Here is a 69,753-nt window from a genome sequence, read left to right as displayed (position 1 = left end):
GAGAAGATTGAAGTCAATCGAAATAAATTTATGCGCATGCGTCGATAATCACTCGCTTTTAAATGACACACATTTGCCTTTAGAAAAAAAAAAAATATATTATCGCGGCAAAAAAACTTTAGAAAAAAAAAAAAAAAAAAAAAAAAAAAAGTAACGTTTCAACGAAGTCTGTAAAAACATCTGAAAAAACCGAGACGTTTTCCAGCGTCTTTTGTCGAGCCGTATTTACACATGTATGTGTATAGTAACATACTAACATGCGTATATGTACGCGCCAACGTGTATGTATATATTCGGCTTTTTTTTTTACTCGTTGCCATTTAATGCGTTCCCAGCCATGTATAAATCAAATCTGCCCTTACTCTGGCCGCACTATATACCCTCTTTGACCAGACATGGTGCAATTGCCGCACGCATTCCAACTATGCATCGTTTAATTCATCCCGCCATCCATTCACATCATCTGACCGTTTGAAAAATGAGTACTTTAAACTCGAGGTCATGATATGCCGTCACGACGTTACGACAAGACGGGCTCGCGCGCGCAATGCTCCCCGTGCAAAATTGTACAAATTCCCGCCGCGATCCACTTCGATCCGGATTTCTTCGAGCGGTTTGCGCGTCAACGCAGTGTATGTATCTGAAAGACGTACACTCGCGCGAGAGATGTCGAAGATATTTATGTACATCTTTATATTTTTATTTTTCAAACGTTTTGTAAACACGTACGAACAGACGCGAGCCGAACGGAACCAATTACGTTTCGCGTGGAAACGTGTTTTGCAAGCGAAGCTCGTTTCGTCTTTCTCCTTTCCTCCTATTTCCTCTCGCGTCATTCAGAAAGACCGATACTTGACATTGGCGCACTCGTGAAAGCGATTGTCGATTTTGCGTCGCGGCGGGCAAATAAGTCGTGACGCGCGGCGGCATCTACCATCTTAGCCATAAATTACGGACTTTACAACGTCGCTGACAGTTACTGCGTTTGGTATTGCAAATCGGAGTGCGATATGTTCCTTCAGTTAAAAAAAAATTTCGCGAGTTTTTAACCGACCGATACGCACATTGGTTAACAGTTATTTGCAAATTTTTATTTTACCACACGTTCGATACCTGGCTTTTGATGCCGAACAAATCCGAACGCGGATTCAGTCACTTGGTGTCGTCATCACGCGTGAAATTTTTGCATTTTGCCAACGAATTAGACTAGGGTTTTGACTTTTCAGTCAACAACACGTACGCAATTTTTCTCCCGTAATAATAGCGATGTCGAGGAAAATGTACAAACACATCAAATTCGTTCGGCATTCAAATGATTATGTTAATACAGAAATCATGATTTTATATGAGAAATGTACAAACAGCTACCCTTTCTCCTGTCAAACTAAGCGAAACAAGTGATAAGCGGTAAATCAACCACCGTTGCAAACAGGTATGAATATGTGTAGGTATTTTTTACGGCCGTGCCGCAGCTCTGCAAAAAATGTGCGAGTGACTCAAAAGTTGATTGAATATCGAAGAGAATTTATATATCTCTATAAATCATTTCTAATCTCTCGGGAACGCGCGACGTGTACGTCGCTAAGAAAACTTTATAATTGTCGAAGGGTTTAGCAGGTCGAAGCGATAAACCGCGTCCAAGTTTACATGACCGCGACTGGTGTTTCTCTTTCGTCGCGATTATCAATTCCAAGCGCAATTCCACATTGCGAAAATATTGTCCCAACTGTTGCGCGTTAAATTCTGCTTACGCGCATTACGTTGCCTCTTCTATAACCGATAACTCGAGAGATACATGTGCGCGCGCGCGCCCGCGAAATGTTTTGATCCCGTCGAGAGAATCTTCCCCGCTTGAAAACGCTCGATAATTTTTTTGCTCGACTACATTTGCGACGAAAACGCGTCAAATATCTCGAACGACTTTTACGGCCGAATCGCGCAATTTTAACCGGATCTGATCGAGTTTTCTCGCGTGTCTGTTGCGCAAACGATGCAAGAAATTCTCGTTCAAACAAATTACAGAGGCAAAGTTATACAAAGTTTTTGTTTCGTATATATATGTTGTTTTGAGAAATTTTATATTCGTCAGTTGTTTCGTAGCAACAAATTCACGGTGCAACGGAACAACGGTGTAGTAAGTTTTTCAAGGCGCCAACTTCAAAAGGGTAAAGAAAATTAAGACCGCTCGATACTCATAACGCAATATATTTGTGCTTGCGTAACAATAAACCATACATATGGTTGTAGATTTCTTACATTTTTTCGCACTTTTGTAAAAATACATATGTACGTGTGCGCACTCATAAACACACGCAACGCGTGCATAAATTGTGCAGAATTTCCATAGCGTGATACGACGTGTGGGCGCCGACACCTCGTTTTATCTCCCGACGACCAGACGAGGCGAGGCAAGGCGAGGCGAGATGAGACAGGAGATGCGCTCCGTTCGCTCCTTGTTACTCCAGATTGGACACAGCAGATCTTCGCGCGCGGCCGCAGACTGCTCGCGCTGCGTTATTACCCAGGGGGCAGAGCACGGCGGAAAGGAGAGAAGCCCGATGATGCCGGAGAGAGTCTCTATCTGTGTGTGCAAACCACCTCTGTGAAGTCCGCGATGAGAGAGAGTCATGCGACGGCGCCAACATTCCCATCGTTTAACGACGTGCGCGCGCCATAAAATGTTCGCATCGCCGTGGCGCTTACCTTCCTTTCGCACGCACTTGCGCGCGCGTAGGCGGCAAACGCCACGAGATAACAGAAGAAACGTAAAAGAAACACGCGCTGCTCTCTTGCAGGCTAAATTAGATGTATGGCAAGAGTTGGAGAAGAGAGAGAGAGAGAGAAAGAGAATTGTATCCGTATTCAAATAAACCGCACGTATACATCTACGCTTTATAAATGCATTCAGGAATGTCGTATAATTAGCCATTAATTCACGTTGGATAGGTCGCTAATGCGAATAAACGATATATGTAAGCGTCCCCGGTTTGTCGATATGGGGACGCCGGACAGCACGACGACGCGGCGGCGACAGAAAAACCAACCTTTTCCCCGTCGCAGTGAATACTCTCGGCGTTGTTGATATTTAAATTTTATTGCGTTTCCCGATTAGTTTATGATAATCACATGATAATCGTGGCGCCGGCGCTCTCTCGACGCTAATCGCAATATTCGCGCGGCGCGCAACACGAGTCTCCTTACGAGCGCGTGTTCAGTTATATGACGCACCACTTGGCGATGTTTTTTTTTTTTTTAATATTTTTTAAATATTGAGAAATGCGCGCGCGCGTAACTGTGTGCAAAACAAAAAAGTTAACGACTCTTTGATCCTTCCGAGATAGATCATTTTCCGCGCGGATATTCGGAATCCTCGCGAGTCTTCCTCGCTCGTGTTACAGGCGGGCATCGTTTTATCGATTTAGCCACCGAGAGGCACTTGGAGACATTTCTCGTAACAATCGCTTCCTTGTGCGCGCGGCGTAATTTACATACACGCCTGAGAGAAACACACACACACTTCGGACTAAATCGCGTCGAAAACAGAGAGAAAGAGAGAAAAGACGGAGGACGGATTCGTCGAAGCCGCAGTAACGACCGAATGTGTAGGACGAATAATACCTCCGTGTGTACCTTCCTACGCGGTAATCTGCACGCGACGCATAAACCCGTAATAAATAAGTACGTGCGTGCATTCTTCGCGTCTCCGATACGGTAAGTTGGCACGTGGAAAATACATTGTTCGCCCGGTATGGACACGCCGGCGTACGTCAGCCAACGCCTTTGGCTTTGGCTGAAAAAAGACGAAAAAAAAAAAAAAAAAGACTTCAAAAGAGGATAATACTTTCTTTTCGGAGTAGATAAAGTCGCGTGTCGCGACTGATGACTCGAGTTATTATCTATGCTGATTCGATACGTAGAAAAAGAAAGAAAAACGAATGATGAGGAGATGAGATGAAGCCGGTCGTTCAATCCGAGCCAGTTACAACGCGCGATCCGGTCAGTTTGGTAAGGAACGCCAGGCCGGAGAAGTCGCTTTGTGGGAGAAGATGGGCGCGACAAGCGAGAGAGGCCGGCAAACGGCAAAAGGAGGCGAGAGAGAAAGAATGATAGAAGAGAGGAGAGTCCCGGGAATAAGGCGAGCAAGAGAGCGAGTAACATGTCGAATACACGTAGGATGGAGTAATGCTTCCTCAACGCGCTGTGTAATGTACACGACCGGCGGCGCCGGCGCCTGCACACGTACGGTCTCGCAACACTGTATGTATTTATAGTGCAATATTATTATAGTCTGTGTTTACGCGACATGACACATATTTCTCACAGTTTGTCCGCCATGAGAAATTCACTCGAGCGAAGTCGAAAAGATAATATTGCATTATCGAATCTTTTCATCGAGCAGCGAATTGCTAGCCGTTCGATGAACTTTGTTATTGGGAAAAAGTATAGGTATCGCGATGCAACGCTCAAAAGTTTTATTTCGAAATTGTAAATAACTTTTCGAAAATTTGATTCGAAACGAACGAACGTAAGAACTCGTCGACATGCGTCACGAGAAATATTGTTTTTGTGCTAGTTCATTGTATCGTAATTCCGATAAAGAACTCTCGAGGCCTTGAACGTTTCGATTTGCTCGCTTTTTCTTTCGAAATATCCCGCATTTCCTACTGTGAGACAAGAAATCGTATATGTATCTCTCGCTAGTTCTCTAGTTTCTCTAAATTCTGGCGTAGAAACTCGACGATTGCAAATAAATTGTCGTAAGGCAATTATTCGGAGTTTCGCCAAATTTTTATCCGTTAAATTCGATCTGAGAAAAATATTCAGACTCGCAAATTGACAGACATCTCTTTTCCCTTTAATAGAAGTCGAAACACGTTTTTAAAAAAAGCGTCACATTGTCGGTCGCCAATCTATTCATAAACTTAGCAGGTTCTAAACTGTCGCTCGTGCTTTTGCAAAGTTTGGCTGAATTTTATTGCAGTGCAATAAGTTCAATTCAAAACTTACGATAATAGGCAGTCATTTTTCAGCATGTTCACGCGACTAGACTAATTGAGACGTGTTCTCGTTTATTTTTGTCGCTATGATTTCAAACTCAGCACGATAATGAACTCCCAGCACGATAAAATGTTTGTAAGAATAGTATATTGTTTTTTTGCCAAAACAGTGAACGAGAATTGATTCTCGGCACAGCAGACGTATTGTTTTGGAGATTTATTGATGGTAACATTGCGGCAACTTGGCGCCGATAAGAGAGCGGAAAACGTTCGTTTATTCCGCAGGGAACTGGCGTCAGTGTTCTGGTCAATACTCGACAGGATGTTTTCGTCGTTCACAATGCACAGTGGCACATACTGGTGTGCGTTTTATTATTTATTAGATTTGTTCAGTTTCGATCGAGAATCCGAAATTTTTCTCGGAATATCCAGACGCTCGGAGTTTTTTATAATAATATTATTTTATAAAATATTATTGAAAATATGGTAAAATGTTCAGTATAGGCAGGGAACTTTTTCAGGGAATTTATCTATGAAATTAGACGTGATCAGCACATTACACCGTACTACAGAAAAAGCTGCTGGCTTAAGATCACGACTAGGAGGCAATACTTTGTTGGTTGTCTCTTATATAATATTATTGAAACTCATCAGCTTCAAACGCTATACTCTAACTTGACCTTTCGTTCCAAAGCAATCAGTAGATCAACAAGAGCTCCTACAGATTCACTAATTCCGCCACAATGTCGAACTGAACTATATAAGCGATCTTTTCGTTCTGTGGCGGCGAGGTTTTGGAATGATCTCCCGATGGAGATTCGTGACTCTCGATCCTTGGCAGAGTTCAGGCGTAAGCTCTGTGCCCATCTGCTCTCTGGAATTTAACTTGTTTTCAATTATTGCGGTCTCTCTCAGCCTACCTTGTGCGAGGTATCATGTTAGATACAAACATTATTAGATTCTAATATTATTGTTATCATGTTTTGTTAAAATTTTATTTTTTATTGTCCTTTTGGCTTTATTTTATTTTTCTTAATGTATTTTCTTATTTTCTTTTGGTTTATTTTATTTTGTTAATGTAATATTTTGTATCATAGTTTAAAGCGTTTGAGGGGACTTGTCTCAGGGTGCGGAATAAATAACGCTTTCTCTCTTTCTCTCTCTCTCTTTCTCTGCTAGCGTATTATAGATGCAATACGTTTTTAAAATACGCAATATGTTTGTCTTAAACTTATTTCAAATCAGCAGCGATCTCTGGAGAAAACGATTTTTATCGCGTGTTTTTCAACAATGAAAGTGACATAAAAAGAAGTTCATCGCAGTTGAGTTCGGACGCGTCTCTCTCTCTCTCTCTTTCTCTCTCTCTCTTTCTCTCTCTTTCTCTCTCGTGATGTATAGGACACGGTCTCGATATATCGCTGTCTGAGGTCGAGGTGACCTTAGGTTTAATTTAACACGACGATGCGATGTGCGCGATGCGCGTCCGCTCGCGCTCGAAAAAACACGCGCTTCGTTATAGCCGCGCTTACTCTATTATCTCGGCGTCCGATCGTTCGCGCCGTTGTCTATATTAGCTCATTAATCTTTGAACGTAAACGATTGCCGTCGACAGTTTAAGCAAATGAGGTAAACGCCAGTGTCGATCGAAAAGAGATGTTGCCCATCGCGCGTTTTCGCTTTCGTCATAATTAATTAATAACACGATATGCTTATCGCTCATTTATACTGTATATTTGTCGCGGTTACTTACTCTTTGCGGTTACTTAGTCAATACGTATACTTATGTGTTAATTCAAATTGTGCGATTAATAATGCGAAAAAAAATGTTTCGAAGTTTTCCAAAATTCTGAAATTGCGAGTAGCGTCTAACGTGTATTTTTTAATTTTTTATTTTGTTGCTCTTGAAAATATTGTATATATATTGTAGACAAAAAAAAAATATATATATATATATATATATATATATATATATATATATTGTCTACAATAACATGTATTTTTTATTTTATATGCAAACGGTATAACAAAAGAAAACAGATTATTATGAAATACACTATAGACAGTGATCTAATTGCGCGCGAATTAATTCTGACCGCTCGAAACCGTCCAAGCGAACGTCGATTCCGAATTCCGACGAAATGTCACGATCGCGCAATACGAAGGGCGCGCGCAAATAGCGGTAAAACGCGGAAGTGTTTGAAGGCAGGCAAAAAACATACGGAACAATGTATATCCGTTCACCTTGCATCATTACATTAGAGACAACGCGTGGATATCCTTGGAAAAATCTCGGCTTCAACGGAAAGTTGTCATCACTCGTGTCATCGAGTCTCGACCGATGACGCGATCGCGCATCGTCGTGGTGTAAACGTGGATTCGTTCGTTGGTACACATCGCACGCACATCAACGCCCGGGTAGGTAGCTGGAGTATTCGCCGTGCATACATACGTCGCGGCATATTATTTCGATACTTCGAAATTCCAAGTATGTAAATATACACATTTGTGGCGTCTGAAAAATCGAGACGTCCTTCGGTCGGACGTTCGTTTTCGTTGTGCATCCGAGCACAACAGCAGCAATAGCAAAATCTTTTCCGTCACGACATTCCGTGTTAATGACAATGAGCATTGTCCACGGTTCGGTCTTATGGGCGCCGAGTTTGACTTTATTCTGCGTGTCGAATTTCTTTCTTTTTTATATAGCGCCGGGGCGTCGTCATTGTCAAGCGACGCACGAAACGATTCCACAGCAACTTTATGCTCCGAAGAAAACCGCTCTTTTTCTCCTCATTTCCTGTTCTCTCCTTCGTTCCCACTTCGTCTTGCGACCGTTCACACGTTCAGGTCTCCGGACATCTCCGGAGAATCTATTAGATTTGTCATTCTCGATTATGAATAGAGTCGACCGGACCGTTTTCTTTCAAGTCCGTGTCTAAGCTCTCCATTCTCTCGATTCTTCTCCCTTATTCCCCTCCCTTCTCGTCTTCTCATCTATTCTTTCTTTATCCCCCTTCGCTCTTCCCCTCCCCCCTCCGCTTCTTCCCGTTCTTTCTCTTGCGTTTGATTTCTCGCGTCTTTCTTTCCTCCCCCTCTCTCCTCTCCCAGCTCCGGATGAGAACGGATGGTTGGTACCAGTACCTGTACGCGCCGTGAAAACGCGCGCGAGAGATGCACCGTCAGAATTCCATCGCGCAGTCCTACAATAGAGACTGATGATCCTGCGTGGCGCCGATTTCTTCTTATTTTGCTTCGCGCGAGGCGCACCATCGTCTCTCCTTACAATGACGACTTAAATCGCCGACGAAATTGGAAGTCGCGCCTCGATCCGAAGGAACGTTTTTTCTTCTTTCTTATATATATACATATATCTTTCTTTCTCTTGAGTTTTTAGGTTTCGTTTTATTATTTCTTTTTGTTGTTGTTGTTGTTGTTATTTCACTTGGCGATCGGAGCGATACGCCGAATAAAAGCGCGCAGGGTGGAGTTTCGGTGTGTGTCGGGATAAATGGACGGCCAAAGGCGCGCGGCGGCGGCGGCGTGGGAGTGTTAACATCCCGGTATCTCGTCTCGTCAGATGCGCACCGGCGATAAAAGGCGGCGCCGCAGCACCAACGTTCGCTTGCGCGCTGGGGTGGCGCGGTGACGACGGCGTGGCGCGGGATATAATCCGGCTCGTGAGATAATCGTCAACCGAACGCAACAGCGTTCGTGGAACTCGTGCGATCCTTTCAATCCTTTGAAAAAAAAAAAAAAAAAAAAATGCATTTTACAGGACGGTGTCAATCCAATTAGTCAAACGAAAACGATAATTCGACGGCGTGGCAAATGGAGAACGGTTGAAAAAGATCCGAAAGAAGGCGAAGAGAGACCCGGGGCCGCGGCGGCTACGTCGTTGGTATAAAAAATATCGCGCCAACACAAAATCCGCCGTAAAATTCGTTTTCAAAGCGGAAGATATTTTTCTTAGAAGCTATATGGGCGCGTTGGTGTCCACGACGAATGTGCATCCGGCTTAATGTTCCGCTGCGGGATGAAGAATGCCGTCAGGTATCTCGCGTGGCATCTGCGAAAGCGTTTGTCCTTTCTCGCTTTCGAACACAAGAAACGACACCGGCACGATATCGCGGTATTCTTCATTCTTCTTTTCTCATCTACTCTGGGGGCCCGCACGTACGCGCACATCACCTTGCGTCTCGCTTACACACATATATATATATATATATATATATATATATATATAGTTAGCAACCGTCGCTATTTCGCGCGTCTAATTTGCGTTTTCGAAATCTCAATGAACAGCTGATAATAATAGAACCGGTATATACGTCGCGTCTTCGGAAGAAGAACGCGAGATTAATTATTACGCAAAAGCCACCGTCTCTTACTCAATGGGCTCGGTGTCGTGACGCATCGGGAGGGACGAATAAACAGCGCGCGATTTTGTTACGTCGACGTTCGATATAACCGCGCGCACTTCTCACGTATGCGATTGACGTCGCTGAGACGGATTTGCATCGCATATATACATACGTTGCGCGCGGTCAATTTATTTTAACGACGACGTCAGTACGACATGTCGCGAATCGACGAATCTCATACTGTGTAGTTTTATCTCTCATCCGCGGGGTCCGCCGTGTGATCTCCATTCACAATGATCGCGCCATTGATGAGTCATTATTTGATATTCGTCTTTCCCTCCCCCCTCCTCAACATTTTTTGCGTTGTTTCTTCGCGCGCTTAACGGAAAATCTCTCTCTTATGCACAGTTTTGTAATTTTTAAACAACATATTTGTTGAAAACAATTTGACATGGATTTTAATGTGAGTCGAGAAACGTCTTATTTTTTGTTGTTTGAAATTTGTGCAGCAAACAATTTTTCTCGCTGTTTAAATGATAATAGATAAAATTTAACGACAAGCAAAAACGTAAATTTAACTCGTGAAGTTCGCGGGGCCATTAGCGTCTCACTACGTGTCACTCACGTCGCTTCGGAATAAAATATATCGCGAAGTAATTTATTTCGCGGAGTTCATTTCTGTACGACAGTTTACAGCACCGAGCGAATAAGATAGAGAATGTTAAACACTTTCGGGTATATATATATATAACAAATTTGTTAAATATCTTTCGCGCCGGTTAGATTTAACGTGCCATTTCTATGGATTCAATTTCCTGGTGCTGCATAAATTTTCTAAGACTGCAGGTGTTCGTTACGCGGTTGGCAAAATTTAGATGTTTGCGCGACCGAAATTTCTTGGTTGCGCAGTGCGAGATGAGGAGAAGGGGAGAGAGAGATAATATGTGGCGGTGCAAAATTATGATCGATGCGATTGATTCTATTTTTATTGTTTCGCGCGCGTTAAGTGACTTTTGCGGTTTCAATTTTGAGAGCGTAATTTATACAATAATGGTGAAGGTGGAAATGGCAATGATCCTTGATATATTTTCAGGTGTGGACGGGTGGTAAAAATTGAGCAAATGAAACTAAAAGAAAAAAAAAACAAATTACTGCAATATCTGATGGATATCGCCGTTGATCCCAAATTTCTCTCTCTCTCTCCGTCCTTACGGAACGGAGTAGTCGTGGTGACGATTCTTGAGCGGCGCGGCGTTGATGACAGTGGTGGTGGTGCTTGTCCATCGCTTGGCTCGACTCGGCCCGGTTCGATGGAGGGGGTGGCGCACCCACACGTGTGGTGTTGTCTCGCACACCTCTCGGACGCCGAACGCGGCTTACATTAGCACGACTCGCAATCGCTATACACCCACCGCGCGCGCGATCGAGGTAACACACGACGGACGACACGAGTTCCCTCGATTAACCCCAGAGGCGCGGAGCAGTCGGGGTCCCGGTCCCCATAAAAGCGACGGACCCGAGTAGTCTGCGGACAGTTGTCATTGCGCGTCTACCGGAAACGATAGCGCCGTCTCGAGGACGAAGAGAACTTGCGTTCGTCGATCGTAATATGAAAAAATCTTTCGCTCGTTTCTCTCGGCGATATATATTTCCGGCGGGAAGATAACGGCCAAGATTATCAAACTGATATCGTCGTAGTTGTAAGATAAATTCGATTTTCTTTTCGTGTCGCGCGAAACGAGAGATTTTGCCGTCGTTTTCGCCGGGAGCGGTCGCGCAGCAGCACGTGGCTGGGAACTATTCTAAGAGAAGAGCGAGACGCCAGACAGAGCGACGCTTCCGCTGGCAAGCATCGTTGTCGTCGTTGTCGTCGTCTGTCTCTCCGTCGAGAGCCCGAAAGGAGAAAGATAGAAAACGAACGTTTATACGAAATTGGAAAAGCGGTTTTATATTAGGCGTGGCGGCGCGCGATCGCGTCGAGGAATTCGAGCGACTGCCGAAACTCGGTCGCGGTATCCGCGTCGCGCGGTTTCCGCGATCTCGGAGGAGGACACACACCGCAAGGGAATTGCGGCTACGCGCTCGCGCGGGAGGATCTTCTCCTCCTCCGCTCGCTAGGAGAGTAGTTGACCAGACGCGGCTCGCGGTCAGTCAGTCAGTCAGTCGGACGTTTGCTATCCGATACGGTTGGCGCGCTCGCGAATCGGAATCGGTGCCGCGGCCGCAGCGGCGTGTCAGATGCGTACCGGCGTTACATCGCGACGAAGAAGAGGCGAGAATACGACCGGAAGGTAAAGAGAATAACAGAGACGTATGCCAGAGGGGCGAACGAGAACGGGAAATAAGACGAAGACGAGAGAGAAGAAAGAGATTGGAAGGAGAAACCAAAGAGGAGAGAGAGACACGCACGCACGCACGCACGCACGCACGCACACACACACAGAGAAAAGCAGAGAAAAAAGAAAGAGAGAGAAAGACGAGCAAAGCCGACGAAGCTGGTGCTGCTGCTGTACTCTCCCGTGTCTCTTCGTCTCTTCGGGACACTCTCCTAGCGAGCGTGTATCTACCACCTTATAAAACGTGCGCGCAGTATCGCGGTTCTCCGGGGCCGGCGGCGGCGAAGTGGAGACGCACGAGAGGCGCGAGACGAGCGGCGGAATCGAGAGAGATCGCGGAGAGCAAGCGACGACGGAGTTGCGAGAGCGAGCGAGGCTTTCTCGCAGTTCGCTTCGTTTCGTTCCCTCGTGCGAGCCGCGAGGTGCGCGAGGCACACGGCTAATGCGGCGAGTTGGCGTCAAGTCGTCTTGAACTTTCGCGTGCAAGTCCACGAATATATTCCGCGCGACACCACACGCACACACATACGTCGCACGTGAATATAGACTCGCAGTATATAGACGCGAGAATAGAGATACGGGCTTTCGGAACCGTTGAAAGAAAAAGATAGAGAGAGAAAGATAGAGTTTTTCTTTCCGCCTCGCGTGTCGCTTCTTTGCCACCCGCCGCGACAGCGGCGCGGAATTACGTTACGCGGTGTGAAATAGTGTAGAAAGTTTTGTGTAAGTGAGCGGTCGTTAATAGACCAGTGCACTGTTCACCACGGGCTTCGACGAAGGGGAGAAAGACACGCACGGAGAGTGCGAATAGGAGAAAGACAGAGGGAAAGAGGAAAGAGAAGCGGCGGAGGGCCGGCGGAGAAAAGAGGAGAAGAGCGCGCTATATGCGTAAGGCAAGCAGTGCGAGTGCCAGGACCGAGTGCGAGAGAGCGACCGGCTGATAAACCGTAAGAAGAAGAGACGAAAGAAAAGAGAGAACACAGGGTGGTCGTCGCGAGAGACCGGGAGTCGCCAAGATGCGTTTCCACGGTGGTCTTCTGACGCTGCCGATCTTATTCATTCTCCTCGTCGTCTGTCCCTTTACGCTGCGTGCGCGAAAGGTCACACCTTTGATCGAAGAGGACTGGGCGAGAAGACCTCACCGGGCGGCCGGTAAGCGCTATTTAATGTCCTTCACCCGGTCATTATACTTTTGTTTATCTCTTGTTTACCTAAGCGAAGATTCCGGACATCGTCGCCGGAAGCCAAAACGTCAAAGCCAGAGATATCGCTCCGATTTCGCTTATTTCGTCATCATTTTTCAACCATCGCTCCTCTGCACTTCGCGTTTACGAGCGATTTCGTCGAGGCAAAGCTGCTTGTCCTTTAAAGGTTAGACAGCGAACGCGTTTCGACTTTGGTACTTCTTTTGGAGTATGATGTGTGCGTGTGTGTGCGTGTGTGTTACATAATGAGGGAAATGTACGTTGAAAAAAAAAAAAAAAGGAGCAAACATTGAAAATGTCGTGACACTCGCGTGTGTTGCGGCTCCGGTTGATTGCAATGATGTGTCACACGTAACTCTTCTATTATTCGCAACACTTTTTAGCTATATGACTTGCGTATTCTCTCTTTCTTTTTTTCTCTCTCTCTCTCTCTCACACACATATACACAAACGCGCGCGCGCGCGCGCACATATACACACAAAAATTACGTTTTATTTTCACATGGAGTATTGTATTTACATACCGCATCGAGTTTTGATTTGACATTACACTTCTGTAAAATGATATAATCGATCTCGAATAAAAAAAAAAAAAAAAAAAACAATGTTCCTCTCCTCGCGACTCGCGATAGCCGCAAGATTACGCTTTCGCTACGCCATTCCGCGATGATTCTTTCACCGATACTGCTGAATCTGATATCACCTGATCTGATTTTCGCCCGCGTGTACAAATTTTATCAATAAAATCAGCGCAAATAGTTAAAAAAGAAACGAAGTTTCGCGTTTTTTTAATATATGCTTGCACAAATTTAAATGTTATCGATATTTTAAAAAATTTTATTTACAAACTACACTTAAACTGCGAAATTGTTAGACGACAGTTTTAAAATCGCATCGTGAATGTTTAATGTTCTTTTCATTTTTTTTTCAAATAAATTGTCTTGCTATTTGTAACGCGGAGCTCTCAACAGCTTTGTGAATTGTCGCGGCGAGAGAGAGAGAGAGAGAGAAAGAGAGAGATGGGAGAGCATAAAACAGAGAAAAGGACCCGAGTAGCTCGTTTCTCTTCTTTATAAGGATCTAGCAATGTCCACCGGCTTGATCGTGCCCTCTTTTTCCTTCCACCAATCTTCTTACACGGGTTTTGTATCTGTGTGCTATTGTATATGTTCTAATAATTCTAAGCTGTTTTATTTTATTTTATTATATAAGTTCTTTAATACAATTGTCGTGTTCTACACAATTATATTAGTTATTTATTATTAAATTAATTATTTTTCGTTGATTCAGATTGAAAAATTCACATTGTATAACACAGCGTAAGTAATGACTAATTAAATATAATTTAAACGTGTATACCGCTTTATCGCGGGTTCTATCGTTCCGCGACGTTTGCAGAAAAAAAACAATTACAATATCGAAATATTTATCTATCAACGTTACATACATGCGCATCGTCACACATATGTTTGCGGAATAAACTGCGTATATAAAAAAAAAGTCTCGGTTTATAATCAATAACTTGTTTATTAATTCGCATAAGTATTCCGCGAAATGAATTCGTTTTATTCTCGTTCCTTGTTCAATTTTGCTTGACATTTCGTCATAACGTCAGCAGCGGCTTCCGCGCGCGAGCGATTTGGAGATCGTCACCAGAAAGTTAAGCTGTTACATATTCGAAGCGTATCCTTCTTCAAAGTTACCGCATGCGACAGAGAAAATCTCCGTTGATTTTGGAATGATTGTTATTTTAAACATTGAAAGCAGATCCTCCGATTTGTTTGCGTCGTGTTTAACTAAATTTTTCCAGACGTGTGATTTAATCGAACATTAAGTTTTTTTGCAAAAGAAAAATATCTTTGCGCGCAGATAAATCTTTTTGAAAATTTAAAAAACTGTTTTGATATAAAAAATAAAAAATATATAGGATATTTGTTATATAACATAATATATATACATTTGTTATATAACATAATATATACATAATATATACATTTGTTGTATAACATAATATATACAAACCCATTTGTATGAATCATAACAAAATGTAACGCAATGCGGTTTTTTAATACTTTTATTGTCGCATCACGAAAAAGATGTCTCTTTTGGTTTTGGTTTTCTCAACTTTCAGATCTTTTTCTCTTTTCTCTTCGTTTCGGAGAATTTCACGGAACACCTGTTAAGCATAGCCGCCGATGCTAATCTCAATTAGTATTTATCGTCGAGGTGGCGACAGTGAACGACCCACGAGTCTCGTACACGCGAGACTTTAATGTGTAAAAATAAATGTTGTCGCACCCTTACTTTTAACACCACAGTTTAGTAGTGTACGTCTCTAGTGCGCGATGAATTTCAATGAAATACAATTTTTTTCATTTTTTTGGGTTCAAACGTGATAATATATATATATGTATTATCACATATTCTCTTATTCTCTCTAATAAATTGAAAATGATTATGTAAAATTAAAAATTTATAATTACAATTGAAGACAATTAAAAATTTTATCGAAATCTATTCTATTTTTGTTCGATCGGAATCGCGTGTATATAAATTATATAATTACAATATATAATTACAATATATATATATATATATATTGTAATTATAAGTTTTTAATTTTACATAATCATTTTCAATTTATTAAAGAGAATAAGAAAATATGTAGATCAGATATTAAAAATCGAGCACGCAATACTTCTGTAAAAAAACCATTATAATTTTTTTTTAAATATAAAGGTGTTGTTAATGGCTGTTGAAGCGAACACAGATGACGGTGTATATATTGTTCAATGAGTTTTTATTGAATGTAAAGCTCATTATAATTTTTATGAAAAGAAAGATATGCGTTATTATTTAAATATAAAGATGAAATGTTTTCACACACACGTGATTTAGACAGAAACGTCAAGGATAGAAGGAAATTTTGGATTTCGACATTTTCGGCCAAAAAGGAGACATTATGTGCGTCTTGTACCTCGTTCGTATACAGATTCGATCAATTTCTACCCCAATTTCATATGACGGCAGATTACCTCGGAAGAAGAGCGCGTGTTTAAAAACGCCTGAAAGTTTTGCATAAATGGGGCTTATTCACGTGGTGATCCACGCGCGATCGAAAACCCTTTCCTCGTGCCCTCGCGAATGCATCGCACGATCCTCCGTACAAGATTCGCGGCTAATTGGCTGCAGCCACAAAGACAATGACGCCGTTGTGCATTAAATAAGTTTAGTAAGCCAATGCGCTTTTTTTTTTTTTTTTTTCAAAGTAGGCGAACGACGACGACGGCCGCATTGCACGTTGCACATTGCACTTGTGACTAGCCAAGTCCGCAACACACCGTCATTCTCGTGTAATCGTTTTATTTAACTTCCATGTGCACGCGATATTGTATACGATCTATACACGAGAATGAAAAAGCAAGTCAGAAACGAAGAAAAAAGAGATAGAAAAAAGACAAGAACAAATTTACAAAATAAATAATATTCTTTATCTAAGAAATAAAAAAATATAATAATATTCTTTAACTAAGAAATAAAAAAAAAAAACAGAAAAGCACTATGTTTTTTTGCGCACGCCGACACACACACATAAATTAGTTTTTATATTATATAAATCATAAATTATTTTATATAAAACACAATAATGCATATATATTGATTAAAAATATTTATTTTTTTCTCAGGGAATTTCCCAAACAAGAAAGTTTAAAACTTGAATACTGAAAAATATGTAAAAGATATTAACATGAGAAAAAATTTTATCCGCATTACCCGATTCATTGAAATTATTTCGCAATTTCCTCGAAGCGTTAAAGGATCATTATTCGGAAAGACGCTAAACGGTATATTGAAGAACTGAAGAAAACAGGCCGACGCGTTTATAGCTTTTTCGGTCCAATTTCATAACGACCGAGCGCGCGCGGATGATCCCCTCACGTTTGCGCATCGCGTGATTTTTCGCCCTTTCGCGTGCACTCGCGTGCAAAATGCATATAGGGGTTTCTCTCGAAAATCGAGGCACCACACGAGACCCCGCGTTCGCATCTCTCCTGCTTCTTTGAGAAAGGCTGCATCGCGTTGAGGAGAGGATCGTGTATATTTAGACGAGCTGCAGACACAAAACGACTTACCACCACCTCCGCGACGGACGGCTTCTTCGTTTCTCTCCTCCTTCGTTCTCTCGGTTTTCTCATTCCCTCCGCCTGCCCTCTCATTGTCGCTGTACTTATACGGTATCTTCGGCTGAAGTTGAGCGCAATTCTCGCATACGTTTGCAAATAAGAAAAAAAAACAAATATCTTCCAGAATTATTGCGCCATCTCCTGGATGATTTGGTTAATCAGGATGAAAATCTTCTCGAGTTCAAATTTCTAGATAAAATAAACGTGATGTTCTACATGAAAATTTTTCTATGTAAAATGAAAAACAAAAGTTAAAAACAAAATATTTGTAAAAAACGAGTTTTAGATCAAGACTTTGAAGAAGAGATTTAGAAGAATTAATTAAAAAAAAATAAATTTCTCAGATTACTTGCACTTTCCATTGTGCAATCGAGATTCGTTGATACTCGCTGACCCGATAGAACCGGACAAGGCACGGCAGGATGTACGAAATAGACTGCGTATCGCCATTATCCTCGGATGACATAGGTGCGGTTTGCGCTTTATAAATTTCCTCGTAATATAGAGCGCGAGCAGCCTCGTTACCATACAACCTTGTCGAAAAATTGCGCACAATAAACATAGTAGACATATTTGAAAACACGAGAGAGAGAGAGCTCGGAAAATCCTAAAACCTTCTTCCTTCTCCATCGATGTTGCGCGCTTTAATATCGTAAAGATCGGCGTTTGCGGATCTTTACGATATACGCGACACGCTCTTCTGTCGTTTTCCTTTGCTCCCGCGAGAGAGGAAAGTCCATCACGGGAGAGAGGAAGGGAGGGAGAAATTAATCGGTCGGTCGAGGACAAAGAGTTTTAGCGGACATAGACGCAACGCATTAACGCGCGGAACTTCAAAGTAGGACTCGCGTTTATACACGAAGGCAAGTGTGACATAGTACTCGGGCATCTTTTTGCCCGCTAGGCTCGAGACATATGAAAAAATGATCATAGAAAGAGTCCGAGAGAAAGAGAGAAGGAAATGAGCTACGAGAGAAAAAGGATGAAAAAAGTAAGGAGAGAGAGAGAGAGAAAGAGACTCAAGGGTGGACTTGATGAATCTAAAATTACGTTTATTTGTTCTTTTTTCGCTGCATGCCTCCAAGGTCACCAGACGCAACGAAACAAGATTCCTCGTTACGTATGTGCGGCATGCAGCCGGTATAAGTATATGGATATGCGTTTTAGCGTTGTGTATTCCGTCGTTTCTGTGCGCACGCATGGTGCCGCATTAAAGCGCTTTTTTTCTTCTGTTTCTTTTGACGTCTTCTTTCACCGCAAACTACCACCATCGTCATAGCATTTTTCACTTTTCTTATAGAAGAAGAAAATGAAGTGGGTACGTCTCGTATTCTCGCCCTCTTTTTATGAGCAACCTCTCATTTAAAAAAAAATATCAAGTTTTTGCGTACACAAAAACTCACCCATATAAAATCGATCGTCACGCATAGATTTTTTTCTTTACACAACAATTCCTTGAAAATTGTCAGATGAAAAAATTCCTTTTCGAAAAAAGTGCAAATTTCTTCGAAACTTCTGATAATAGATTTATCGATAGTTTCGACGTGTGTGTGTGTGTCGTAAGCGGATTTGGTGAATGAACAAGTGAGGCACAGGAGCCTCACCGTTATCGATGCTGCGCGAGAATTTATCAACTCGAGAGTTTCACTTTCTTCTGCGCCAAGGTCCGGCCGGGTATCCAGAATTTTAGTGAATAAACGCGAGTTGTTCCGATGTTGCTTTTTATCTTGATTACAGTGTTCAAACGATTAAAAAAAAAAAAAATTCGCGTCTTTCTAACTGTAATCACATCCATAATTCGTAACAACGGAATTTCACAGGAGTTACCGAGTCGGTGTCAGATTGTTCAAGATTGTATATATATATATATATATATATACACACACTCATATATAATTGAATAAATGTCTGGAAAAAGAGCGTATGTTAAACTAGCTGTTTCTTCACCTGCTACAATGAACAATGATTTGTTTTTCCGCTCTTCCCTAAAATTTATGAAATGTAACATACACTCTTTTTCCAGACATCTCGTTCAATTATTGTTTTAACGCGAGTCCTCCCTCCCCCCCATTTTACTGCTCCTGATTTTATTGAGCGCAAAAGGCACAACCGCTAATCGGTGTACCGTTAACGTAACTTGTATTCTCTACTTACGCTGTTGCTTGCTAAGCGTCGAAGCGTCGCGAGAAGAGTTATTGTGTCACAGGCATTGTTCGTATCTCGCGTGTATCGCATCGCGTCTCGTGCATAAATCCGAGTTGGTTTTATTACGGGGACAGGGCCGCGCACCGTTAAAGTGCGACTGTGTGTCCTTTTCTTTCTTTTTTGTTTTTTTGTTTTTTTATGTCTCGGGACGACAAAGAGAAAGAGACTTTCGTCCTGATTTTACAAGCCGTTTCAATTTACCCTTTACACAGATAAGAGAAGCGCGTATATCGCGAAATCGCGACGTCTCGCCGCGCGCGATTCCGCTAAAATAATGCCTTTCATTACGTTCTCCCGCGGACGAGTTTAGTCTGGACGCCGTCCGAGGAACGCATGGCGCACTGGCGCCGCGCGAACGAATACACGTAGTAAAGAGTAAACCCTTGTCGATCAAATTCTGTGAATTGCGTTTCAAACAAATATTTTTGCATCCTCTCAACGTGTTGCGCGAGAGGATATGTTGCTTTCGCCGCGAAATCTGGGAAGAGAATCAATCTTCTCTTTTGCACTATTATGTTTCCGCTTTATTTTCATCGGGATCAAATATATAGATTACGAAACTGTACAAAAGTTTTATCTGAGAGATATTTTAATTGATTTATTTCGATGCCGCTGTGTACTATGCACCATGTTACTGCACGACACACGCACACACGCGCGACGTCATCAAAATCTGCTCCTTGAACGAATGGCAGTTCGCGATTGGTCGCTCGTTATCTATGATCTGCAAGGAGTGTTGAAATCATCATCACAAATAGGTTTCCTTGGAAATTTTACTTGAAGCAGACGTTGCCGAGGTTCTCGAACTTGGTTAAATACAAGAGGGTTGCGCTCGCCGCCGCTATGAACAAGCGCGCGTATGTGCGGACAACAATAAACGACTTAATCGAAGCGTTAAGCAGACAATGCCTCAATTAATGTAACCGATTATTTGTGATATTATACGCGCTGAGGAAATAAAAGAAGCGCATGCACTAGTATCTTGAAGAATTTTAAGAGATACTTAAAAAAATGGAATATTTTATATCACGTTAATATGTAAAATAGAAAAAATATTATAATTCATAAAATACTAATCTATTGACGTTTTTCCATTAAAAGCGTTATTAATTATATTATTATTTTATACTCTCTCATATATATTTAGCATTTTATTATATTTTATATTTACAGTAATTCATATATAATTATTATTTATTTCACAGAATCAAAATTTAAGTCGTCTGATATTTTGTTTTTACGATGTGTACAATTTCTCAGATTACAAGCTGGAATTTGAAACCCGCTCCGTGAATTGCTTCAAACGGAAGAGCAAGCTCAAATGCGCGCTTGTTCAAAATCTCATTTGAAAACGAGATATATCTCTAAATAAAGTTATCTTCTTTTTTTCTCTCTCTCTTTCTCCGTCTCTCTTTTCGATGTGTAGAAGGCAAGGTTAACTTGGACGGTTTTTTTGTTGTAAAAATTTCTCCTTCCTTCTGCATTAAACAACGCCGCATATAAAGAAGACCGATTTCAATTGGTCCTTGAGCGAAACACTGACGAAGACCTTTCCTTATTCTCAGTAGCGATCGATCGTCGCTTCGATAAGTCGGACAAACTCAGATCCTGAGAAGCGCGGTATTGATGTATTATTTATATCGATTTATTGTCAGTTTGCGCTTCTCGTCTCGGTGTTCGTTTCTCGCCAAGTCAGAAGCGGGAAAAGTCGAGAGCGCGTCATCGGCCAATGATCATCCATTTCTTATTATTTAACGACCGCTTAAGAGATTTCTTGCTAGTGGATTTTCCGTCACGTGTTTCTTGCGCAGCCGTTAATTACGTCTGGAAAGATCGCGATACTTCCGGAAACGTGTATTCGCGCGCACATGTATACTCACATACACGTTACAATACGCGTTTAATCGCGTTTTTCGCAGGATTTTGTCGTGTTTTTTTTTACAAATATGATTTGTTTTTTTTCCGTAATTTCCAGCAATAATCGTCGTAACGTACAATCGATACGCCGCGCTTCCGCGAAACTAAATCGTCGGTTTCTTGGCTCGCGTGAAGAATTGACACGTGCCAGCCGGAGAGAAGTTTCCTCGAGTAATACAGAGAGTGAGTCGACACACCGAGCAACACAGCGGGTTTATCCGTCAGACAGTGCTGATTTAAGCCAGACTTCAGCTCTCTGGCATAATCCCAATGCAGTTAACTCAATTACGTCCTCTCTTTCTTTCGCTCTCCCTCTTGCGCAAGAGGAGCGAAAGTTTCATTCTGCCGGGAAGAATATATGAAGAGTATGAATCGAACCTCATCCGTTTACGCACGTTGCGAACCGTGTGCGTAACACACTCGAACATTACTCCACTCATTCGCTCCAGTTCCTGTTCTCTCTTTTGATTAACGTTCTCGCTTTCTCGTTATGAGTTACGCATTTCGTTCCTCTTATTAACACGATTTGATTGAATCTAATCTAATGTAATTTTGACAAGAAAAACATTTTTTTACTTGGTTCTTAATTATAATTATTTTATTTAAAAAAAAATTCTTTTTAAACCTATTCTTTATCAACACAATTTTAATAAACGCAAGCTTTAAGCGTCGAAAGAATAAATTTTCGAATTAAAAACGTTTGTTTTTTAAAATTTAGAATCTGAATTAATAATATTACGCACCTACGCGTTTGCGTTTGACTTTTAGTAGTTTTATTTATATTTTTCAAATTTATTCTTGTAAAAGTCATTTATTTGCTCGCTTCGTCAATTCGAATTAATTGATTTTCACTCTGCGTATGAAAAAACGGCACCGCAAAGTGACGTCTCCAATGTAGGTCTTACCTGACGTTCGTTTCACAAACGTTTATTTACATATCACTCGTTATACACGGTGCATACATGCGTTCCTCGCGTCGCGTTGCAGATACGCGCCGCCGCCGCCGCCGCCGCCGCCGCCGCCACTTCTTATCAGCGCGGACCGTCGCGCGACCGACAGAGGGATTGGCCCGAAAGGCTTGGCGAACGTGAATGCATCGCATTACGCGTGCACTGACTTAAGCCGCGGGCCGCAAGGTCGGCATTTCTTGAGCCGTGCGTGACATCACGTAGGTGTACAAACGGACATTACACGGGGGGAGAGAATATACAGGGCGTGTCGGAAATTGCGGAGCAGCTCCGACAACGAAGAGATGATCTCGCGCATGAGAAAACAGATCGGAAATGCAGGACGCAAATGTATTTCGTGCGAGATTTTTTTGTCTGTTCTCTATCTGAACGATTAATTTTTTGAACAAAAAAGATTTTAAAGCTTCCGATCTAAAACAATTTGTATTTTACGTATCACGCGCTATAAATTATTCTTCATATTTGCGTCCCGAGAAGTTAAGAAAACGCGATCGCGTACGTCACGTGCGTCGGATGTCGCATTACGTAAGAATCATCTATGACCGTGAAACATCTCGAGACCAGAAGACCGAGGTCTGTCCTTACCTTCGTACCGTAGAGCATCGCGACTTTCGAGGCGACCGACCGTTCGCGAGCGCCACTTTCTCGCCGCGCCGGCTCGCTCGAGACGTCTTTAACAACGTCTCCGCTAAAAGCGAGCAGACACGTAGGCGATGCGAGGTGTCGTCCGATTGTTTATGTATGCGTGAACCGCACGCTGATACCTGTCGACGTGTAGATTTACGAACGACGCGATATACGCGTCATTCGCTCGTGCATTTCATTTTCTCTTTATTTTTTTTATTTTTTTATTTTTTTTATTTTTTTTTCTTTTTGATACTGTGACCCGTTTCGTGTTATCGAATTTCATGTTATTTCACTTCCGATCTCGTTCGAGTCAGTGAGTTTCGAAAAAAGGGTCATGTATTCGGCCGATACATATTTACGCACATTTTTAAATCGACTTATTTTGTTTGTCTTAAGTTTTAAATCGTTGCTCGCGAAATATCGGAAAATTGCACTGTGTAAAAAAAGTCTTTCAAACCTGCATCGAATAATTCTGCATTAAATAATTTAGAATCGATAAATTTAATGTAAAATTTTCACATTCTAGTTTAAATATAACTAAAACAAAACTAATGTATTGTTTTGTAAGTTTTTTTTTAAACATATCTTGAGTTTTCCTCCCGGAAATTGTTTACAGTCGCGCAGCAGCAACATTTGCTTTGTAATTTTTCTATTTTGCAAACAGGCAATTTCGGAATTTGACTTATGCAATTGTCGATATATCGTCGAGAAATCGCGCACCGCAAATCCTACACCGCATAGAAATCGCTTGTTGGCCGTTCGCAGCGCGAAATTCGTTTCGTTCGCAGGGCCTGCTTGCTTGCTTGCGAGATCGCGCGCGCGATGCTAAAGGTGATGTGAAACTCGAGACGAGAGCCGGCAAGATGTCGAAAGGAAGAGAGGCGCGAGAGAAAGAGGCGAAAAGCAAGGGAACAAGCGGATAGATGTCACGTTCGTAAATCTATCTGAGAAAGGATGCAGAAGCGAGGAGGCGGGCGGGGAAGAGCGAAAAACGAAAGGTAGAGCACGTGTTTGCCATTCGCTTAACCATCCGCCGCCGCGCGGATTACCAGCTCGTGTGCATTCCGGTTGCAACTTTTCCACGCTTGCATTATTTATATTAGCAAAGCGAAGACACACTCATGACACCCGCAAACGAAAAGCGTGCTGCAAGGATTGAGCCAGCGAATTCCCGCGGCCGGCCTCCTTCCGATCGGCTCGTAAAATCGGTCGGCTTCAAGTGCATCCGTCGTTAAACATCCTGGTTTGACGCACTCGACCGTCTTATCGATGGCATGACGCAATGGCAGCGCATCAAAACGAGAATAGCTGCACGTATGCGATGTATCGGGCACAGTTTTTTATTAAGTTTTATTTTTCAATTTTCACGGGCTTGATGCACATATACGTTAAACCTATTGCTTGCGCGTTACACAGTTGAGGCAATTTAATTTAATTAATTTTAATAAAAAAATAAAATAAATCATTTGACAGTAAATTTACTATAAAGTTGAACTTTTTCTATTAATTTATAACTCGCAGCTTTTATTTTATAGTCAAGTTTAAATAAATGTATGGCTAAATATATGGCTATCGATGTGAGACGTTAGGCAGACACGATTTCATTCGCGAAGGATGATCGCCGATTAATATCGTTAACTAATCGCAGTCATTATCATCAAGAAAATACATTGCGCAGCTGTGCAATTTGTTGGCGCGGCTGTGATTGCGAGTAATCGGGACGCGCATTCCGATCGTGTGTTCGTGATAGACGTGTTTCGACTGATATTTAGGGTGTGTATAAGTTTCTCATGTGCGATGCAATTGGAATTAATAGCTAGAACCAGGCTTTTCTGTTGCACATACAGACAGATGATATAACGATGTGTACACGTGCGCGAAGTAGAGAAATTTATTTCGCCCGTTGGCAACAAACATGCATACGCGCGAATGAGTTGCGAGGAATACATAGAGTATACACATAGCAAAATTGCGAAGCGCCGCTATTAATTTTCGACTTAGTTCTGACCGCAATATTTTATAAATAAATATAAATAAATAAATATATTTTGAACTTATTTTATTTTATTAAATAAATAATTAATTGGTTTACTTTTTTACAATTTTTATAACTTATGGTTTAGTATTTGTAATTTAATAATGATTTTATAATTAAAAAAATTTTTTTGTTTTAGTTTTTAATTTAACCTTTCAAACGAACAGATCTAAAAAATGACGAGTTTCAATGTATCTTTTGGAACGTTTTTCGAAGAATGCATTTTTCTAGCGCTTAACTTTGACATGCAATATTAAATAAAAAAAGATTATCAAATACTGTTTAATAGTTGCTGAGATATACACGTTCGAAAGAAAAGGAAGCAACTTTTTTCAAGAAATCAGATTTTTTCATTAAAATAATTATCATTATTTTTGTAATTAAGACTTTTTCAAAACTCAGCTTCGGTTTTGCAAAAACTTGCTTATAATTTGAGATGAAACATTGTTACAATTGTTGTGTACAATTAAAAGTAAGACGAAAAAAAACAAAATAGAAAATATTTTTTTATAGTTTTGCAGCTCATTTTGTACATTCTCTTTACATAACATTCTCTTCGGATTTCGAAGCAAAATCGAAATGTTTGTTGTAAATCGCTGTAAATGTACATAGATTTTAGTAAAATATCATAAAATTGTGAAAAAAATTACTTAATGTATAAAAAGTGCTGAAGCTGGAAAAAAATGTACTTATTTTTCGAAAAATCAACGTCTCGAACAGGCCTGGATCTGTCAGATCTTTTTCACACTTCACAATTAAACATTTGCAAAGCAATTGACGCTGTCCTTTACGTTGTCTAAGGCCCTAAAGTTTTTTTACAAGGCTCTCAAATGTCGCTCTAAACTAATATCTATCTAGAATATATCGGTTTGTAACTTTTGGATAGGTCTGGGAGATCTATATCTGTCTGTGAAGGGTAATCAGATCCCAGTATACTGAATCCAATTCAACTCGGATCTTCGAGACTTATCAGTTTCTCATGTTTGCGGTTTCGAGACGTGACAGTTCGAGATTGAAAAATTATTACAAGTCTAAAGAATATACATACTTATACGAAAACACAGAAGATAGTGAAACAATGGAAAAGTGCAATGAAGTGAAAGAAAAGTCGGGCGCAAAGCATCCCTATTGCGAGAATTTTAGAGGAAAAAACGGAGATGAGAGAGAGAGAAAGAGAGAGTGTGTGTGTGTGTGTTAACGATTCACTTTACTATGTGCTGCATGACTCGCATATTTTTAACGCATCGACCTGTGTGTATATCGTAAGTGTGTATATCATGGCTCTCTTGAACTCCTAGTTACTTAAGGCCACGACTTTTCGCTTAGAACGACTTAGCGCGCGCAGTTCAATGACCTCGTGCAAAACGAGCCTCTCTCCATTTCCCTTTCTCTAACTTGTACATGACCGAGTTCTCTCTCTCTCTCTCTCTCTCTCTCTCTCTCTCTCTCTCTCTTTTTTTATCTCCCTTCGTCTCTTTCTTCTCCTACAATAGATAATTATCACGGAGAGTGTGATAGTAAAAAGATCTTTTTCTAACTTTTTTTTTCGTATGCGTCTCATATGTTGTGTCTATTATAATATTTGGTTTGCTAAACAACGGACTCATAAAAAAAAAAATTCCGGAACAGAATGGAACAATTCTTGTCACATCTTGTCCAAAAATACGCGTGGGCGAGTGACCCTATAAGCATTTTCGTGCGACTCTGCTAATTTCAGGCCAAATGTACTACGAGAAGGAAGGTTTAAAGAAAAAAAAGCACAAGCGCAGACTGCAGTACAGTCGCTCAGCAAAAGAAAAAGTAGCGCGTAACGATACACACACGCGAGCGTAATAAGTATAGATGACGGATTCCTATTACGTTATTTTTGAGCTTCCAAGCGTATATTTTTACACGCGAAAAAGAAACAAAGGACCTATCGCAATTAATTATGTCTCCGATATAATCAATATCGATCTTCTCTTTTCTCACGTTAAAAGTTAAGATTTCACAAAATTTTTATTGCACAAAAACTCCGCGCGTTCACAAAACATATGCGAATACATTACTGTTGATTTATTAAATTTATATATCGACACGTTTTTGCTGAATCTCATGTCATCTTTCTCGTTCTTCTCGCGAGACTCTGTAAACTCGTAAAGTTTGAGAAATTTTGCACCTTGTGATCGATGAAAAAAAAAAAAAAACAAAATAAAGTATTTCACAACGATATAAAAGTTCGAAGCGAATTGTGAATACTCGGCGTATCTACTACGCCAACAGTCAGCGGCGGCGGCTAACATCTTGACAGCACATCTGCGCTTGTAAACATCAGCGTCTTTGCGTATCTAGGATAAAACGTGACTACGTTAAGTTGGAAGGTTTTAAATGTGAACACGCGCGCGCGCGCGACGCATGTATTATCGATGAACGCGAATGAATATGCGTGCGGTTGGCGTACAACATACCGAGCGCGTTACGTTATATCCAAGGCGTCAAATTGCGCCTCATTCGTCGATGATGGCAAACGGAAGTGCGTCAGCGTAATACGTAGACACGAGAGCTTGTAGTCGCGCTTCGTAATAAAAATGATGTAATATATATGTCTCGTCTATATATATATATATATATATACATATATATACATATAAATCTGGTAGAAAAAAAACCGACTGAAAATTTTGGAGTTTATTTTTTTTTTTCCAAGATTTCGCGAATATAATTTCTTAATAAGATTATCGAATAATAGCAATAATCGATATTAATCGAGCGATTCTTTTTTTCGTGTTTGTTTCAGAATGCACCTTCGGCAAGCACATACGCGAACTGGGATCGATGTGGTTCGCGGATCTGGGACCGCCCTTCGGTGTCATGTACTGCATCAAATGCGAGTGCATACCGGTAATTATCTGTCGTTATTTATCTCACAACAAAAAAATACCTAATAATAATTAAAAAAATTGAAGTAAAAATTCTTCAGAAGAGAGAAAAGAGGAAAAATTACGGTCAATATAGGAGTTTTGACGTACAAGATCACATTTAACGCAACTTCGTACTGTGTTTAGGCTCGCATTGGCCGTCACATTTTTCTTCTTTTCTAATAATTTTGCTCCCTCACAAGATTTAACGTATTCCACGATACATACATACCTACTGTGTGTGTAACGACATTTATTCTTTCCCCCTCGACCGCAATTTGTCATCGATTGCATTCACATTAAGAACATTTAGCACGTCGCGCGCTCGTAACGTTCGGCGCACGAAGTGTCTAGTAAACAATCAGTGTCACTAGAATTTATTAACATACATGAATAAAGATTAAACGTGTGATTCCGTTCTCTCCCGCGTTTTTTAAATATACTGACGCGAAACACAAACAATTCGCGTTCACTTATTCATTCTCGACGCTGTTTCATTTTCTTCAAGCTTAAGCAATTTAAATCGGATGTTCACGTTAACAGAACTCGCGCGCAAAAACAGAGATGAATTTTTATCAGACTACGTATACATATATATATACACGCGTTAACTTCTGTTTCTTATGTTATGTTGTGCGTTTTTGTATTCTTGGAATCGTGGTAACTCGCTCGTTTTTCGTAGGCGCAGTACGTAATTTAGCATCTCGGAAGGAACGTACGTATATACAAGTAGCGCGACAACAATGTGATGGTAAAAAGATAAATTATATAAAATATACTTAATGAAAAATGTCGAAACCGCGCAGCACATCGTGTGTGTTTCGCTTAAAACGCACGCGATCGAGGAGGGCGCGAACTCGAGAGGAGAGAAGTCAACCGTATGATCGCGATTGCGTCACGAATTTACGCACGAATATTTACTTACGATCGCGCAATATTCATCATTAATATTCCGTTTGTATACGTGCCCCTTTGACAGCGCGACACGCAGTCGATGCGCAATACTAAATTCTTCTCGTTTTCGCGTTTTGCATGCAGCGAACGATAAACGCCGATTGTTCATCGAGAGAGCTTCTTTTCCAGAAGCGTAACCGTATTAACATTCCCGTCGGGATCGCCGTGTCGCTTGTAAATACAAGAAAGCGCACTTGTTTCGCGTGTGAGTTTAATGCACGATCGGTTTCTTTTCTTTCTTTGCGGTTGTCGCATAATTAATTGGACGTTTTATTGGCCGCGATCGTTTTATCGCCGTTTAATTGACGCATCGAAGTCAATTCTGTATATTTTATGTATTCGTTGCTAAAAAAAATTCGCGTATTCTCGCGGGGGTTCTTTATTATTGATTTGTCAGATATGTTTTTTTTTTCGCGCGAGGAGAAATGCTAGAAAGAGAGAGGTGCTAAATTAATCACGCGAAGATGTTAATATTGATAACATTTAATTTTCGAGCTTCGAGCGCGCGTGTGCAAAATTTGAAATATCGAAATGCGAGGTATTTCTATATACATGCTAAGCAGCGATAAAACGCGATAAACAATCGCGGTAAATATTAATACAGCGTTATCTGGAACGATCGTCAAATTGTGACGTCACAGAGAAGCTCTGCGTCGGCGCTTACATTGTCAAAAGAAAGAATTGAAATTTCGCGGTGTCACTTTCCTATGCAACAACGCGATAACATAACAGAAGACGTTTGCGAGATGAGAGGCAGCGTTTGCGAGTGAAGTAACTGAAGGGATTTCGCGGGAGGAAAGATAGTAAAACGCGCTTCTCTGAGCTATTTCGCGAGAAGAACCGAGCAGGCTCGGGCACGCGACGCGTGCGAGTTAAAATCCTTCTTCCTTCGAAGATTATATTATGATCAACTGAAAAGACGGATGGATATATGCAGTGCGCATGTGTGCGTGTATATGATACAGAGATGGATGTACGAGAGAGAGAGAGAGACGCGTTGCTGCACGGCGTCGGCGCGATGTTATGTTCGGCTCGTGGACGTGAACGCGAGCGCGGTTGCTATTTTTAGCCTTCGGAGGAATGACAGTCCCTCTCGAGTGTATATGAGGAGCTATTGATAGGTCGCGGTCTTGGTTGTGGACGAAGAAGCAGACGCGTCGCGTGAATCACACCGTCGTCGCCGCGAGAGAGAAGAAGCCATGTCTCTTCAACCCAAAGTCGTCGTCGTCGTCGTCGTCGTCGTCGTCGTCGTCGCGAGTAATGTCGCGATGCTTTATTCCCGCTAGACTTTTCGCCGAGAAGATGAGAAGAGTGCGGAGTCAACGTGATCGTTTAAGGAAAAGGGTCTTATGTGTGATACAAGCTCTTTATCTTTAATCTCTTTAATAAATTTTAATGTTGCGCTCAATAGAAGCGCGCATTTGCGCGAGCGATCATTTACAATGATATGCGCGATTTGAAATTCCAAATTTATTTGCAAAACTAAATTTGACGCTTCTCTGTCTCAATTTCAAGTGCGAGTTGCAAGACGTTTAATGTCGAATTTTATATAAGATGATGCTATATAACGAGATAAGATCGCGACGAGAGTCAATCGAATATCTGAGAAGAAGTTGATTTCTTAATCAATTTATACGCGGCTGTTTCACGCGAGCAATACTCAACGATGACGTCAAAAATGTCAAATTTATTTGCAACAGAGCTGTTTGGTGCTTTACTGCAATTCTAAGTTTAACATTCTTGCTTTTCTTCCTCCTCTCGTCGCGTTCGAGTCGACGTGATAGAATCGTCGTCGTGTTTTACGTATCAGGAATGTGTCGCGGCGGCCTCTATAAAATCTACGACTTGATTCTTCTTTGCTAAATGAGATCCCTCGCGCTATACGCGTTGCGATTTTAGTAACTGCATCGCGTATTCCGCAGTTGTCGCCGCGCGCGATTTCTTTTTTGTATCTTCCCACTTCGTCGTCGCGCGCTTGAAGAGTGAAGCGGAAAGCAAAGTGCATACGAAAAATAAGATAAAATCAAAAATTTTAACCAATAAGCTAGAATCTTAAAGATTCATACTCTATAATAACAGTGTGTGCATAATAACTGACCGTTATAATTAATTTTTGTTTTTTAGCGAACTCGACGGATAACATTTGTTGCGTTAATTCTTCGTGGATAGAATTCAAAAATGATGATTAGTTAGACAGATTGAGTCTGTGAGACCCACGCGACTTCAAAATCGAATATCTCCGCGAAAAACCAATATTTTTTCAATTTTGTTTTTTTTTTTTTTAATCGAAAGTTTGAACAATTCTGCGCTGATAAAAAAAAATCTGTAGTACTTTCAAAGTGTTTAAAAAAACTCAATTGTTACTAGAGACACTGATGCACAATTTTTGAATAGGTCTGGGAGACCCATGTCTGTCCGCGAAGGTTAATATTCATTGATTACTTATCGCGTGTTTTTGTCCTGCATTTGACGCACGCGCAAAACTATTTCCACGTATTTTACGCTTCGCGAAAAGTCAAAAGTCACACATTAATGAAAACGCGACATTTTTTTTCTCCTGTTACGTTGGAAATTACATAACAAGCGTAATTTTCTCAATGGTCATTGTCGACGATCATCACGTTTTCTGTTTTCAGGTGCAGAAGAAGCGACGCATCATCGCGCGAGTTCAATGTCGCAACATTAAGAACGAATGTCCCAAACTCACGTGCAACGAACCAGTTTTACTGCCGGGTCGATGCTGCAAATCTTGCCCCGGTGACGTCAGTAAGTTATGCAATATGCGCGATCGTTTTTTGGTTGTTTTTTTTTAACTCGTGGATTGATTTTTCGCTTTTGTGAAAACGCATGCGAAATACTTACGTAAAAAAGAAAAAAAACGAACGGAAAGCACAAAACGAGGAAGAATTAAATATAAATATATAATATTTATTTTAAAAAAGTTTCAATATTTATATCTTACCCAAAACAAATGAAAGAACACCGCAAGTTTGAAGAACAAGCGTCTCTACTGCTTTATATACTACAAATTACGCTAAAATGTTAGAAACGTGAGATCCGCGTAATTTACCACACAAGCACAATTGTTCGGCCGGTTCCGCTCGATATCGAGAAAAGAGAGTCCGGGGACCTCAAAAGGTATTCCGGCTATGCGATTTACTCCATCCGCATTCTACTGCCGACCGGCGGCGGGACGGTAGATAGATCTGCGCGCGCGGAGCGAAATAGAACGCGCGCGCGTTTGTCGGTGTGCGCTCTCGAAGAATTTGGTCCCGGCGCGATGCGGTGAAAGTGGTATATCCCGCGCGGCGCTGATAAGACAGCCCAGATAAGAAACCTTCTTATGTGTGCGCGCGCGGCAGCGCCGCGACGGTAATAAGCGTGAATTGACGCATGAACAAAAAACGCACACACACACGCTCTCGCGAAGTGGCGATACTATCGCCTCCGCGAGCTTCGTATTTTATTGCGCGTAAATCATTTTATTCGAAAAACTTGCAAATTGGCCCGTTAAGCCTTTCCACGTGCGTGTACGTGTGTGTGTGTGGTGCGCGCGTTTAGCGGAACCTTTCTAATCGTCATGGCTGGCGCCGATGATCGCGGCGTTGTGTATTTACCCACGTGTGCTGCTCCTCGGAAACGACGAAATGATTCCACTTGTGAAATATATATACGGATAAAATTGTGAAAGAAAGATAAGGCAGATAAAGGATGTGTTTTTTTTTCTACGGATAAAAAATATTTAAAAAACCACGATGCTAAAGTAGCAGAGAGAAAAAAAGATTTGCGTGAGGAAGGTTAGCGGATCGTGTTCTCTTGTGAGGAAACTTGAATTGTAATCGGTTGAGAAAAAGGGAGAGATGAGAGAGAGAGAGAGAGAGAGAGAGCAAGAGGGGAGATGAGGACGGACGCCGCGGTTTAGCGCCATGGCGCCGGCTATATTACTGCATGGCGTCACTTCGATTAAGCCGTGCAATCTAAATGTAAATATTAGCATACGTAATGATCGGGCATAACGCGCGCGTTGGGAATAGACGGGCGGATCAGACGATAAGGAGAGCGAAAGTAGAGAAAGACAGTGAAGAAAGATCTAATAGAAGAAAGGATCATTTGGTGGCAAAACGATGTAAAATTACTTTTATTTCTTTATTTATAGATAATTTATAAATATTTTACTGCAGTATATATGTACAAAAGCTGACAATTTTTCATTTTTAAATAATTAGGCTTTTTCTTTATATATAAAGAAAAAGCCTAATTATTTATTATCATATCAATAAAGAGTAAATAAGATTTATTTAAAAATCAGTGTCACTTTGTAAATTAATCAGACTTTATAAGTGCAAAGGAAATCAAAACGCTTATAATAAGAAAGTTCTGTGTGTAAGATAAATTGTCTTACAAATTCATTTTCACAAATAGCGACTTGATCGCGATTGATTGGAAGAGACAAACAAAATAAAGCAAAGAAAAACAAATTCTCAATAGAAAAATTAATCTACGCAATCTCATATATACGCAATTTACAGACGCTTTTATCTTACAAGAGCGGTCGATGATTTTTTTGATATCGTTCGCGCCGATAACTTTCCATAGTTTTTTTTTTAATTTTCGGAGTAACAAGATCACGTGCCTGTAAATAGAGACGAGATGTGCAATCGCTCAATGCTCATTTTTACGACGCGCGCGTATCGCTTGCGGTTTATTGGCGATGCAACGAAAGACGCGCGCTTATTATCAATTGGGTTAATATGACACTTTTGATAAAGCTCATCGTGTCGCCTGCCGTTGCAACTGAGGAAATCAAAGTATCATAAATAATAGAGAAAACGAAAGTAAAAAATTAAACTTGTAAACACAGTGAAAGATGATCATTCCTAGAAAGTGCAAAAACACAACATCTTGTATAAACATAAAATTTTTCATAAACATTTCAAATGTAATTAATATACCTAATTAAGGTAATAAAGATAATAAAGAGATGAAAATTTATTTCAATATTTTTTTTCAATAATTTAACAAAACGCTCTTTATTGTACATAATGGCATTTTGAAAAATAAAATCAAGTATATGCTGATTTAAATAGTATAATCAATTAATAAGAGTAGTGCGAGAAAACACAAACACTGTTACTTATTGAGTCACCACTCACAAAGGAGCCTCGCGAAGTGGAAAATTCTGGTTTTGATGAAACTTTGCATACATGTAGAGATCAATAGATGAATATTGACATATTCCGTTGCGGCCCAAAAACCGTTTTTGTCAATATTCATCTATTAACCCCTACTCCCTATGTGTGCAAAGTTTCATCAAAACTAGAATTTTCCACTTCACTAGGTTTTCTTGTCAGTAGCAGAGGGAACATGAAATGGAAATAAAATCAAATAAAACGAGGAGTTGACGAGATTCAAGATTCGAGTCATACGAGGGGACGACGAATCGTTTTTGACAATTGCGGTCGCTCGTTTCTTCTTGCACTTGCCGCGAGTCATTTGTTCTCATAGAATTCTCGTATCAATATCAACGCGCATCAAGTTTATTTTCCTCTGCACTTGGCGACATCGAATGCCTCGATCTCCTCTTCCTTCCCTTCCTCTCTCTTTCTCCTCCCGAAGACATTTCGCCAACGTCGCTATAATAATAATCGTCGTCGTCGTCGTCGTCGTCAAGCGTCTGATAGGGGCTCGTTGCCCCCTGCTGATGAAAGGTGAAACTGGCCGCAATTAGTAGCGCCTTCCTTTTACGTTCCACGAGGAAACATACTGCGACCCTTGAGCCCGTCGATTGGACCGTCGCATCGATTCTCATTCGGTTATTTCTCCGTCGATTCTCGTCGATCCTCATTGGAGAGCTCTCTTATTCCTCCCGGCACTTTTGCGCATCTCTGCTCTTCCCGGAGCGTTGCGAAAACAAATTAGACGTTACTCACTGCGGGCAGCTCCGATCACAAAGAGAACAATAAAGCGAACGATTCGAATTATATTCGACAAGAGAGAACATTTTTTTTTAAAGTCAATCGAGAGGATACACACGACCGAGACTTTTACGAGCCTGGGTGGGACTATCGCGATCTCTTCGCGTTGCTGCTCGCCGGAACGGTTCTCGCAAATCGAACTGTGTGTGTGTATGTGTGTGTATGAACGACAACAGTCAGATCTTTTCCTCGATAATCCTTAATCCTGAATAACGGTCGTCCTTCGATCTGAAACGGTGTCGCTACCCGAGGTGGCGGCTTTCGGTAATACAACCGCCCGTGTGACTGTAAAACCGCCGACGTGTGTAGTATTAGATGACGCATTAGCCTTTCTAGTCACGTTTGCAAAACACGCCGCAGGCTCCATGCAAATTCACGCCATAGTGTGTACATGTATCGTCGTAAAAGTCAAGAGGGGCTATTTTGAAGTGGCGCGCTTGAGGTGTAAAACTCTGTGTGCGTGTGTGTATAAAAAAAAATACATATATATATATATATATAGTGTGTGTGTATTAAAAATAAAACTGTTCAAAAGAAAAACGAACGATTCGGTAATTCACGCAGCAGAAACGGAAACGAGGGCGTAAGAGAAGCGGCGGTGGGTCTCGCGCAGTCAATTATCACCCGTAATCAACCAATTAGCGTTATCGTCGTTTATGCCGCTCTTTTTTATTCGTCTCTTCCGATATTAATGGCGCGACACATCGGTGCCGGCGTCGGCAGATTCGATTAGGTAGGCGGAAATAGTTCGGTCTGGCGAAACTGGTCGTCGCTCGTCGACGAGGCGAGGGAGAGACGTGCTGTACGTTTTGCGCGCGGCAATTAACGTCTCCGTGGCGCTGAACCGGCGCGGCATGCGCCATAAAAGTAACATTCAAAGTAGCGGCGGTTGGCGCCAGCCGACTCTTTCCCAAGCGAGCGCGAGCATTCTTTATGGTCCGTGCACATGCCACCACCGGCTGCTGAATCGACTTGAATGGGGGATCGACGCGCGATCGACGATCGACCGGTTATTTTTATTTTATACCCGTCTGCCAAACGAGAGAAGCGAGGAAAGGAGGAGTGTGCGGAGAGCGAGCATTGCGGCGCGTCGCTATGCATCGCTGCCGCGATGCGAAGTGCAAAGGACTCTCACGCCGAGTTCTCTCCGCCAAGAGAGTTTTATCCTTCCTTTTCACGAGTTCTATAGAAATTGTGTTTCTCTATATTCGTTTAGTTAAATTTGAATGTAAAAAAAAAATATATATATATATATACATATTTTTGAAAAAAAACTTAAGAAATTCAAGGACGCAATTAATTATGTATATTGAACGCTAACAGTATGCTGGTCTCGCATTGGTTTTTTGCTCATCGTTGAAATTTTCACAAGCTTTTTCATTTATTTATTATGAATATTTATGACAAAATACATTTGTATATGTTATAAATATTTATAGCGAATTGTAATGTAAATTTGAACGTTGAAAATTGTAGGTTTTTTGTGCAACATATATAATTTCGTGACAAAAATGTATTTCTTATTACAGATACGGACGTAGTGCAGGATCTGCCGGCGCAGTTGACTTCAGAAGAAGAAGAGCGAAGTTTAAAACGTAAGATTTAAAAATTTGTTACACTTTATGAATAATTATGTTACATAATTATATTTCTATGTATGTTTTTTTTATATTGTACACATATATTAATATTGAAAATTATATAATATTTATATATATATATGTAATAATCGTTCACTTATATTATTTATATATATATATATATAATATTTCCTATTTCCAATATATTCCCGTATATACATATAAATTGGAAATAGGAAAATATTGAAAATTAAAAAAAAAAACAAAAAAAAATATCTCTCAAGAACATTAACATAACGCAATAACATGTTATCGTATTTATGTTTGTCTGTTCATAGTTCTCTCTGTGACATACATTTACATATTTTTTTTTTCACTTGTTTATCATTCTTATTATTTATCGGCGCACAGGAAAATTTTCACCGAAACTGTGCCAAACGTCATCGCTTTTTTCTTAGCGCAGTCTGAGGATTTTTCTCTCGATTACAGACTTTGGCACTCTGTTGACGGGTAAAACGTCGCAGTTCCTTCGCCGCGATGATTCGAAATCGACGGCGTGCAATAACAACAACAACAACAATAACAACAGCAACAATGCATGCAACGTGTACAACAGCGCGTATAATTATCTAGCAACCGGTCGCTTCACGTTCCATCGCAAGAATCTCTACTATTCGTTCTATCTGTCCGCGGCGACGCCTCGGCCGCGCAGCATACAATTCGTCGACGGATTTGGCAGCATCCTCGAGGAGCAGACAATCGATCCAATCGGCGGCGCATATCAGAACGCAACTGGCAAGTTGTGCGGCGTATGGAGACGCGTTCCACGTGACTACAGAAAATTGCTGCGTGAAGAACGTCTGCACGTAACCTTCATTTGGGAATCGGCGAGCCTGACTGGTCAGCTGTCCCGATATCGCGCACTGGCGACCGAGCAATTTTCATCACTGCTTGAACCTACGATGGGCGTTGATCTCTCGTTGATGTCCGGTGCGGGCGCGACAGCAATTGTGTCGGCCTCGTCCGCGTCGGCACCATCGATCCACGTGTCGCTCATCTTCAACGGTCTCTTCCTACCGAACGACGTGGCTGACGTTCCCCTGATCGTCAAGCTGGAACACGAAGAAAAAGATTACGTGGTCCTCTTTGAGGAGATAATAGTGAAGAAGCCGTCGAACGAACTTAACTTTGGCGAAGTTCGTAGCGCAATTTCCGGAGCGGATCTTCGTCTTTTGACACGGGGCAAACTAGCGATCAGTATAATGTCCCGCAAGGATCCGCAAGCTCTTCGATTAAGTGGCACGGTGATTCCGCGCGCGACCTGCGACAGATATGAGGCGCTGCTGGTGTCTGAAACGCCGTCCAATGCGGCGGGATTGGCCTGGGCCTTCTTAGATCGTAGCGGAGCGCTACAATATGGAGTCCAGTTGATAGAACTCGATCAGGAAAGTCCGTTGGTGACGCTGGTAGATGAGGGAGGGAAGCGAAGAATGGAACTTGAAGATCTAACACCTTCGTTGATAAACGGTTTCGCAAACGGTTCCCTGGACCGGCCCGGACCGCGGCTTCTTCAGCCTCTCTTCAATCAGGAACTTTCCGTAGTTGCTGCGAGTCATCTCGGTTCCATGTTACGCGGTAGACTTCTGGAGAGACCTGTGGCGGATGCCAGAGACACCGCCGCGCCTTTCTTGTTGAGAAAGTTAACGCGAGAACACGGACCTGTCGGTCTGGTTTGGACCGCGGTGGACCTAGACTGTTCCCTACACTACGAGCTGGAACTCGCAGGTTTTCCTGCCACGTCTCAGGAGCTGCGGACATTCCGTTTATATTTGGAAACGATGCCTATGATCACACAGGGCGCTCCCGTCGCCAGGAGACTTCTCGAAGAATTCACAGGATATTCGCTGGAAGGATCTGTTACCGGACTGTCGCCGTCGGAACTCTACAGAATCGACGCGGGCATCAGTTTTCTCGAGGTGACGGACAAGCAATCTATTCACATTCTGAAAGCTCGTTTCAAGGCTAAAGCACCGATCAGTTGTTTGTCGCATTACACCGAAAACGACGTTACTTCTGTGCTGGCATACAATTTGCCTCCTCGATCGGATATCGAGACCACCGCGTGTTATCACGAGAAGAAATTTTACGAGGAAGGCGTGCAATGGACGTCAACGTCGGATCGCTGCTCGATGTGTCATTGCTATCGTGGTTTGGCACAATGCGATACCGTGCCGTGTCCAACACTTTCCTGCGCGCCAGGGAAACAGTTGAAGCAACCGCCAATTGGTTGCTGTCCAATATGTGCAGGTATGGATATTTATTTATTTATTTTCTTTTAACCTTTTTCGTAGACTAACTTCCAAAAATGACTACTAGTTGGACTGGGTCTGTGATACCCACGCGACTTAAAAATTAAACATCTTCGCGAAAAATCAATATTTTTCTTTTGTTTTTTTTTTTAATCAAAAATTTGAACGATTCTGCGTTGATCCAAAAATAAAAATTGAAAAAAAATCTCTAGTAGTTTTGAAGATATAAAGCATTGAAAAACAAACTAATTTTTACTAGAGACGTGTGAATGTGTGCAATTTTTGAGTAGGTCTGGGAAACCCATGTATGTTCCCGAAAGGATACTGAAAAAAAAAAAGAAAACTTTTGATATGTACAAAATTGTTTAATATTACGTTTAAATCCGTCAGTTCTATACATTTATGGTTAATGATTTGTTAACAATATTTAGCGTCAAATATCGTCGAAAGTAACGCAACGACGACCAAGATCAATATCACAAAAGGTTGCACGTTAGCTGGACAATTTCATCTGGCGGGATCGTCCTGGCATCCGTATTTGCCGCCAGTAGGATTCGACACTTGCGCAGTTTGCACCTGCGACGTAAGTTATTATTCTTTCACAATAGAAATTGAATGACACAAAAGTTTCTTTGTGTATTTTTAATTTTATTTGAAACTTATTTTATTTGTTTTTATTAATTTTGTTATCAAACTTGATTTGACTGACTTTTAACATATGTATGCACATGATATTCACGCTCTCGCGCTCAAATTGCAAACCGCGTGACCATTACTTTCGGTGCAACTTTACAGCACGGAAAAATCTGAGCGCGTCATGCCACGTCCTAAGAATGCGGTTGCGGTCTGGCGAGTTAATAATGAGTTTAATTGAATGATTCAGCGACAAGATTTTCTAAACGATTGTAGTTTATTAATGCACGACCGAATCGTTTCTCAGCCAATTTACACGCCGTCATAAAAATGTCATTCGTAAAAATAACTCTTCTGTATATTTACGAATAAAAAAAAACCACACGTACATAAATATATTTCTAGATAAAAGACAACAAACATCTTCATTAAACACGATCAACAATACAGCTATAAGAGTAGCAAATCCTTGAAAAATTTTACAAAAAAAAGTTAGAATAAAATAAGATGTAACAAAACAATTTAATTTCAACATGCAAATAAACGCGCAGCGCGATTACCAGGAGGTCGAGTTATTCGTGATTTACATTGAAAATTCATTTATCTCACAGGCTGTCACACTAGAGGTGAAATGCCCGAGGGTGCAGTGCCCGCCACTCGAATGTGACGAGAAGGTCGCCTTCAGGCCGGACAAGAAGGCTTGTTGCAGACAGTGTCCGGTAACGACGCCCAGCACGACAACGAACGCGGCCAACACCGGCGACGGTGGTCGCTTGCCGCGCGACCAGGCGTTATCGTCCACGACGCGACGTACTCCGGAGGACATACTCTCTTCCGGCGGCTGCAAGTATCCCTTAGGCGGTCCGTACGAGAACGGCATGGAGTGGCATCCCCGAGTGCACTCGCACGGTGAGATGAAGTGCGTCAAGTGTCGTTGCAAGGTGAGAAACCCAGCTTTGCTTGCGAAACTTTCTAAAGAGTGTATATATATATATATACATATATATATATATATAAACACGCGTAAACATAATGCGTCGCGTGTAAACACATATACACAGTGCAAACACACGTGTTTATCGTTTATCGTCACGATTTTATATCTCTGCAAGGTATCGCGGGAGCGAATCAGAAACGCTTTTTACGCTGACGCGGTGCGCGCTTACATCGAAAAATAATTCGAATAATCGCGTTTTTGTTTTCTTGCTCTCAATATTTTGTTTACGAGAACGTGCGGATTTGAAATAATAAAATTGACGGCGCGCGTTTGACGAGATGGTCTGTCTCTCAAAGAGTTAAGTCGCGCGAATCGTATGAAAACGAAGGCTATTTGTGAATAAAAAGGTTGTTCTTACGGCCTGTTTATCGGGCGTGTCTAATCGTCTTAATCAAAGCGGCGGCCGCGCGCACAGCGAGACACATCGCGGATGCATCTTGTTGCCAAGCGGAGAGTAGAGTCTTAGAGCTTGCTTTACTTTTGTTCGTTGCTCATTGATTCGTTTAGAACGCGCGGTCGGTCGCCTCGCGATATACATCCAGACACGGACACGACGAGAAAGAAGACCTTTAAGGAGAAAACCTTTAACCGGACTTGCTCGCCCGGCCCGACCATTATAGGGTCCATCCATTACGATGAAAATGGAACGCCGCGACCTCGGAGCAAGCCTCTGGCTTGCGTCGCGTCGCGTCGCGACGTCACACGAAACGGAGCGAAAAATAATATCGCATCCCGATTCGTGAGAAACGGAGAAATTTTCTCCGACGGACCTCGTTGCACCGGTTCTTTCGGTTTTTATTACTCGCGCTCGCTCTTTTTCGTTGATAGATGAATATCGTCTCGCTAAATATACCGAGAATCTGTTCTTAGCCGCACTGTGTACATCTTTCGAGAAAAAGAGAGAGAGAGAGAGAAAAAAAAATCAGAACACACGTGAAAATAAAAAAATTAATGTAAAACATACGGTTGAAAAAATAATAATGAAATATGTAAAACGGATGTAATTTATTTATTAAATCCTGCTATAGCAATTAATCTAAATTTTCGACAAACATATCTGATAAGTAATTTTCATGTTCTATTGTTCTATTGTTTTTATTAAAAAAACGTATATACATTTAACTTTTTTTTTCTCTCTCTCTCTCTTTGTATGTAAATAAATAAATATGTATACTACAGAAGGTATATATTTGCATGTAATACCACATATAATTAAGAAAGAAAAATCAATGACGCGTGAAACGGTTTGCTTCTCCGTTTCCCGGAGACCGCGGCTTTTGCAATTCCTCGCGGATTATATACGCGCGAGGTTTGCGCAGCATTGTTCGACAAGCGGACCTTGCCTCGCGCGCCAACGTAAATGGTAATCGTAATGGGATCGTTCGTGTGTGTGTGTGTTTCAGAACGGCGACGTCAAGTGCGACAGGAAACGCTGTCCACGGTCGCTCTGTAACTCGATCGCGCATCAGGTGAAGCGTGGCGAGTACGTGCCGGACGCGGACGACTGCTGCACGGCGCAGTGCCGTCGCACGAGGCGTCATCATCGCAACAATCATCACTATCATCATCATCTAGCGTCACGACACACCATGACGCCCCGCGAACTCAGCTGAGCCCGACGATCCCGGAAGAATCCGCTCCGATCCACGAGGAAGCTCCGTCCCGCGTAGCTGGATGCACACCGAGCCGTGTATCGTATCGGATAAATGGCAGAACTCAAATCGATCGCGCGCGATCGCTCTTGTCGAACAATCGATAGAAATAACCAAAACAAAAAAAAAAACAAAACAAAAAAAACAAAAAAACAAAAATAAACTAAAACGAAACAAAAGGCTGTATTCGCGAACGTGTAATATTAAGATCTTTAGAAGTGTCGGGGATTTACAGCGCTTGTAGAAAAAAAAAAACAAAAAAATAAGGGATAATAATACACAAAAGAATGCGATGATCGATGACGCGAGATGGTAGCTGTTAGCGAAAATTTTATAGTTCGCATTCAACTAGGCGAGAAACGCGCGCGCGCACACCCACACTCACACCTACGTACGCACGCACGCACGCACGCACACACGCGCGCACACACACACACAAACATACAAACACAAACGCTCTTCGCGGTAGAATTTCGCGATGTTCGATGACAAGAGTGATTAATCAACGATGACGGATGCGCGCTCGTTGCTCAAAGTTAGTTTCGTTGTCGGCGGCGAAATGAAGTCGCGTGTGTATGCCATAGTACATGCGTGCGCGTGCAGGAAGAGACGAGAGAAAACGCTAGTGTAATAAGAGGAAGAACGTGGATGGTACACACACGATATAAGATGCTATTCTTATCCGCGACGCCCGCTCGGTCGTTCGCTCTAGAGCCTCCAGCGCCCGTAGCCCAGACGCTTATTAATCAATTGATCCTCATCAGCGGATAAAACGGAACGGAAATCGAGCGCCCTTCCCCTTCGCAACGCGTCGCGACGGTTACGCGTTACGCTCGCAGTAAAAAATTAAAAAAATAAAAAAAAAAAAGTAAATAAATAAAAATAAATAAGTAAAACAAACGCGCGAGGGGTTGAAAACTCGGAAAAGAAAGAGCGATCGGTTTTAGTCGGCGAAATTTACAGTGCCCTGCTGTACCCACTAACATCTTCGAGTTACCCAGCAACCAAAGAAGACTGAAAAACCTCCGATGGCGGCATCAGTTAATATACGCGATTGCTAAATGTGTTTACTAATAACTACAACTTTTTATGGATTTATTATTATTTTATTATTATTATTACTTACTATTATTTCTAATATATTAATAGTATTACTATCGCTATACTACTTGTGTACTACGATTAATTACGTCGTTATTAAGTGATATAGTCGCGATGCTGCTATATCAGTTTTATCTTTCTTTATCGCCGCGCCACAAGATAAAGATCTAAATTATCACTATAATAAAAGATTATATTTATATTATATATATACATATATATATATATATATATATATGTGTGTATGTATACACATGAATCGCTTTTGACAAGAAACGTTGTTACTCTTATGATTTAATAAGCAGTAATATTCGTTAACACGCGCGATAACGCACCCAGTGTAAGTTCGTGTTATTTAAATTTGTATTTATTTGTAGAAATATGTAATCCTTTACAATTATACCGAAAATCTTATCGGATTTCGGAAAATTTAATTTCCACGTTTCTAATTCCCACGACAAAATATCGTTCGAGAACGCAATTTTCTTTCGATGCGCTTCTTATCGAAAATAATTTTTCAGCAGCACGTCTTATAACGAGAGAGACCGATGAGGTTACAGAAGATTTGCCATACTTGTGTTTATAATTTTGTACTCCTCACGCGTCATATATATATTGATTTTGTATAGATGATACAAGTTTTAGAAAAATGCAATCAATCATTTGGAAACGTGCGATCACGAGATTGAACATTAAAAAATAGTACTCTCTTGAGAACGCGCAGCCTCGCTGGAAGTGCAATCGGCAATGGTGTCACAGCGATAATTCAGCTTCTAGCAGGTCGTTATTATAGACAACGAAGGAAGTGTCATTCAGCCGCCCGTAGACGGAAAATTTACCCGTACAAAACCGCGCGCGCGGTCATGAGGATATTGTCGCGCCTCTGATTCAGTCTCAATTATTGTGACCGTGACTGCTTCCACTTGCCATTTCGATCGTCGTATTGTTCAGTTCGCGCGTGTGCGAAGGCGTTGATTCACATCGTTTACCGTAGGTGCCTTTTAAAACACGTAACTCTAGCGGTATATACGGACATATATCATAGTCACAGCTAGAACGTTAACGTTGCCATGTATGCGAATACATGAACATTTTGTACATAAAAAACGCATAGAATTAAGAGACTTAGAATTAGATGTTATTCTAGCAATATGCACAAACACAAACAACACAAACACACATTGATATGCTTGATATTATTTATAATATGTTACACAACTCTTTTTAATAAGTACCACTTTGAATCCCCATGCGCGCATATTTTATTCGTTTTACTTATCAATCTACTATTGTCACCATTATTTAAAGTCATTGTTCATGTGCGATTGATTTTTTTTCAGACGAGAGTTTAACATTGATTACGTGTTTAAGTTTAAGCGACATGCTTCACACGCGCATACACGCTGTTTTTAATTAAATGTAAGGATCACATTTATAAACGTCTCTTCTCTGTAACGAGCACGTCCACACTGGAAACGAAACGAAATAGATAGGAAAAAGAGTTTACCTGTTATATTATTAAATGTAGTACCTTAACAGATTAGCCGACAAAAAAGCAAACGAAAGAAAGAGCGGCCGGTGTAACGTAACGTTACGTTGCAGAGAAAGATTTATCGCTGCTTTGGCGCCGAAACGAATAAAAAAAGAAAGAAGCGAACGAATTATCAAGAACGATTGTTGTCGCGATAGCATCCTATTGAGAGATTGGTTTTTTTTTTCACGTCTCAAAGCGCGTCGTGCGCTGAGAGATACATTTTCTGTCAATTCGTCGCAATAATTACAGCTTTTACGCGAGATTGTTACAATGTATAGCGATCTCGCTACATTTGTACATAAACGCGGAAATTTTGTATAACATCTGGAGAAACAAGTTTGTATCTAGCGCATTGTCCGTTCGCATTATTCGCTCTCTCTCTCTCTCTCTCTTTTGTATAAAATGTAAGAATTTACTTTACATGCGATGTACGCGAGTGGTAATCAAAATTATTTTATTACAGGTTCTTTGTTTTTTTTTCACACACAGAAACACGCGAGCGAGTTGATTTATGTAGAAAAACGATCTTTTGTATTTCTACGAACGTGTATAAGCTGCTGAGAAACGCGACGCGTTACCTTCGAGAGTCCTGTAATAGAGAATGGAGATCGATGCTATTCTGTACTGTGCCAAAACTATTTGTTAATTAAAATGCCGATTATTATTATTACAATTAAACAAGCAGACTAGTTGGGTTTTTTCTCTACATTATATCTAAAACAACACCACAGTCGACTTGTCCTATTATTTCTAACGTATAATTTTATTATTATATTACATCAATATATTATATTAATGAGAGATATTTGCGATTTCCGTTTTTTGTTTTTAAAGCTTCGCACGAAGCGCCTGGTGCGCCAATGCATCGTCGAGAGCGTCGAGCACGCGATCGACGATTCGCGGATCCGCGTTGATTCCCATTAAGCCAACACGAAGAACTTTACCGACCGTCGGTCCCAATCCGCCGCTGATCTCGATTTTATACCTGCAAAAAAAAAAAGAATTTCCGCAACAATTGCGATCAAAAAGCGAAAAACAAAGAAAAGAAAGACGAACTCACCGGTTCATCGCTCGCGTCGTTAGAACACGACAATCGACTCCAAGTGGCGGTTTTATCGAGATGATGGTTGACAATTGGTAATGAGGATCCTCGACGTAACATTCGAGACCGCGTTTCCAAAGACCCCGCCTGAATCTGTCGGCCGCCGCAGCGTGTCTCGCCCAGGAAGCGGGAAGACCTTCTTCGGCGAGCTGCGCCAAGGCCGTTCTCAGGCCGTATATCAACGTAGCGGATATTGTGTGATGATAAACGCGCTGCGACCCGTCGAAGCAGTCCCAGTAATCGCCGAGGATTCTCATGTCCCAGTAGTAAACCGATGGCTTCGTCTTCCTCTGAAATAATTTTTTTCTACGATCGGGAAGAAAAATTGAATGCGATTCAAGTTGCTCTGTAAATACATCGAAAAGCGTCATTCTTTTCTCTTCATTGCTCACATGAGAAATGTAGAATACAAATAAATGACGCTTTGAAGAATTTTTTAGCGCGACTTTTGCACCGAATTAATTTAAGATATTAAGAAAAAACCTCGCAACACACGTAAGGAAGTAGGAAATTACATAGCAAATATTAAAAAAAAAAAAAAAAAAAGTTTACGCATCAGAAATAGGAAAGACTGTATTTTTGCACACATGCGAAGAAAAATAGAAATTCGCAGCTCGTTTTTCCAGGTCGATGGAAAAAAAAAAACATTGGAAATCAGTGATTGTCGATCAAAAAATTATCATCGTGCAGGAATTTCATCCTTCGACGGAGACGCACGTGATTCACATGGGAACCGAATAGTAGGCGACCGCGACCACCTATGACGGGTGGCCGCCGATGAGTCACGAATTCGATTGATATTCCATTCAGAGATTATTCGCGAGTGGTTCTCTCGATTCGCGCCAAAGTCGCTTTCGCGTTATAGTCTCGCGGGAAGAGAGATCGATCGGTTATAATTGCGATACGCACTCAGCGCGCGGGCTAAAGGACACGGGTGTCACTCCGGGAGGCGCGCCGAGGACCTTTTGGCTTCCCGTGTAAACCGCGTCTACTTCCCAGGCATCCATGAAGAATGGCTCGCCACCTATAGACGCCACTGCGTCGACGATCAGCAGAGCGTTGTGCCTGCCAGCAAAGGAATAACATTTTCGAATTGGGTCTCGACACGCACAATCTGTTATATTAAGTAAGTAGAATTTATTTACTCGTGACAAAGCTTGCCAATGCCTTCCACAGGTTGCTTCATACCCGTCGACGATTCAGCGTGAGTGACAAACACAATCGCCGGTCGATATCTCTGCAAAGCCTTCTTTAGAGTGATCAGATCGAACGGCACACCGAGCGGTGTCTCCAGTAATTTCACCTGTCATCGTTTCGTGAAACATTTATTTAGTTTAGAGAGAAAAAGTCAAGCGAGTATACTTGATTGATAGTTTACTTGGATTTTTCTTAAGACAAACATATTTATCTACTGCTGCATACATTTGCGCCAATACGCTCGGCTATGTCGGCCGCGCGTTCTCCCCAATTGCCGCATTTGGTGATAACTGCGATTTCGCCTGGCTCGAGTAGATTTCCCAGACAAGCTTCCATTCCACCGTGACCGGAAGCGCTCAGCACAAGAGTGAGCCTGTTTCTGGTTTGAAACGCGTATCGCAATCCCGCTTTGATCTCATCCATTAACTGCGGATGTTAATGATATTAGAGAGAGAAAAGAAAGGAGATGTAATAAATTCACAAAATAATTTATTGATACAATTACGCGCAAAGTTATATAATTTATTGATTACACGTTGTTTAATAAGTTGTTCATAGTTTTTTTATTTTGATACGTCCGAAACATGAAAAAAATTGTGGTCGGTGTGATTTCGCATCAAAATTTTTCTGAAAATTACCTGACACATCTCCGGATGTAGATGACCGATCACTTGTTGTCCGAGTGAATGAAGAACTCGATCCGAACAATTGCTCGGACCGGGACCGGTTAGGGTTTTTTCAGGTAAGGAAACAGAACGCAATATCTCTTCCGGTGGACTCGGGCACACGGCGAATCGTTGCCAGTTGATGTAACTTGCGTCCGCATTTTTCATCTTTCTTAAAATTCTATCGCAATATCTTATTTTATGTATCGAAACGATAAAATTTATCCTTCAGAGAAAACCGTGAACGTCACGAGAATAAACTTCAGAGATAAGAATAAAAATAAAGTTAGACCGTTTGTCGGTTACACGCTTATTGTTTCGAAGTGTGTCTAACGATTTTATCTTTGTTTTGAGAAAACAAGCAACCGTGAGATATTTGTCAAAATTGCTTGTCCTGATGTGTTTGTTTCACGCGTTAATGTAATACTGAAGAATCAGGCCACTCGAAGATATAACTGTTATCTCTTCTCGAGATTAGGTCATTCCCGTATCACATGTAAGAACACGAAAGTTTGATTGAAATCTCTTTAATTTTGCAAAGTTTGCCCTATACATATGATACTGCAGTTTATAATATTGTTTGTCACGTTTATCCGAATCATTTATTTTTATTCGTTTGACAATTTCAACGACAACTCAATTAATTCACGTTTAAACTGTTTTATTTCGACTAGAAATGTATAAACAAGTCTGTCTCCCGGAGAGAAACTGGAGCTTATTACGATACTGCGTCGCGGATTGATAATGCTTCAATAATTACGTTTCACGGAATATATGAGAATCATATTTCTCTCTCTGTTGCTGTTCATGAAGATAGGAGCTCTAGGATTTCACATAATTGTGCTTGGTAAATTCGTAATCAATGTACAAATTCTCTCTGTTATCAATACATATTTTATAATTATAAATTTATATAATTCTGTGATTACTATAAATTTTATAAACACACACGCATATGTGTATATATATACATATATCGTATAAATTCACGCACGGAATTATAAAAGCAGCCTAACAGTGTGTGTATTATTTATACTAATTAAAATTATTATTATTATTAATCAATGAATGTAATTGATCGTGAAGAGCCGCTGAATGTTGTGCGGAAAATATGTCTGTATGTACACATGTGTACATATATAAACGAATTCACATTTTCATGTGAGTTTTTGTAATTTCATTGTAATTTCATTTACAATTTTTGTAATTACAATTTTAAGAATTGTAATTTCAATTCTTTTGAATCATATAGGATGCTAGATTTACATCTCGTATATGAAAGACCCCGGATACCCCCCCAAATTAATTTAAAATAAATTAATTTAAAATTATTATTATTGTTTTATACTAATTAAAGATTAAAATAACTTTTGATGGCGATAAACAATACAGAATTTTGTATTTTATCTTTCAAATACTGGAAAATAACAAAACTACTACTACACGCACACACAATATGAAAAACAACTTTGTTTGCATACGGAAAAATGAGATTCGCAAGAATCTGCAAGTAATTGGCGCTACCAATCTCATAAGTAGCCGCGCTCTCCGCCGCCCGTTGCGAGCAAATTGTCGTGGCGCCATCTAAGAAATAACACAGGCGCACACTCAAGGAATTGACACATCGCTCGCACCGCTCGCCTCGCTCTCATCATCCGTATCACAGAGTGCGAATCGCATCTGGGCAGATCGTGGGATTGCGAAGTTCGTCGCGAGGAGCGGAGCACTTCGCGCGCGCGTAAGAAACGTCTATTATACAATATATAAGCCGTTCGATGTGTGTGCATACGTCACGCGTGTGTGTGTGTGGACGCGTGTTTGCAGTGTGCGTGCGTATATATAGTGTGTGAAGATTCTGTTTATCGACCGAGGATTTTTCAATCGCTTGCTTAGCGTAAGCAAGCTGGGAAACAGTATACACAGCGTGTATCTAAATCTTTTTGTTTTTTTTTATTCTGCGCCAATTGCTCGGCTGTTTATCGACCGAGCGATTTTGATCGGAATTTTGATTTATCGATAAAAAATCCATTCTTTAACTGAAAGATTCAACATAACGAAGATACATCTTCAACAAAAACATGCGTTTACAGATATATTCGTCGCAGAAGATACACGCGATAACAATAATATTACGACCGCATGAGTCCAACTCCTCTTTGAGAAGTTGCAGATGCTTCGTGTCGTCGTCGTTGTCGTCGTCGCCGTCGTCGTCATCGTCGGCGGCCTCCTCCCTACGATTTTTCGTCCCTTCACTCCTCTTTCTCTCTCTCTTTCTTTCTCTTTCTCTCTTTTTCACCCCCTCCTCCTCCTCCGCATACTCGGAGCGGCTTTTCTCGGTCGACCGGTCGACCGGTCGACTGCCTTCTCAAGGGGGCGTGCTTGCTCACATACAACAATGAGCGAACGCGAAACTATCTAAGCACGAGGACCCCGCAAACGTATCGTCGTCGCTTCTGTGTGATATTCGTGTGTGGCCCGGGTCCGAGCCGCTTCGCGACGCTCAATCGCCAACAATCGCGGCGTGTAATCGCGTCTCAAGCACCGCACACAAATCGGCTTTTCTGCGCACAACTTTTAAATCATTCAAAGGATTATATATAAAGGGCTTGCCGAAGTGGTGTGTATGTGTGTGCGTGTGCGCGTGTGTATATATATATATGTTATATATATTCGTGTATGTGCACGTACGTGCGTTAAGCTGTGGTTGTGTTCCGAGCAGGATTCGTGTGTTAACCCGCGTTTGCCTCTCATCTCTCGTCTGCGAGGTATAAATTTTACGAATTATTAGCTGTAGAGATATCTATGTACGTTTATAACTATCTTCGGAAATACTATTTGCGCAATATTTTTTTTACACGATAGTGATCGATTTTAAGGTGAATCAACTCAGCTCGCGGGGTGTGCTGATTCACTGAAAATTTTGCTAACTATGGAAACGAGGTTCTCCTCCTTTATTCTCGAGAGACACGAGGAATGTGTGCACGAGGTATTACATTGCAAGTACCGGGTGGTACTATATAATACGTGCCGAGGTTTTTTAGCTCTTCTCTTTCCTCTCTCTTTCTCTCGTCACGGATGAGTGACTTTTAAATATAGAAAAAAAAAAAAAAAAAAAAAAAAAAACAATTGGCGCACATTTTCCGCCGTTTACGTATGTGCTGCATGTCGCGTCCACTTGGTATCGCAGATGGATTTTTGCGCAAAAGGTTAGATTTACTCATTATTTCGAATCGATCGTGAAAATGAGAATTTTAATTTTTTCACATTCGAAGACCGTGAGAAAAACGGCGAAACAGGTTGTTCGTAAAAAAAAAGCATCGTTGAGAGCTGCAAAAATATTTGACTTTTCGACGTATTTGTATCGCAAGCATTCAATTCAACGATCTTTTATTCTTTTAGAGTCACAATAGAAAAAAAGAGATATCGGTGAGTCGAAGAAAATAAATGAATAACTGTTCATCTTTTTGTTTTTTTTCTTGTTAATGTTGTTACTGCTTCATTGGTGAGTGAAAAATAAACTGTCCTAAAGTAAACTAAAGAAGCATTTGAGAACGTATTATGTATCAATTCTTGAAACTGAGCGAGTAATCGAAATCGAGCGCGCGTTAACATTTAACCTAAAACAGATAACCTGATGAAAATGAATACGTATTATAATGAGTTATCGTATATACCAGGCACGCTAGACATAACCCCAGCATATGAAATATCACAGCAATGTGTATATACAATATATTATATCTTACGTCATATATATGTGTGCGAAATTTCGCGTCTCAATGACGAGGTTAACTCGTTTGGTGTCTCGCGAATCAATTCGTTTCCGTTTAGCTCGTCATCGCGAATCTCGTGTATAAAAATAGAGTATTTCACGGATTTAATTCACAAAACTTTTTTTTTCCACTCGTGATATTTTTATACAAAACGTTTAGTCCAATCCCAAATAAAAAGTGATACAAAGTGGTTTTACTACAACAATCTTCTCCAATAGATTAGATTACATGTGTTTGGTTCTCTTTAGGATTACATCAAATTTTTACACTATTGCTTTGATCATACGGTATTTCAATTCAGGGCCGGTTGTTCCACCTTTTGATAAATCTCAGCTTACTCCACAGGTTATTATCTATAGGATAGGAGGAACTTGACTAGCGCATCTCCCATTGTTTTTTATTTCTACATATTTATTTGTTGAATACGACTTACAAGGTACCGAGAGTGCCGTGTAATTTATCTTTTGGTTTCTGGTCATTTGCCAGATATATAAATTTTGCCGACACGTGGAACAATGCAAATCAGAGTTTTTTAACCATTAGATAGATTATAGCCGATAGTTTATCTGAAAGTTGAACTACCCTCAGTAGTTTATATTGATTATTGGGTCATGAAACTTGACAAATACATATATATGTATATATTTGTGTCAAGTTCCACACTTAAACGATCCAATAATTTACACAATGTTTTATTTTGCATACGTATCCCTTTTGAATGAAATAATGTAACCAACGACGACGCGCGAAGTGTTTGGAGTGATTGTGCTATTTAGCCAATTTATTCTGAAGTGCATTCGTAGAATTTCTTGCCGCGTAATTGAACAAAATAGAACGCGTCTGCACCTGCATCCTCTTCAAAGAAAGATACTGACCACGCTTATCTGCCATTCATGTGCGCCAAGAGAGAGAGAGAAAGAGCACCAGTTTCCTTCCGACTGCAATTTTTCGACAAGAGCGCAAGAGCGATAAACGCGAGCGCACTTCCGGCGATCGCGCTCTCTCGCGAAATGTATTTCGTAATAGTACATGCGCTCCGCTCGCGGTGCGCGCTAACATAACACCGTGTAAAACGGGTCTACTAACAAAGACCCGAGAACAACGGCCGCTATTGTCCGCACGAGCACGTTTTTTAACGCGCAAAGTGCGTTAAACGTGTGAACGTCGGGAAACGTGGTACGTGTTTAAATGTTTACAATGTTTACTTTTCTTGTTGCAGAAAAACCCGATGGGGTACCGCAGTACCAAGAAGACCGTTCGGTTTAATTGATCCGTGTTCGTCGAACGATGTGCCATGGCCTCGTCCTTAAGAGGACCAGGAATGACGGGCGTTCCCTCGCCGCGAATAATCAACCTGGAATTTCCTCCGCCACCTCCTTACCCGCCGCCGCACAATCAGGTAAAAACAGTGTTTGCGCGCAAAGACACATTATGTTAAAAATAACATATGCGTTCTGTCGGCGCAAGTCTCGTCTTCGAAGACGAGTTCAATGTTTATAAACATTACGATGTACATGGTCGTCGGTGGCAATGTATTGTAATATATGATAATGTAAAACATTAACAACGTTACGCGACGTTTTTCTTATTTCTTCAACAGATATTGCGCAACTCGTTGATGGAGCCGGTTTCGCCAATAATGTCGCCCGTCGCGAACTCTCATCAACACTCACTTCTGGATTATTCGTACGCTTATTATCATCAGACTGATCATCCGGATCACTTTCACGTTCCGTATTCGACGGATGTGCTGTCGCAACAACAACAACAACAACAACAACAACCATCGCAGCAGCTTCAAGAGCAGCAGCAACAGCAACAGATAATATCTCGACAATCGCAGCAACAACCCCAAGCGATAAGATCGGATCCTTTGAAGAGACACACTTACACGACTTGTTACGGCACGGAGGAAAACATTTACGAGGAGATATCAGAAATCAGGTGAATATCCGTATCGTGAAAAAGTGAAGAAATTTGCGAGCGCATTGTTGAAATTGTCTCCAAGTAATTGCAATAGCCAATGCGTTTTTAAAAAATTAGAAATTCCTCTATGAAGGGAGAATCTTCTCATTTCCTTTTGTTTGAATACGACGAGCAAAAATTGTTTGTTTGTTACATCCGGTGTAACGAAACGATTCTGCAGTAAGCTTTCCCCGTGAATACGCGCGAGTAATGCGCGACACAATAAATGAACAACAATTCACCAATCACTCCCCACACGGTTCAATGTATCTTGCAGCGGATGCCGGAGATAGCGATTGAGTTAAGAACAATAAGTTGAACGAGAGAGTCCGCGGATTATTCATCCGCAACGTCCTCGACTGGGCGCATAAGTCATTGAGACGAGATAAACCGCGCGCGCGTTCAAATTGAGAACGATCTCGCTAAAGTGCATAACTGTATTATTTCATATGTCGCGTCGTCGTGACACCACGGACCGTCTCACGATTCATTTCTTCTCCCGTGCGCGGTATGAGTTCTATTTTAGTTGCGGATTTATTTTAGCGTACCGATATAACGTGTCCTCAGGTTCGACAGTGTGAATTGGGAAGGTGACGCGCGCGAAAGTATTACGTCCACTTAATATAAATAATCGCGTGAGAACAACCGAGGTAAATATCCGGCCGATACTCCGCTCTTATAATCTTTCTGAAAATCTTTGCAGTAAGCAATGCCACCGCGGTCTACACGGATCGCGACGATCGCTTGTCGCGGAGGAGGTGCGTCGAGTGCAATCACGGCATCGTCGTGTGCTCGGGGAACTTAATTTAAGCGTGGAAGCGATGTTGATGCCAACCGCGGTCGAAAATAACGAGGAACAGCCGACACAGGAAACGCACGGGACTTCCACCGAGGAACTGTTACCTTCGGTCAGTCCCACGGACGATCTGAACTCGCGCGTTGGATGCGACAAAGACAGCGGTTTCAGCGGCAGTTACAGTTCGAATGCAAGTTACAGGTGTGTAGAAAAAAGCTGTTTCTTTTATTCAAGGTAATATATAGAAAACCCATTATATTCTATTTTGTTTGACTCGTATCCAACAGATTTATACGATCAAAATTTCAATAGTTCTCAAGTTCGAATATCTCATCGCGGTACCGTCATTGTGTTCGAATTGCAGATCAGGTTTGGGATCTTTGAGAAGAGGAATGGGGAAGATAAGCAGCGGGCCAGAGTCTGCTCAACGTAAGATGAAAGCCGCCATGATTTGGAAGAAAGGTTGGAAAGGTTGGAAAAAATTTCATTCCTTCGGGCACAGCGGCAGCGGCGGCGGGGGCGGTGGCGGCGGCGGCAGCAGCAGCAGCAGCAGCAGCAAGAATTTTGGTAAGTACATGGTTGTTGTTCTCGGTTTGTTTACAATATATTTAAAGACAACAAAGTTTACAGAGACATCTGTTTTGTTATTTTTTTACTCTACGATTGTTGTGCTCGCGGCTACCTGTGATTTACTTGCACATGAGCGATTCGTTACAAATTCTCGATGTGTAATTTGCCGCGCAGCTAGAATATCAATGAAGTTCTCTCTTGGAAATGACGTTTCCTAGAAGCGAGAGAGGCCGCGGATTTCTCTTCTTTATCTCTTCTTAAGTCTTTCGAAAGAAAAAATCTTATAACGAGAGAATATCTATTTGTGTACGAGTATGATAATTATTCTGTGGAAAGTAGAGAAAGAAACCGCGCGCGCGCGTGTGTGTGTGTGTGTGTGATCTTTGGAATTGCAACAATGTAAGATATTTGTGTGTACGTACATTCAAATACTTATACCGTGTATCAGTTTTACGAGCACAATTTTATGGCTCGTCGTAACTGCGTAAGAGCACGCGTAGTCTTTTTTTTTGTTTTTTGTTTTTATGAAAACGTTGCTTGCGGTATAACGCGAGTGTTTCATACTCGGTCCGTAGCATGCACTAGCGCGCATTTGGCGAATGGAGTTAATTATTGGTACTTGGAAGGGGTCAGCCAAGGGTCACTCGGTGGTAGAGCAGATGCGAGATCACGTGAAACGCGTATCCCCACCTTCCCTTCTCTCTCTCTCTCTCTCTCTCTCTCTCTCTCTCTCTCGCCTTTCTCTTTTACTCGCGTCTTTAATCCTCTTTCGGTTTTACGCTCGTTTGAATTCATTGTGCTTTCTTTACGGATTAATGACTGTGTTGCAAGATACTTATTGGTTTCTTTCTTTGAGATATCAAAGAAAATTTTTGTTAATGTGAACCATACTACATAGTTAAATGTATAATATATAAGCATACCATATATAATATTATAAAAAATAAATATCGCAAAGATATTTAAATGTATTAATTATTGTTTGTGATGATTGACATATAAATTAGTCGTCAAAGATTGTTTTATCTGTTATTATTTAAAGTCGCTTCTCGCTTTTTTATCACACTTTTATTTCAAATTCTTGTTCCATGCTACTTCTTGCTTGCTACTTCGCCACTCTTTCCGCGCGTACAAATTGTACAATTGTGTAGTGTACGGATTGTGGCGCCGTCTGGAAGAGTACTGAGATAAGTGAACGCAATATATACCGGTTGAGCAGCTTACATGTGTAATTTTACACACATTTCGTAACGCGAGATTTTGCTGAAAATCACAAAGTTCAACTTCAGTAAAATAAAATAACATTTATTTCGAATTACATTTTGTACATCAAAATGATTGTGTAACATTGTTTGTAATATTTTTTTTATATAAAAATATATATAGAGAAAAAATTGTTTTGAGAATTTTCTAATTTGTTTTCGTAATTGATAGTCAAACGTTAAATGTCAACGTCTGATTTTGTTACTTCTTCTCCCCATAAAGAGCCCGTATGGATCTAAAATCGTACGTGTGTATTATATACGTTGAAACGCAATGTATATCGTTACAATTTTCGAGTGTACGAATGATTCCGGAGCACGAGAGGCACCGCCTGTGGTGGTCCTTCGGAGCGCGAGACTATCTCGGCGTTCTCCTCTATCTCTTCTCTCGTCTCTCTGTTTCTCTTTTCTATCTCCCCCCCTCCCTCTCTTGCCCTGCGGCGCACCGCGCCTCTTCCTCTCTTTTATATTCATTCACTGTCTCGTCTCTCGTCCATCCGCTTCTATTTTCTCTCTCTTCCTCTCTCGCGCGTATACATACAGCTGCGCCGCGAGGTGAAGCGAGGCGAGACGAGGCCGACTAAAATGCGTTGTGTTTCACTCTCGATCGGGTATCCATGTACATATTACTTTCTCTCTCGTTTGCTGAACTGCAAACCACCACCCTCCCCGATTGCTCGCTCGCTCGCGCGTTCCTTGCTCTCTGTCTCTCTCTCTCTCTCTCTCTCTCCCTCGCCTCCCCGTCTCTCCACCTCCGCCTCCTCCTTCCTTCTCCGACCTCCGCGTTTCCTTCGTGCCCTTCGAGTTTCTTTCTTCAATCTTTGCGCCAGTGTACAGCGACTGAACGCGGAGCACGACGCGGCGTGGAGGGCAGCCGGGCGGACCAGAAACACGCGGCGCGGCCATGTTGACGATCACGACAACTCGCTTCATTCGCTCGCAACGCCGTGGCGCTTCTCCTCCGTCGAGCATCGCGCGTTTTCCTCGTCGCTGGATGCGGCGTTGTTAATTGCGCCGAGATGCCCGCGGCCGGCCGTGTGCGCACGTGCCCGATGTGATTTTTTTTTTCTTTCGCTTCTTAATTCCCCCCCGCGTAAAATCGCCCCCCGTTATCGTTCGGCATATGTGTTGTTGTACTACGTGCGACGCGCGCGAGCGCGCGTGTGTTGCGACGAGATTCGCAAAGCTCTCCTCCGGTGCCGAACACACATTTAAAGAACGGACGATGCGGTGGTGAGGAAGAGAAGGAGGAGATGGGCAGAGAGTGTTACGAGTGCGAGTAAAATCATTCGTCGCTCGGGGAACATTCGCCTCCGCGAGATGGAGGAACTGCATAACGGGGTTGTCCTTATCAAGTGTGAGTAGTGCCTGTCGATGATGATCACACGCTGTGATTGCGTCTGTCTCTTTGTTCTATAATGTGTGCGCATGTGTGTGTGTGTGTGTACGTGTGTGTGTAGACCCACTCCCTTTCTCGTGTCGAAATTTTTTTTTTGATTGAACCGAGAGAGATCGGAAATATATAAATTTCGTGGAATTTATGTTTCGTACATTTTTTATAATCGTTTTAAACTCCCGTTCTCCTTGTGTTGTCGGAACGTGTCCGCGGGAACATTGGAATGTGGATTTAACGAGATCATGTTTGGCGTACACATATTTACTGGCGCTGGTTCCCGCTTTGTACGCGGCCGGCGGCTTTTGTACATACTTACGCACGGAATACCGGTTGCCACACCGCGCGGAGCTCACCCCTCTACGGGACTCTCATTGTACAAACTTCCAAGTAACAACACACCGCGCGTACGCACACCGTGTAATTTTCATCATCATCCGATTGAGTTTCTGTGCCATTTTCCGTACACAACCGCGGCTTGTGGACAAAAAAAAAACAAGTCTCTTTCGTAAAATTTATTCAATTTTTCGCACGTCGCGAAAATAATGTTCGTCGATGTGCTAACCTTATCTCAGAAGCAACAGGTAACGGATCGTTTAAAGAGAGGGTTAAATATCTGCGCGCGAGGAGAGTAGGTTTTCTTGGAAAAAAAAAAAAAAAAAAATGGTTCTTCGCATTTGCGCGTCGGTTTTCCCCGAAATCTGGCACGGGACTGTGTCGGATTGTTGCCGGAAGACAATTCCTCGGAAACGGTACGCGAAACTCGATCGGGATGGTTGATAGTTTATAAAGTTTCTAAGGTCAACACACACACACATACGTCGCACGCTTCCAATGACGCATCACGCATCGAGTACGATTCCGACGATCAAGTTCGCACGAAGTGAAACTATATCGGTACCACGAATGACGGCATCATCGGCCGGTAGAAGCTGCCCCGCGTCCGCAGCTCACTGCGGTTTAATTATAGTTTCGGGTAATGGCAGTTATCATTGCGCGGAGAACCGTGAAACGATGCCCGCCCGCATCGATGAAAAAATACGTCGACAACGACGACGGCGACGGTTGAGTCGGGTCGGCGAACATTGACGTAACACACAGCGCTGCGAATTAAAGCCGTTTATATCGTTTCGTCAGTTCGTTCCCTCGCCGATCGCGTCGATTATCCAAATTACGTCAATTGTGCTTAATCGTGTATATCTGATACATATAACGTAACGATTAATCGTTTGTTTATCCGAACGACCGGTCAACAATGAAACGAACGGATACAAGCCAAGCACCTTTGTGCTTTATTTTAATTCGTTATGCGCGCGGCGGTGTCGCACACACACTGATCTTTCTGGTTTTGTGCAAGGTTTAGAATGTATAATCGCATGATCGTTAACGAACGCTCTGACCCGTGAGCGGAACAGAAAATTGCTGCGTGCAGCTCGATGCAGTGCTGAACATTGCCGAATGCGAGATCGGACTAATGCGCGTTGGAACGCGTCGCAAAATCGAAAATGAGAAAAACATTGCTGAAAAAATTTATATTGCTATTTACATGGGAAGAGAGAAGAGCTTGTCTTTTACTTGCATTTTTTTGTTGCAGCAACAATTATATACTTTTTGTGTGCGCAAACAAAATGTAGCAGATTTGCGAGAAAAAAAAGAAAAACACGTTTTGTTGGTAAAACAAATAATGTGCAATTCTAGGAAAACAAAAGATATAGAATAAACGATGAAAAAAAACGAAAGTTTGAAAGTTGGATGTGTAGAATATATATACGGAGTTTTCTTTTTTTCTTCTCAATTAATTCTTCTAATTAATTATACATGCTTAATTTATTTGAAACACAATAAGTACACCGAGGTACGACGAGCGGGAGAAAAAAAGAACAAACAAACTGTGCGCTTTGCATATCTCCGCGTTTTACGTAAACGCCGTAAATGCCCAATAGATTTAAAAGTAAACTGCGCTCCGCATTAGGAACGTGCGCGTTCCTTTATCGCGGACGCGTCTAAATTGAAATGTCACGCAGGTCTCCGATTTTTCGCTTTGCGTTTAAAAGCGTTGCCTCCGATCCCTCCCGTGTACCAGCCCAATCCAAAGTGGATGAACTAGGTTGAAATAGAGTGAAAGGAAATTGGCGAGTATATCGGCTACGCGTTATATTAAATTCACGCTGCGCCGCGCGCCGCTTGAAAATAGCGCCAGGATGTTTGCACAGAGACTTTAATCGTTTCGATTATTGCGCGCTCGCCTATAACGGCGCGAGTTTGTAAATAACTTTCTCCCTGCCTTCTGTCACGGGTAATGATATTTTAATCGGAAAGTTTTATATACGCGCGTGTTTTTTTTTTTTCCACGTCGACTCGGTGGAAAACGAAACGATTGATCGAAGCGAAAAATGCGAAGCAGAAAAACGACGACGTCGATTGTCCTATGAAGTAAGCTGATGATGACTGCCGCCTTCGAAATTTTTGATTCATGTCTCACGTTGTTGGAAATAAAAAGTCCACTCGGGCGGCACGTGTGCGCGTTACCCTAAAAAGCTGATATCTCTCGGTTGGTGTCGGCCGCGCGCCTACAACACACAGTTAACGTTCGAGAGCGGCGTTCGATGCCGGGCATCGTTGCCAAGTTTTTATTGTTGCCCACCGTGGCCACGGGATTGCCTCAAATATGTGTTGCAGAGTTAAACAATTGTCTCTCGTTATGACATTTTAAAGTTTAATGCTCTCCATGCGAAAAGTGGAACGCCGCGTACTTACTTTCTGCTTTCTCTCTCGGCTTCTAATTGTTTGAAAAACCGGAGCAACCTCGAACACGCGGCTTTTTTTTATTTTCTCTCGAGATTTTATCGCGCATCATTTATATAATCAAAATATTGTGTAATCGCGCGTCAGAACGCGCAATTAAAACGCACACAGTACTCTCTTCTTTTTCACATTCGCCTTAGAGCGAATTTTAATCGTTGTGATGCCGTACAAGCGATACGCACGGCGGTTTCTATGACTCTTTGTGAAATAAAAAAGAATTATATGGAGAAACACAGACGCACACATGTGCGCGCCGTGACACATCAGGTCGTCGCGTCAGCTTCAAACTCGCCGGCTATAACTCGCGGCGATATATGCGCGCAGAAAAAGAGACGGAGAGAGGGAGTCCGCAACTCTCCTCCTCGTCGTCGTCGTCGTCGTCGTCGTCATCATCTGTCTCTCTTCTACACAGGAAGCACCCGGAGAAGCAGGTTGATAGATACACGCGCTGTTCTCCGCGGCCGCGCGCGTTGTGTTGTTGTTCTCTCAGAGTAGTGAGAGAACGCTTCGGCAGTGTCGTTTCGTGCCTCGTCGCGTTTTCCTCGCTCCTCCTCGTGTAAATCGGCGCGTAGGATGTGCCCAGCTTGTTGCCGCGCGTCGAATTTGCCCGATTATGCACTGTCCTTACGTCGCGCGGCATTATTTCGTCGCGTTCGCTTTCTTTCTACCTGCTTCGTGTGAAGCACCTTGAATCCCGGTGTGTGTGTGTGCGTGTAAGTTAAGCACATATGACCGCTGCGAAACAAGTGAGACGCGTACGCCACTTGACGCGTTTTACACGCGCAAACACGCGCATAACGGTGCTACGTACGTGGGTCGATGGTTTTACACGCAAGTGGGCCCTGATCCCCGTGTGTGTATTTCCCACACGTGAAAGTATTGGGTAATCGACGAGAGTGTAGGCGGTATCGGTTTTCGTGTGGCCGTGCGGTGGCACTTGAGATTGCGACGGGACCAGGGACCGCGTCGTATATCTCGTGTCTCTCTTCGTAATTTTTTTTGTTTTGTTTTTTTTTTACTTAAAAAAACTTTGTTCTTGTATTTCGAAACGAAAAATTCGGAAGAGAATTTGGTAACGTCGAGGTTTCTTCATCCTGTTGATCCCTTCACTTCAGGTTTTGCCTTCAGTTTCAAATTATCAAGGACCTTTCTTTATATATACATATACATATATATATATAGTGCGCGCAAAAGTATGATAAATCGACCTTGACGTTGAAGTTACGTTTTTCCTTTTTTTACGAGAAAATATATTTCTGCCTACAATCGCTGACGCTACGTATAAATTTCTGTATCAAATTGATTATTTACGTAATATTCGTCTCATAGATAGCGGCATTTGCTTTTTTTTTATGTTTCCGCGAAATTTATACCGAAGGTTTTTAACTCGACTTGAACGTGAAACGCACGTTGATACTCAAACGTACGCCCAGGGGCGCGGGGAGGGGGAAGGGGTCTCGTTTCATCGGCGCTATAAAATGTTATAACGCGCTTTAATATCTGCGTATATGCGAGAAACGTGGGAACGGAACACGGAATAATAACGTCGCATTAACCCGATTATCGTAGCGACGTTAATACGCCAGCGCTAACACCAGCGTGCGCGACAGCGGAAGGTCCAATAAAACGGGGCGATGCATAGCAAAGCCGACGCTTCCGCGCGAGGGGCTGCGATCCCGCATTTGTTTCGCATTCGTAAACGTCATTCGTTTAAAATCCCACTTGACCAATTTTTTCAAAACGTTCTTTCTGTCGCGGTCGCGCCGCGCCGCGCCGGTGCCTATCGCGCGATCGCGGTTAAGAGGATAGAATACGGAAACATATCGGCCGCGCTCATACAACAACAGTAAGGTGACGCATGGCGTATCTATAGCCGATCGCGATGATGACGTTTAAACTTCTTACGACTTTTACCGCAGGAAGTAACAAAGGTTGAGTCGCGCTCGACGATCTTGTTCTTCTTTCGATCAAACGAAATCCAAGATTTCGAAAACTGCGCAAGTTTTACCTCTCTTTTCTCGATCGATGATTGCATCTCGAGATTCTCGTGTGTGCTTTGCAGACGAGTCTCGTTCAAGGTGCAGATCATGGGATGACGTAGGATCGGGCAAAATGGAAACAGTTAGCGGGAACAACTCGCACGCGCATCGCTCCTCTCTGGAGACGAGCAGATCCAACACGTCCACGCATTCTGCCAGAAGCGAGGACTCCTGGTGCTCCGCTTCCGACCACGATCTCTCCTCGGATGACGAAAGTGAGAAGAGCAACATCAGTCTTAAGTAAGTTTGAAATCCTTTAGTTAAACGTTACATAAGGTCTGGCGAAGCTGCGTCTCGTCTCCCCTTCGTGTATAATGAAAACGTTGCCGTTCGCTTCTTGCAGAAGCAATTGTCAATTGAGAAATACGTTGCATAAGGCGCGTACACTTTGCGACAAGTGGCGGTTTCAGAATATACCTGCGAACAATATGGATGTGATGGAGTCACCCGGAAATCAAGGACGTCTCTCGAGGTGGTTCAGCATACGCAGAGGATCGACGCATCATTACGATGTTGACACTTCGGACACGGTGTCCTTAACGAGTCCCGTCAAAACGTCGCAAATGCCACAGCTATGCGAGGTAAACACTCCCAGTGTTTACTCAATTAAAGTTGCGCCAAGATATATTTATTTACAGTTGAGCACGGTTGATCGTGTCGGTTGATCGTCGGAATAATCGAATTATTATTTCTAGGTTGATGAGGAGAACAGTGCAATGGTACAATTTCAATGTATGCAACAGCGAAGACAAGCTCCACCTACGCTACCGTCGCCACCGCTAAACTTGACTCCGCAGCAATTGAAACGTAGACACATCGTGGCCGCGATAGTACATTCTGAAAACAATTACGTGTCGACTTTGCAGAGACTAGTAAATGTACGCGTTAAAAAAAAACGATATTTCGTCGCCTCGAACGTGCGCGCGGATATATAGTTTTGTTTTACGTAGATTCTCTTCTTCGTTTCAGGATTACAAGAAACCGTTGGAAGAATCCTCACCGCCTATTCTGAGTCAATCCAAAATAGCAACGTTGTTTCACAGACTACCCGAAATTTTACAATGTCACACGTTGTTCAGAATCGCTCTCGCGGAATGCGTGCGATCCTGGGACAAAGATGAGAAGTTGGGAGACGTATTTGTGGCGAGTTTCAGTAAAGCTATCGTTCTTGACATTTATAGCGGTTTTATAAACAATTTTTCTGTAGCGATGGATTTAGCTAAACAAGAATCGAAGAGGAAGACCGCACTAGCTGACTTCTTCAAGGTAAGTATTTCAGACAGAATTCGTAAGAACATTTTCAATGCTCTTTGAGAGTTTGAATTTTGATCGTTTTGTTTATAGGTGAAGCAAATAAGTGCTCACGATAGATTATCGTTTTTCGGATTAATGGTCAAACCAGTGCAAAGGTTTCCACAATTTATTTTATTTTTACAAGTAAGTATAGTTTTGTATATATCATCTTATATAATCAATTATACATATATTTCAAGATTAATTGAAAAGTTCCGGGCTTTACATAGAAATAGCTCAAGTTCAATATTTTAACACTTTCCGTGCCACGTGTGCCATCGATGGTACACGTTAAACGCGTTTATACGTTAATTTGAACGTGTTAATGATATTTTACTCTCATCTTTTATTTATTTAAGTTTCAAGTTTCAAGTTAATATGTTATTCATATATGACCGTTCGCCAAAACAAACGCCTCAGGCATTTGTAAAAACAATGGAAAAATGAGAAATTTGTGAAGCGATAAAATATTTTGTTTGAAATGTTTTAACTTTACCGGAAATAAAAAATTTGATGAGAAAATCTCAAAAATATTTTATCACTGCATGAATCCAATGTTTTCATTATTGTTACCAAATGCTTGAGCATTCACTTTGGCGAGTCATACCATTTGTATTAGTCATACAAATACTAAATAAACATATTGAAACTTTAAATTGAAACTAATAAAAAATAAGATCGTGAAACACTTAATTATTAAAGTATTGAACTTATTTGCGTGAAACCCGCAAATAGTGAAAAACTTTTTTTTAAACAGCCTCCGTATGATTATCATCTATATGTATATATAAAATTTATAATATCAAAAAACATTTCTTTTATAATAATATCAAAAATACAACAATACAAATCTCCTGTTTAGGATTTACTAAAACATACACCCCAAGGACATCACGACAGAATGTCTTTGCAGTTAGCATTAACGCAACTCGAGAGTTTAGCTGAAATGTTGAATGAGAGAAAACGAGAGACAGAACAATTTCAAGCATTCAAAGAAATGCTGCGACATGTTTCCGGAAAGTTATCGCATCGACCGCTCTCTTCAGCGTCACGTTATCTTATTAGAGAAGATAACGTCACGCAGCTGGTACGACCGCATTAATCATTATTTTAAAATATGTGCTCTAGATAGTTTTTATATACTTAAAAAAAAAACAACAATGAAAATAATGAAAGTAACATTTTTTTTAGGAATTCAATCAAAACGGCATGATAACAAAATCCAAAAGGAGAAGATTGTTGTTATTAAACGATTTAGTAGTGTGCGTTTCCGTTACTCCGAGATCCACGGAAGATTTTTCAGGAAACGAACGACTAACATTAAAATGGACATATCCAGTATCGGACATTGAAGTGTGTAAAATAGAAAAAATATACTTGCTTAAAAAATATACTTGCGCAAAACACTTGGACAAAGGATTGTTTCTTTTTTTTTCTTTCAAATATTAATCAATTTGTTATAAAAATGAATTGACGAAGTATTTCTTATAAAGATATATGATGAATAAAATTTGTTTTAGATTCAAGACACCAGCACTTCTCCAACTTTAAGTCGTTTACTCACTGCTGGTTTGAACAAAGGCGGTAGTTTAAAGTCCGACAAGAGCGGAGAATGTGGACAGGCGACTGATGCGGACAATCTCTGTGTGGAAATGAGTGATCTTATGCACGATTACGAAGTGATGTCTAGGATAAGTGACTTGGTGGCTCAGTTGAAAGGCAGATACGAGGTAAGAACAAGTTGAAATAGATATAATTACTGCACTGAAATATTTATTGTATGTTCTCGAAGCAAATAACATGAAAATTAAGTAATTAATTGACTTGTATTTTTGAATCTAAAGGGAATGACACTGCAGACCACTAAGCAGATTCTGCAGTCGATACAAATGTCGATACAGCAAAAAGACGAAGACATGATATGGGTTGATAGTTGCTGCCTTCAACTAGTCACAAAACAGGGTCAAATGTATACGTTTCAAACGGAAAATCCATTAGTGAAGAAGGATTGGATAACCGAGCTTAGATTGGCACAATTGGCTCTGGATCCCAATAATTCTCCGTCTTGGGAAGTACCTGAACAAGAGCAGAGACCGTCCACGAAAATGCCGCTCTTCGTCAGTTCACAGGCTGTATATCACTCGCAACATCAAACCGAAGTGAGTTAAATAATCTTTACGTATGTTAAGTTTTATTTATATGCACACAAACAGTTTTGTGTTAAATTTGCATGTTACAACTTCATCACCTGTACACACACAGGTACGTTGCGGCTGTTATTATTCCATCGAAAATTCACGTTCTACACGGCGACGCGGTAGGAGTCACAATTACTTGTGGATATGCACGGGAGACGGCGTGTCCAGCCACGTGACAGTATACGGCCAATCGACGACAGCTTCGGCGACCTGTTTGAAACGTATAACCACTTTTGATCTAGTGGAAACGAAAGTGAGCGCGATCGAATTTGTTAAAGGGATCTCGAGCGATCTCGCCACGCTCGCCAGCGATATCGTGTGGATGGGCACGGATTCACGGAAGATCATTATTTACGCCGCGACGGAACCGGAGAAGGAAGAAGAGATCGGCAGTTATTCAGTTCCCGGACCTGTAATAGAGATCAAGTATCATTATGACAATGTTTTCGTAGCTCTGGGTACAGGTGTGTTGCTCTTGTTCAGGCGACAGATCGACGGCACGTGGGGTTTCAAAGATCCCTCTGCCATATCGCTCGGTAACGATCCCGTTTCATGCTTAATGCCGATCAATACCTCGGTTTATGCCGCTTGCGGCAAGAAGGTGTGGGTACTTAACGCAACGTCGGGCGAGATCACCAAGAGTTTCAGCGCGCAACACGAACACGTCGGGAACGTAAAGCTCATGACTCATTCCGGAGTCGGTCTTTGGGTCGCTCTTAAGAACTCGAGCACGGTGTGTCTGTATCATACGGAAACGTTCAAACACTTACAAGACATCAATATAGCATCAAACGTGTTGCGCGTAACAAAGATGAATAATTCGCCCAATTCCGGAAGCTGCCTTGCCGTTAATAATCAAACGACAGTCACGGTCACGGCACTTTTGGCGTGCAAAGGTCTTCTGTGGGTCGGGACTAACGTAGGAATTAGTTTGACGATTCCACTTCCACGACTGGAAGGAGTTCCCATCATTAGCGGCCGCGTTAACATCTCGTATCACGCGCACTTTGGTCCGATCACTTTTTTACTGGCAATACAGAATACGAAGAACACGGTGTACTCCACGAAGGATCGCGTCAACGACGACGACAGTGTACAGCTGAGAACAAAGGACGTCGAACAGAGATCGCGAGATCGTGCGAGCTTAGATTCTTCCGTGTCGAGCAATATTGTAAAATTAAAGCAACAGCTGACGAGCAGTCCGGTGATGTTGAGAAGAAAACGAAGCAAGGAATATGAGTGTAGAGGATCGAAGACGCTTCCGAGAGGATTGGGCACTGGCTGTGGATTCTTGTCGAGCTCTATGTCGAGCTCGCAGAGTTCCGGCGAAAACTGCGACGTTTACGGACTCTACGGCGAGTTGATGTACGTGAAGGATTACGAGAACGAGAACAATTCGGGTATAGATCCTATTTACGAGACATTACGAAGAAGCGATCCGGAACTGGCGGCTATACCAAATAAAGTGAGCACTCTGGATCGCAGATTGAAGATGAAGATTACGCGACCCCGCTCGCTGGATCTCTCCAACTGGTCGGTGGACTCTCACGCCAGTTCTCTGTACACATCCTCTGGCTCGGAAGAAAATCTCTCTTTGAAAACAGGAAAATTGTCGCGTAACAGCAGCATAGCTAGTCGTAACGGTCCTTACGACCTCTCTGCGCATAATAATAGTAACAATAGTAGTGTAATGCAATCGACATTGGAAGCGACCAATCTCAAGACGAATGGTAAGAAAAATAACAAAGCGGTCCAGCAAACGGATCAGCCCAAGAGAACGGTGTTAACTCTGATGGGTGGACGCGGTTATATCAATTGGAGACAACTTCATGCACAATCCGGTGCTGATAAAAGTTCAAAGTCAACGTACGCCTTTAAAGAACCTAACAGTAATGACGCACATATTGTCTTATGGGAGATGAAGTTATGATATTTGATCACGTTAGGTCTGTTGTTGTACATGAACGTCAGTGCGAGAAGTAAAACTTCGAAGCTGATGTCCGACTGTATATTATTATAGTGTCAGAAAATAGGATCAAGAATAATGTTGTGAATGCTTTATATATAAAAAATTACTGGTAATTGTGAAAAACTATCTTCTAACTTCGGGACCCGAAAGAGACGGAGAGATGACAGATAGATATCTCGTTGAGATAACTATCGTTGTGAGATACGAACGAGTATCTCTTTTCTGTTAGATATGCGGTATATATTAACCATTGATTGTCTTCGAAACAATAAGAATGCGGTGCTAGAATGAAAATTCGATTACATACAAGTATATGTATTAGGATTTAAATATCTTTAACCCCCTCACAATTACCAGATCGTTTAACTTTATACACATTTTTTTCTTATTTTTAAATGAACAATTTTTTCTCTTTGTCAAAAGATGCAGACTGAAGTACATGCGAATTGTTGAAGCGCACGAGATTAATATGTACCAAAATACTGGGTAAACAGTTGCGTATCAGAAGTGAATGCTTCTCTATTGTATATGGAAACATATAGCAGTTGATTGACATTTTGACGCAATGTACGTATGTGTACAACGGATTCTCGTTACGATGTATCGTTTTCTGTAAGATACGTGTCTGTGTCGAGAAGATATTGTTCGAATCTCAAAAATGTTGAATTTAAATCTCCTTTCGATTTGAATCTCTCAATATATTACAAAAACATGTGATAAGTCGTGAAAAACATCCTATGAAAGCGCACGCACAAAAAAGAAAAACAAAAGACGGAATTAAGGTGAAAAAAATTCCTGTGTGTGAAAAACGTTTTGATTATTATAAGATTCATCTTACGAATGTTCGTTGCGGAAATATTCTCTGCTTAGCTGCATATATATTCACGCGCGCGACCGGTGAAAATTTATTTTTGTGTAAGTTTCAATACCGGGATGTGAATTTATGCGTTTATACATGAAATATTCACTAAAAACGCTGCAGATATGTTGTATTTATATTGGAAAATTTTTTATCATATTACGTTATGCAGCAATTTGCTTCATGACTGATATATGCATTATTATTTAAACATATAATACACATGGATTGCAGTAAAGATTGGTTCAAAGCATTTTTCAGAGATTATCCCGTTTTATATATTTTGTGCGCCGGTATGTACGCGGCAAATATTTTCCTTTTAAAATACGCACGTGCCTTAAATTTTTGTTTTAAACGGTAATTTTTCCGTCACTCTTTACGCGTCGATCGAACATTTAAACGTATCACTTTAGCGTAGCTGATTGTTATTATATTTAACGTTTTGAAACTATTAATTACCGATATAATTCGTGCCGACTTATATCGATTCAGTCTCATCGACCATATTGATGAAAAATACCGTTTTGATATTTAGTTTCTGAAAGGTTTCACGTGACATAAGACTATTTAATGTATCTGTTATAGTTTGCGTTATATACATATATATATATAAATCAGTTTCATGAAATTTATTCATCTTGTGTTTAATCACCGCGTGTTTCGCTGAAGAAATAAAGAAGTTGAAGCATTTATTCAAAACGTTCCACGCAGAAATCAAAGAATCATTCAAAATCTCATACTTCACTTGAATTTGTTGACCAAATATTATTTAAATTAAATGATCGATTATATAAAAAACTTTTATGATAGTAGCTAGAGTAAAAAAAATTTAAAAAAATAAAAATTTATAAATTTTTCTTGTCATTTAGAAAAAATTTTCTTTATAATAGTGTTCTTTATTACGTATTTTTGGCAAAAATAATGAAAATCGAGAGAATGTTTATAGTAGGAGTTGTAAATATATCTTGATGAAAGTTACAAAAGTTTATTCGCTTCGATACACAATATACAATATACAGTATATAAAATAAACGGAGAATGATATCTTATTTATATCATAAAACATTAAAATGTGGCTGTAATGCCTAATTTTGCTCTCTCTTGTGATAATTATTGAAGTTGTAGTTTCAGTGTTGTTTATTGAAAAAAATATATATGTATAAGTGATGCTATAAGCTTTCATGAGAAATGTGCTCATCGTTGTGCAGTTTTTCACGCCGATATGATTGAGATACCGGTCCTGTGTATGTGTGTATATTTATATATATATATATATACACATATACATATATATATATTTCGTAAAAATGTATGTATCATGAAAGCTGAGAATAGATATCTATATTTTGTACACTAATGTTGTTTAATAGTCCATATTTTTTTGTAATTTATACTCTTTAGCA

General features: G+C 41.3%; 5 protein-coding genes across 15 annotated transcripts in view; 3 read left to right on the top strand and 2 right to left on the bottom strand.

Annotated features, from left to right (window-relative positions):
* The first annotated feature begins 11,756 nt into the window (after nucleotides 1-11,756).
* On the top strand, nucleotides 11,757-42,697 carry LOC109864092 (dorsal-ventral patterning protein Sog). Of its 3 annotated transcripts, none has more exons than XM_020444979.1 (9): nucleotides 11,757-12,843; nucleotides 12,913-13,062; nucleotides 27,609-27,712; nucleotides 31,320-31,449; nucleotides 36,188-36,253; nucleotides 36,728-38,545; nucleotides 38,979-39,130; nucleotides 39,792-40,121; nucleotides 41,581-42,697. In XM_020444979.1, the coding sequence occupies exons 1-9, from the start codon at nucleotides 12,708-12,710 to the stop codon at nucleotides 41,788-41,790; spliced, it is 3,096 nt and encodes a 1,031-aa protein (XP_020300568.1). In that variant the 5' UTR covers nucleotides 11,757-12,707; the 3' UTR covers nucleotides 41,791-42,697. The 3 variants fall into 3 exon arrangements, with proteins under 3 accessions (XP_020300568.1, XP_020300569.1, XP_020300570.1); XM_020444981.1 differs by having other exon boundaries at nucleotides 12,589-12,843; nucleotides 12,908-13,062; XM_020444980.1 differs by lacking the exon at nucleotides 12,913-13,062.
* A 460-nt stretch (nucleotides 42,698-43,157) lies between these two features.
* On the bottom strand, nucleotides 43,158-48,106 carry LOC109864093 (serine--pyruvate aminotransferase). The gene is made up of 6 exons (XM_020444982.1): nucleotides 47,402-48,106; nucleotides 46,989-47,189; nucleotides 46,712-46,869; nucleotides 46,476-46,631; nucleotides 45,525-45,872; nucleotides 43,158-45,449 (listed from the first exon to the last, which is right to left on the bottom strand). Exons 1-6 carry the CDS (start codon nucleotides 47,594-47,596, stop codon nucleotides 45,293-45,295), a joined length of 1,215 nt encoding a protein of 404 aa, XP_020300571.1. The 5' UTR covers nucleotides 47,597-48,106; the 3' UTR covers nucleotides 43,158-45,292.
* A 951-nt stretch (nucleotides 48,107-49,057) lies between these two features.
* Nucleotides 49,058-54,750, top strand: LOC109864130 (myb-like protein AA). The gene is made up of 6 exons (XM_020445045.1): nucleotides 49,058-49,166; nucleotides 52,421-52,600; nucleotides 52,802-53,145; nucleotides 53,870-54,163; nucleotides 54,327-54,484; nucleotides 54,707-54,750. The coding sequence occupies exons 2-6, from the start codon at nucleotides 52,496-52,498 to the stop codon at nucleotides 54,748-54,750; spliced, it is 945 nt and encodes a 314-aa protein (XP_020300634.1). The 5' UTR covers nucleotides 49,058-49,166; nucleotides 52,421-52,495.
* Nucleotides 54,497-68,256, top strand: LOC109864090 (rho guanine nucleotide exchange factor 10). Of its 7 annotated transcripts, none has more exons than XM_020444974.1 (11): nucleotides 54,497-54,529; nucleotides 62,055-62,271; nucleotides 62,375-62,612; nucleotides 62,727-62,909; nucleotides 63,001-63,297; nucleotides 63,376-63,468; nucleotides 64,187-64,411; nucleotides 64,516-64,677; nucleotides 64,845-65,054; nucleotides 65,169-65,483; nucleotides 65,587-68,256. In XM_020444974.1, the coding sequence occupies exons 2-11, from the start codon at nucleotides 62,105-62,107 to the stop codon at nucleotides 67,450-67,452; spliced, it is 3,756 nt and encodes a 1,251-aa protein (XP_020300563.1). In that variant the 5' UTR covers nucleotides 54,497-54,529; nucleotides 62,055-62,104; the 3' UTR covers nucleotides 67,453-68,256. The 7 variants fall into 7 exon arrangements, with proteins under 7 accessions (XP_020300563.1, XP_020300561.1, XP_020300564.1 ...); XM_020444972.1 differs by lacking the exon at nucleotides 54,497-54,529 and adding an exon at nucleotides 56,714-57,151; XM_020444975.1 differs by lacking the exon at nucleotides 54,497-54,529 and adding an exon at nucleotides 57,180-57,771.
* Nucleotides 68,257-69,319: 1,063 nt separating this feature from the next.
* Nucleotides 69,320-69,753, bottom strand: part of LOC109864089 (thyroid receptor-interacting protein 11-like) — a 22,894-nt gene continuing 22,460 nt past the window's right edge. For all 3 annotated transcript variants that reach the window (XM_020444968.1, XM_020444970.1, XM_020444969.1), the window contains one exon: nucleotides 69,320-69,753. This exon is cut by the window's right edge and continues 530 nt beyond it. The gene's annotated coding sequence lies outside the window, so the exon portion shown is untranslated.

This window comes from Pseudomyrmex gracilis, unplaced genomic scaffold (genome assembly GCF_002006095.1).
Source record: "Pseudomyrmex gracilis isolate BER0280 unplaced genomic scaffold, ASM200609v1 scaffold_17, whole genome shotgun sequence".
Lineage (NCBI taxonomy): Eukaryota > Metazoa > Arthropoda > Insecta > Hymenoptera > Formicidae > Pseudomyrmex > Pseudomyrmex gracilis.
The sequence above is the reverse complement of the archived record's forward strand: the minus strand, read 5'-3'. Positions and strand labels throughout refer to the sequence as shown.

What these genes read in the sequence shown, in the direction of transcription:
- LOC109864130 (XM_020445045.1), top strand. Translation starts at nt 52,496, where the DNA reads ATGGCCTCGTCCTTAAGAGGACCAGGAATGACGGGCGTTCCCTCGCCG. An exon ending in GAGGAGATATCAGAAATCAG is followed by an intron (nt 53,146 to 53,869) that starts GTGAATATCCGT and finishes AAATCTTTGCAG; the next exon opens with TAAGCAATGCCACCGCGGTC. An exon ending in AGTTCGAATGCAAGTTACAG is followed by an intron (nt 54,164 to 54,326) that starts GTGTGTAGAAAA and finishes TTCGAATTGCAG; the next exon opens with ATCAGGTTTGGGATCTTTGA.
- LOC109864092 (XM_020444979.1), top strand. Translation starts at nt 12,708, where the DNA reads ATGCGTTTCCACGGTGGTCTTCTGACGCTGCCGATCTTATTCATTCTC. An exon ending in GCGCAGTTTGCACCTGCGAC is followed by an intron (nt 39,131 to 39,791) that starts GTAAGTTATTAT and finishes TTTATCTCACAG; the next exon opens with GCTGTCACACTAGAGGTGAA. An exon ending in GCGTCAAGTGTCGTTGCAAG is followed by an intron (nt 40,122 to 41,580) that starts GTGAGAAACCCA and finishes TGTGTGTTTCAG; the next exon opens with AACGGCGACGTCAAGTGCGA.
- LOC109864090 (XM_020444971.1), top strand. Translation starts at nt 58,022, where the DNA reads ATGACGCATCACGCATCGAGTACGATTCCGACGATCAAGTTCGCACGA. An exon ending in CGGTTTAATTATAGTTTCGG is followed by an intron (nt 58,164 to 62,054) that starts GTAATGGCAGTT and finishes TGTGCTTTGCAG; the next exon opens with ACGAGTCTCGTTCAAGGTGC. An exon ending in AAATGCCACAGCTATGCGAG is followed by an intron (nt 62,613 to 62,726) that starts GTAAACACTCCC and finishes TATTATTTCTAG; the next exon opens with GTTGATGAGGAGAACAGTGC.
- LOC109864093 (XM_020444982.1), bottom strand. Translation starts at nt 47,596, where the DNA reads ATGAAAAATGCGGACGCAAGTTACATCAACTGGCAACGATTCGCCGTG. An exon ending in ATTGGCAAGCTTTGTCACGA is followed by an intron (nt 46,632 to 46,711) that starts GTAAATAAATTC and finishes CTTTGCTGGCAG; the next exon opens with GCACAACGCTCTGCTGATCG. An exon ending in TCCTTTAGCCCGCGCGCTGA is followed by an intron (nt 45,873 to 46,475) that starts GTGCGTATCGCA and finishes TCCCGATCGTAG; the next exon opens with AAAAAAATTATTTCAGAGGA.